The sequence below is a fragment of the Tasmannia lanceolata genome, unplaced genomic scaffold (genome assembly GCF_043159265.1).
Source record: "Tasmannia lanceolata isolate RefF3 unplaced genomic scaffold, GAP_Taslan_0.1 ptg000037l, whole genome shotgun sequence".
Classification (NCBI taxonomy): domain Eukaryota; kingdom Viridiplantae; phylum Streptophyta; class Magnoliopsida; order Canellales; family Winteraceae; genus Tasmannia; species Tasmannia lanceolata.
The window spans coordinates 62,829,156-62,901,244 of NW_027518714.1; the positions used below are offsets into that span (position 1 = coordinate 62,829,156).

The 72,089-nt window shown below is 39.6% G+C and overlaps 2 protein-coding genes across 3 annotated transcripts; both read left to right on the plus strand.

The window, feature by feature from the left end:
- The first annotated feature begins 3,821 nt into the window (after positions 1-3,821).
- LOC143861795 (Cysteine proteinases superfamily protein) lies at positions 3,822-17,762 on the plus strand. 2 transcript variants are annotated; one of them, XM_077372725.1, is made up of 11 exons: positions 3,822-3,975; positions 4,306-4,350; positions 5,281-5,453; positions 12,102-12,175; positions 14,343-14,397; positions 14,527-14,601; positions 14,759-14,832; positions 14,948-14,996; positions 15,356-15,440; positions 17,316-17,372; positions 17,560-17,762. In XM_077372725.1, exons 3-11 carry the CDS (start codon positions 5,289-5,291, stop codon positions 17,604-17,606), a joined length of 681 nt encoding a protein of 226 aa, XP_077228840.1. In that variant the 5' UTR covers positions 3,822-3,975; positions 4,306-4,350; positions 5,281-5,288; the 3' UTR covers positions 17,607-17,762. The 2 variants fall into 2 exon arrangements, with proteins under 2 accessions (XP_077228840.1, XP_077228839.1); XM_077372724.1 differs by lacking the exon at positions 3,822-3,975 and adding an exon at positions 3,986-4,208.
- Positions 17,763-23,128: 5,366 nt separating this feature from the next.
- Positions 23,129-25,707, plus strand: LOC143860187 (xyloglucan endotransglucosylase protein 34-like). Its single transcript, XM_077370748.1, has 5 exons — positions 23,129-23,285; positions 23,394-23,582; positions 23,685-23,785; positions 23,887-24,080; positions 24,983-25,707. The coding sequence occupies exons 2-5, from the start codon at positions 23,396-23,398 to the stop codon at positions 25,380-25,382; spliced, it is 882 nt and encodes a 293-aa protein (XP_077226863.1). The 5' UTR covers positions 23,129-23,285; positions 23,394-23,395; the 3' UTR covers positions 25,383-25,707.
- Positions 25,708-72,089: the final 46,382 nt, after the last annotated feature.

The following is a 72,089-nucleotide window of genomic DNA, read 5'->3' on the forward strand; positions in this document are numbered from 1 at the left end:
CAAGATCATAGCAATGATATCCTTTTTCTTGAATGACATAGCCTAAACACACACAAATGGCACTTCTCTTACCCAACTTATGTCGCTCTCGTGTAGAAAGAAGTACAAAACATGTGGATTCGAACACTCGAAGTTCATAGTAGTTAGGAATAGAGTGATAAAGACGTTCAAAAGGGGACATGCCAGCAGTGACAGATGAGGGAATTCGATTAATGAGATAGACTGAAGTTTTAACAGCTTCACCCCAGAAGTGACAAGGGACAGAAGATGAGAGAAGTGGTGTTCGAGCTGTCTCAATGACGTGACGATGTTTCCGTTCCGCCAGACCATTTTGTTCGGGTGTATCAGTACAAGATAATTGGAGAAGTGTACCTTCGTTTTTTTTAGAAATGCATGAAATGTAGTTGACATGTATTCTCCACCAGAGTTGAAACGAAAATTTTTAATGGATTTGGAAAACTGAGTTTTTACCATATTAGCAAATTCAATGTAAATATGTAAAAATTCAGAACAAGACTGCAACAGATAAAGTCAAGTATAACATGAATAGTCATCAATAAAAATAACATAATACTGACTCCCACCCATAGAAGAGACATTAGTGGGCCCCCAAACATCAGAGTGTTCTAAATCAAATGGAGATAAGGAAACAGAGGTACTTCTAGATAATGGCAATGCTGGTTATTTAGCCAGTTTACAATTTACGCAACATAATTCTTTTTCTACCTGTAATGGTCCTAACAAATTTTTATTGATCATGTAACGAAGACGTGGTGCAGAAACATGGCCCAGTCGAGAGTGCCATGACATGAAAGAGGATCCTGGAGTGGAGGCAGCTACAAAGCGAGGGACGGAGAGTGGGAGGAATATGAAGTGCATCCAGGCGAAATAATCGATCAGTTTTACTGCCTGTCCCAACTTGCTTCCTTGTCAAGTGATCCTGTACAATACAGCCAGAAGAGTAAAAGATGACATCAAAACTAGAATCGCATAGCTGGCCTACAGAGATTAAATTCATTGAGAGTTGAGGAACAAGTAGAAAATCAGACAAAGAAAGCATGGAAGAGGAAGTAATCGTCCCAATATGACTATCAGTAATAGTAGATCCATTTGCAGTATAAATAACATGAAAAGTAATCGGTCGAGGATTTTGGAATGAGTGCATATCATAGGACATATGATGAGAAGCACTAGAGTAAAAAAACCAATTATTTCAATAAATACCTGAAGGTACCGAGAGAGCAGAGACAGTGGGAGTGATATTACCAATCTGTGCGATAGCTTGTTGAATCATCTCCTGTACAATATCTGTTGTAAGTTGTCCATGAGTTGTAGAAGGATTAGATGGAGCCTTCTCAGATGAAGCCGTTGCGGCTAGACGAGTATCAGAAGTATTCGCAAAGCGAGTAATCCCCTTCTTTTTGTTGCGCATATTGTTATAGGTAGGTGAAGGACAATTCTTAACTATATGCCCAAATTCTTTGCAGTAGATGCATCTAACGACCAGAGTTGGATAATGGATCGAGCCTTATAGCTCTGATACCATGTGAGGAACCGAACAATGTAATGGAAGAACTTTATTCACAGTATGTATTGTGTATACATGATACAAATATTTATAGATAATACAAAGATCTCTAATCCCTTGATTGGGGGATTTCACACAAGAAGAATGGAAGCCTATAGATGATCAAGCTGTTCGAGGGTAAAAAGAAATCCACTTTCCATATTCTTTCCTAAAAAAGTGATGTAAGTAAAGGCCCCTTTATCGGTGATTTGTTGTACCTATTTTGCAATAATGTAAAATAATATTAATAGCTGAGGTCGGATGGATTTAGAAAATTCAAATTCAACATTCGACATGTGAGAGAAATTAAGAAATGCAAGGCCTGAGAACCACAACAAGGATCAAGAAAAATGTTTTATGTTAAAAAAATAATTAGTATGTTGAAATTCATACATGTAAGTAACATGTATATGAGATCCATGTACCCATGACATGTTTTCAGGCCCATGGGAAATATTCCGTGTCAATGATCCTTACCCGTCAATTAGAAGTGGATTATTTTTATAAGGCATGGAACCAGTCATTTCTCTGTAGTTACATGATGACAAACAAGATCAATGGTATATATCAGCAGCTACGCTCTATGATACTCTTATCATTTATCACTCACTAGAGAGATTGAAATTATTCATGTCAGATTCATAATTTTAAAACTTGTCAAGACAACTAGAAACTCGTTCGAGTTGACTCATAAAGGGGACTTTGAGCATGACGAGTAAAAACTCTATTGGTGACTTTTAACAAGGAGAGAAATGACACTAAACCCTCTCACAAGCACAACTTTGCATTATGATGTAAGAATATCTCTTAAATATACACTCACTGATTGGAAAATCTTCTCAAGTTTTTATCGGGTTAGACATCATTTGAGTGCAATCGACTTGACCTATATGTTCGAGTTGAGTCAAGTTTCCGAGTTTGTTTGTTTTTTTTTAATCTAACTTTCCATCCAATTTCATTCCCTATATATTTTTATGGCACAAAGTAAACTCTTCAGCTGCAAAATCCTTTGTTTCTATACGTTAGTTTGCAATCTGATAAATCCGGCGAGGCACTCCAGGAGTGAGATTAAGTGGCAGAGATAGCTTAATCAAGGGTGTTTTCCTTTAAGCCCAACCAAGATAGGGAATGTAAACTTGACATGAAACAGAAAGAAAGGAATGGGTTCTCTGCCCTTTATCTCCTGGTGATTTGTCTACAGGGACATCTACAAGACATGCTATTGGACCTTTCCATCAATCATTGATAGTTATAGTTGCTGAAAGGGGGACTTGTGGAAAGCTTCCATAGAATCACATAACAGGTGCCAACGAGCCGATCGAATCCATCTCTGTTTAAGTCACTGTCCACTAGAATCCAAATCAGAGTGCATCTAAATTAGAGTATTCTTCGAATCCAAATCACATTTGGTAGAGATATTATATTGGGACCCACATTAATTGAAATATGACTCAAATTAAGTTGTAAATTAGTGGATGCTTTCTTTTTGGTAGGTAAGCTGGGTTTGGCGGATATAGAGTAACAAGTCTCAGGACTATCCAATGTTAAAAAAGCTAATTAAAGGGGAGGGATAATGAGAAGAGGAATGTTGTGCCCCTCACTGCGGCAGTCATCTTTAGACAAGTAGTCGGCCATCGAGTTAGCTAAATTAGTTGATGTTGATGCTGCCAAATGGAGTTGGGGGAGCTTTTGCACATTTGCATTAATTCATGAACATGACTGACTATTAGGGCTGCAACTCGGGTCGGGCGGGTCGGGTTTTGGAGAACCCAACCCTACCCGAGAAATATCTCGGGTCGGGTCGGGTCGGGTCGGGTCGAAAATAAGTTAAAGCAGGTCACCTTTGTACCTTTAAGAGGGGGATGAACCTCTTATTCAAGAGGTCACTTCCTATCATTTTCTCGAGCCTAATTCATAAGGGGGTTGAGTTGGAATGAGAGAGGATGTTTCATTGATTAATCAACTATCCTAACCCTAGATCTGAGAAGGGACTTCACATTATAGAAAGCTCTACAGATCAGAAGGCTAGGATCATCGTATTGGCCGATAAAATGAACGGTTTGGATCATCCTAATAAGTGGGCCCTAGTGTACTTTTTGAAAAATACTGGACTTCACACGTGCATACAACATAAAATCTTCTTCATCTATATGTAGCTTAGTACATGTGGCGGAATTGAGAGAGATGTTTGGAACGAGATAGTGACATAAGCGTGTTTCTTTGTATCTTTGTTGTTGAGAAGTAAAAAACAAATCGGGAAATTGGTAAGGTGGGACACCAATCTCCTCTCTCCTCTTCACAAGTCCACGGAGGTTCTCCTTTCCGTTTACCTTATCTGTTTGCACGTGTGAAGACCCACCTGCACACGAGATCGACACGGGAAATCTGAAATCTCGGTTCTATTTTTGGTTGGTAACTCAGATCTTATGTCACCTGACTCACCTCCTCCAGTCGCTAAATTCCAGCGAAACGGTCAATTCAAATATGTTTCCAAAACAACAAATCCCCCTCACACTTTCTGAACGAGCCTCGTTTTTTGGTTCTTCTCCAAAACTTGGTTTAACGTCTGTTATTTTAATCTGAACGATACCTGTCTTACTTATCTTCCCTCTCACGAGTCTTCGAAGATAAGCTATTTGAGGTTGGGGAATCGATTTCTAGGGTTCTTGATTTCTGCTTAGAGCTTTCTTCTCTCTTCTAAAGCGTTTGTGTTTTTAACTTTTTATTTCTTCGTGCAGATCGAGTTCGTTTTCTTGACTCATTCAACCCGTCCCCGCTAACCGGTATGTTATTTTTTTTTTTTTTTTTTTTTTTTTGGGCTTTGTTTGTCTTCGTTTTCTTTTTTCTTTTTAATTTACTAAGGATTTTTTTTTCTTTTTTTCATATCGAGTCAATTGTCCATTAGGATAGATATCAGCAATAGAGCTATTGAGATTTGCAATTTGGGAGGTTTTAGGAGATTTAGGTTTTTTTTTTTTTTTTTTTTTCTTTCTTAAATTTAAATTTCAGGATTTTTTTTATGTTAAAACGGATTGCAGTCTGGGAAGCGTTTGACATGATTATCACGATTGGTTATTTTTGTTTTCGGTCATTGACATTTGAAGAATTGTTCGTAAATTGGCATGAAATTTGGAAAATTTATGTATGTTTTTCTGTTTCGTCATGGTAGTGTTTATGCTGTATTTTTGAAAGATATTCGTGGAGAAAGCTGGAACTTTCGCTTTGAGTTCATTAGTAGACTGAACTGGGTTTATGGTTTAAGGTTTAGGATTGTCTCTTTCATTTTGAATCCATTGTGGTGGCATTACAAGAATGCACACCAGGAGTATTAGAATGCATGATCGAGTTATTTACACGTCTAATTTTGAGTTTTTGTGTTGGTGTTCTTTGAAAGATCTGTTTTAGAATTAGGGTTGTTGGTTGTCTCTTTAGTTACACATTTGTTGCTTATCTTTGCTGACATGTACTTGGTTAGAAGCTGGTTTGATTTGTTACTACTCTCTGTTATATTGGGTTGTATCTTGTTAGCCGAAAGTGGGTTTGACTGGGTATTGTCCATTACATACTGAACTTTGACACTTCTCAATGCTCTCTGATGGGGCTGGCCAAAAACTGCATAGGAGCATATGTGGATAAGTTCTTACGACTTTATGTCACCTGTAATCGTTTGCTTGAAATTTTATAAAAGCCTAAAGTAGTGACTTTGCTGCTAGGCTGCACAATGTCAGATAGAACTCAAAGCATAGCCGGCTGTTCTAGCTCTACATCCCTAAGAAGTCAACAAGGTATTGAAGATGACAGGATGATTGCGGTTGTACTATCGGAAGAGTTTGCTAAATTAGATGGTGCAATAGCTAAACGGGTTTCTCATTTGTCATCCATTCCTGTAAGTTATCTGATCTTTCTTAACAGATTGATGTCTACACTATAACACACACACACACACACACACACGAACAAAATGAATGACATACTTTGATGGAGACTGGTGATGGTAAATTTTAGTTATGCCCTTGTCGCATTTCCAACAAGAAAGCTAGAGATATCAGTTCTATCAATTTATGTACAATGACTTGTTGACTCTTAGTAGCGAAATTGTTATGATTTGTTTTTAGAAGCTTTTAGTTAGTGCTTCGCACGCCGTAATGGAATGCAGCCATTTAGGTCTTGGATAGACCCACTTTGTGATTTTTGTTCTTATGCGTGTTTTTCATCATTCAAAAAAAATATGGCTTCATGTTCAAGGCCTTTATCGGTGGCCATACTAACTTTCTTAAGGCTTAGGCTCTCATCTCCCTCGCAATGACATTATGGTTTTGCTAGTCTGGCTTGGTTTGGGATGATTTAAAACCATAGTTTCCCACACAGTGTGACCAATTTATCCCTACTAGGTCTTTATTTTTGTGAGTCATACTCAAAACTAGGTTATTTGAAACGACAATCACACTTTTTCAAGTCAAATGTGTAGTTCATGTTTCAAAACCATCATGCCACACAATATGACCAAGTCTATGTTTACGAGCTATTGTTTGGTCCTATCCAGTTGATTTTTATTTAGTTTGTGGGAGTTCCCCTTCAAGAGATATTTTCGAGAATCATTTATCGATCATCATTGCTACAAGAATTTGATCTATAGGTAGAGCCAGATGGACAATGGTGGAGCTTGGACTTGATTATCCACTCTAGTACCATCATAAGAAAATGGGAATACCGAATACCCAAAATAAATGATTTCATTTACTGAACAAAATTTGTTGGCTTAGACAGATGGAGGGACTGGTGAAGTAACTGGATAACTGGCAAAAGGGGATAGCTTGATGACTACCTACTCAGGTGTCTGTAAAGGTGATGCGGACCTAGGGTTCAAGGATCAATTTTTGGGAACTTTGGAGGACAAGAAATGATTTTTAATTCTGATTAATAGCAAATTGCATTCTCAAATTGAAATAAATAGCACATAATAATGAAAGCATCTAGAATTTTCATTAAGATATAAGGCGTTGGAATTAATTAATCGATAGAATTGTACTTATCCAAGAAAAGTTCCAACAATAGGTTCCAATCAAAAGGTAATCAACTAAGCAAAGAAATCAAATCTCAATAATAATCTATCAAAAAAATCAGCTCGGCTAATTAATGTCTAACAAAAGCCCAAAAGGAGTATAACAAGTATAAGGCTGATGAGGTTAATAGGTTTAGGGTATGAAGCAGGAAAAATAAGATGGTAAAGATTAGGGTTAATGTTGTGATGAAAAGTCAAGGGAGATGGCCGGATAAGAGAATCTGGATTCACAGTAAATCTGGAGTGTTTTTTGTAAAATCTTGCTATTCAAGTAGGATGGCCGGAGCTCCGGATGAATTAGTTGCAAAGGTGTGGACTGTTTCCTGCCCTCCAAGGGTGGCTTTTTTTGGATGGGCTGTTAGCCGGGGGAGAATTCAAACCATAGATTTTTTGCGAAGGAAAGGCATGATGTTGGTGAATCATTGCCCCCTGTGTCTTCAGGATGTCGAATCGATTGATCATCTTTTCATTCATTGTAAGTTCGCAAGGGTGATTTGGTGTCTGTTGTTGACTAGATTCGGTATTCTTTGGGTTATCCCAAATACTATTCTGCAGATTCTTCAATGTTGGGATTATGTGCCTTGGAAGAAAAAGGGGAAAGCTTTGTGGAGGATTTGTCTTTTGGCTATGTGGTGGGCGATATGGAAAGAAAGAAATGATCGAGTCTTTGTCGGTAAGGCAAAGTCAGCTTATGGGACCTTCCAAAGGATTGTAGCAATTTCGATTCAGTGGGCTAAAAACTCTTCTCTATTCTTTGGTACCTCTGCTTATGATTTGTGGGAGGGGTGGCTTATCGTTTGTTCAGAAGGTTCTTCCAAGCCAAAGATCGTTCAACGATGGTCTAATCCTCCCCCCGATTTCTTAAAACTTAATTTTGATGGAGCATGTTTTAGGAACCTTGGAATAGGGGGACGAGGTGGTCTTCTTAGAGATGATAAATGTTTAGTAATTTGGGCTTATTCAGGTCCGTGTGGTCTTTGTGATTCTAATGAGGCGGAAGTTAAAGCAGCTTATTCCGGAATCTTGCATCTGGAAGAAGGAATTTTGGACAAAGTGATTATAGAAGGAGATTCATCAAATGTTGTGAAATGGATTTCGGGATCTGCTCCACCTCCTTGGAGATTCCTCTCCTTGATTGAAGAGATCTCAAATAGACTTACGGGCTCGCTCGCCTCTTTTAGTCATGTAAGAAGATCTGCCAATGGTAAAGCAGATGGTCTGGCCAAATCGGGAGCGATCTAGTGTGGAGTGGTTTGATTTTATGCCTCCCTAGTTTCTCCGGTGTTTTTATTCTCTTTGTATTTTTTCTCTCCTTCTCCTTGTATTTTTGTGGATCTTCTCGTTTCCTTTTAATATACTACCATTTCAAAAAAAAAGAAGTCAAGGGAGATGTGACAAGAAAAGAAATAATAGATCTGTACTTGGGATGGCGTATTGGGCCTCAGGTGTCATCCTGATACATGTGATCTCCAAGAGGGGGAAGAGGGATAGCTAGAGTATAGATGTAAGGGATGATCTCAACCATGATAACACGAGAGAGAAGAATATGGAATCAAGATCAAGATTCAAAAAGAAGAAAGATAGGGGTAGAAATGGGAGCGTTTTAGGAACCCAACTGAGGGGGAGCTGTTTATGAACCCAATCGAGGGAGAACAGTTTATGAACTCAACTGAGGTAAAAGCAAGATGAAAGGGAGAAATGAATTTGAAAAGAGAAGAGACTAAAAAGTAAAAGAGGGAAGAAGAAAGAGGAGAGTGAGAGAAAAGAATTTAAGAAGGAAGATGGGGAGATATTTGCTGTAATGTGAGGAGAGAAGGGATCAGTGGAGAATGAGGGAAAGATGTAGTGAGGGGAAAGTAGAGAGAGGGGAGGAAAGGTAGACGGATGTGTGTGAGAAGGGGTCAGGGGGTCCGGGCTTGGTCCTGGACAACCACTTTGACACCCGAGTCAGATTCCAACTCAACCAGATAAATAAATTAACAAGATAATGGCGAGTGATTGAGAACGAGTGTGGGGTCCGGGGGATGGAGAATGTAGGTGTCAAGCACCTTTCCTCTTCCTTTCCAATGGTAAGGCTAAGCTTGTTGGGGTAATCCAAGTTGTTCCTCCATGGAGTAATCCTTTCTCTGGGTTTTTTGTTTCGTGTTCGGGAGATACGAGAGAATATCCTCTGTTTGCTGTGTATTATCATGTATATCTTTGTCTCTTTTTCATGTTTCCTTATAATTCAATTGCATCTAATCTTTTTATCTTTATGTGCCACGTGGACTCTCTTAATCATTTGAAGGAGAGCTTCAGATCCTATGACTGGGCGATGTGTTGGCTACCACAAGAGATTAGTAGCTTATTCGGCGGGTAAATTATGTGTGTTGATAATGGATAATGGTGATGATGAAGAATAATGAGAGATCTTTATGGATAAGCATGGGACACGTGGCACGATCCTACGGTTGCTCCATCTTGTACCCCATCATAATACCTCCCTACTCCTTTGGTCTATTGAGTGGACCAAGGGAGTAAGATTTTCTTATGCCATTGAATATGATATTCTCCATAATTACGAAAGCCTTGGAATGAGAAAGGACGGGGACGGATAGTCGGCTACATCCTCTTAGGCAGTTTTTTTTTTATGACGTAGGGTGTCTCCACCCCACCTTGTAGAGCAGGACTAATTCCCTCCGGATGCGCGCAATCACCCGTAAACCACCCGTAAATCATCCGTACATCCTCTTAGGGAGTTTCAAGGTCATTATGACACACCAGTTGCCCATCCTACCAGAAAATGCCACGTGTCGGGTGCGTTCTACCTTCTCTTCTCATGAGGGCTTATTTATACCAGAGGAAGGGAAGGCTTGAGTATCCCTTCAACGAACAGTCCTTTTCTTCCTTTTCTTTTACCTTTGAAAATGTCAAAGTCTTTCGGTGGTTCCTCCTCCAACAAAGGGAAAAGCCCCCGTGCTGGTGTGTGCGTGTTTGTTTGTTTGTTGTCTTTCAGATTTTCCCAAGATTGATGCTTTGGTGGGGTTTATGGATATTTGTATGGGCTTTGATGTGCCTCCCATATTTGACCATTCAGTTAAAAGAAAATAGTATTAAAAGGGCTTTGTGTGGATTTTAAGGATTTATCCGGTATGAAATAAGAATAAGAAACTATAAAAGATGGGTTTTAAAAGAATAAGTGAGCCATGGATAAAGGGGTAAGGTGGGCCTCATGTGGACATCCTCTGCATATAGGCTAAATAAAAAAATGCTAAGAAATCAAGCTTTCTGATTCCCCAAAAATTCTCAGTGGACAATTAAATAATAAAAGACTAGGTGAGTTAGTCCCATTGTCAAAACATGATAGTGCAAATATCAGTAGCCTAAATCAAATAAAAGTCTATATAAAGGAAAATAACATATGTCCAATAGTCCAATAGAAAAAACTAAATCTAACAGTTGGGATGAGGGTTACCATTTCAAAAAAAACAGTTGGGATGAGGGTTGGTTCACATCAAAAGGTCATGCCCCTACGGATATCTGAACAACATTTGTTGGATTAGTTTTTTTTGTTTCTGTTTTTTCGTTCATTTACATTTTTCATATTCGATCAGGGTCTAAAATTTTTTATGAGCAACCTTCCAAGTTTGTTGAATATTTATTCTTTCATGTTGACATTTCTGATTGCAAGCATATCTCTGTTTGGATTCCTCAGGCCATACTTTTTTTTTTTTTTGGAATGGTATTCCTCTGGCCATACTGCAAGGCAAAATTAATTGTCAAGAGTGCATAACAAATGACAGTCAAGTTACTTATTTCTAAATAAGAAATATCAGATTTTTCATGGCTTCTTTATCTTCTTATTCTTTATGAATTGCGATATGGATTTTATTTTACTGCACTAAAGACTACGAATCTGTACTAGTTGAAATTTTTTGACCAATTGTTCCAAACAATGGAATGATGAGATTGTGGATTAGATATTCGAATTTTGTTGAGGCTTGCTTTTAACATATGTGAATGGTGGCCAGGTTGCATTGCTTCAGGCATACACTTGTGCCCTGCTTTGCTTGGTTATTGTCTTATTGATATGTTGATGGTTGAAATTATGAATTTTTATTCCTGTATGAATTTTGATTCCTAAAATTTTCGAATGGAATTGGATCTATGGCTATAGCAGTCTGAGTTTCAGCAATGTGCAGGAAATCAATTTAAAAGAAAAGAAGAAAATTTAGGCCAAGAAAGATAACAAAGATAAGATCTTAATTAGGGAAAGGATATATGGTAGAGATAGGTGTTAACTTCACACTAACAAGTCCAAAGTAATCACTCCAATGGATATAAGGCCTTGCACCGGAGGGGCTCAAGATATCACACTTTGAACAGGCTTCACACTCACGAATTCATGCACTTGTAAAAAAAAACTCTTCTTTTCATGTATTAGATTTCATCTCTTTCCTTACATTGAGAAGCGCTCTTGGTCAATATATAAAGATCTCAAGAAAGATTCCTCCAATCTTGCATAGGAAGGTGTCCTTTCCACTTGGAAACAAACCCCACGACCAATCCTGGCTGCCTCTTTTCTTTCTTAACTCCTAAATAAGACTCCTAATGGAAATAGAAACTCTTAAGTCTAGTAGGACCTATACTAGCTAAAATACATAAAAGACGATCCTAAAATTAGAAATCCCGAAATACAAACTAACTCTACTAGGATTCCTAAGCATAGATTGACTCTAGTGGAAAACAAATCCCATTAAGTTTACTCCTAATTAAAATTCTTATTAATTAACCTGACTCCTAAAAACTAAACCCAGCCTTGCGACATCATCAAGTGGGCCGTCCTTTACCTACGGAAACCCAAAAGAGAGAAAAACATTCCCTTTTGATAGTTTGACCCAAGTCAAACTTTTCAAATTTACAATTTAACACTTTCCCTCTCTTGTGGTTTTCTTCAAAGCAATTAAATGTTGGAGGTGTCTCATGGGCCCCACTTCCCTAAAGGATCCTGGAGTGATCTCTTGGGTTTGTCTTCCTCGAAGATGGTGTCCATCAGACTGCTTGTAACCCAAAGGGAGGAACTTCAAATGTTTACCATTAGAGGCTAGCGAGATCGAGAGTAAGACCGAGCAATGGACCGTACAAATGGGTTCTAACCACAACCTCACAAGTGACATAAGCCAGCCCTTAAGTTTAGGAAAATTATCAAACAGTAGATTTTTTTTTTTTGCACACATGGCACATTCTCATTGTTGGGCTTTCCCATTGGCCGTACTCTCGGTCACGATATCATTATAATGGCTTGCATTACATTGCTTTTAACAGAAATTTGTGCCCTGCATTGCCTTCTTGTTGACCTGTTACGGTTGAACAGTAAATTCTCATCTGCTTATCCATTTTATTACTGTACAATACTTGAAGGAGACTGCTTAGTGTTCTAAAGAAGGGAGGATTTAGAAATATTCACCTGTATTTAACCTTTGGAAATTTCAGCATGTTCCACGGATAAATACATACATTCCCAACATAAATGATGCCGGTCTAGATCACCAGCGGTTGCTCCAGAGGTGTGTAGTTTTTTTTTGTTTAGTAATTCGATTGGAGACACTTCTGTGAAGATGATGATGCTATGCATGCATAATTAGTTTCTAGCTTCCAATGACTATCTCTTTTATCAACTTGCTTGTTAATTAGAATTTTAACTTTCCAATATTAGAATTTGAGCCTAAATCCTAAAACATGCACATATGGGTTACCTAGGCTTGCTCCCACTTTTGAGTCGTTAATCTTGGACCTAGAGCTTTGTTGATTTTCTGTCATGCAAAGACAGATTTATGCTCTATACATATTCACTGCCTTCTCAACATATTCAATGTCTTCCCTAAGTATGTTACTTTTCCAACCGATCTATGAAGAGCTGTCACCTACATTTATGAATGGTCTTCACATTAGCTAATTGGTCTCTGTGGATTCATGAATTGGTATCCTTCATGAGGTAAGCTGGGGTTTGTTAAGTCCCCTGCCTGTTTATTAATAGACTGTGTAAAAGTTCCTGTTTCACGAAAATTGTGTGTTATTGTTTCCTGCCAAAAATACGATGAATTTACACTAGTGGAGCATCTACCACGATGGGATCTGGGGCGTGATTAATTCTAATATTCGGTTAATTAAAAAAACAAAAGCATATGCTCGCAAGTTGCACGGGTTTCTCTCCTCCCTTTCCCCTAGTGAAGACAACAAGTCATCATCTCTGCTTTGTCTGTCTTAACTGCCAGACAAGGTATTTTTCACAGCCAAAACAACACAAATGAAACTTCCAGAAATTACAAGATGTCATCCAAACAACTTAAAATTGCATCCTTATAAAATTAAAGATGTCACACATTCAATGTTAAACCCAATTCAAAGAATTTTTTTTCACTATTTTATGCTTTTTGTGAATTTAAAACTTTCAGCGAAAGAAAAATCAGTGCATCGAAACACCGCCTAACTTCAATATAAAAGAAAATCACATAACATGGCCTTTATTAGTCAAATCAAACAGCATTTCATGTAATAATTTCAAGATGAGATGTCTCGGTGGAGGGAATACAGGAGATTTTCTAAATTTCTAGAATAAATATGAACATATCCCCCAAAATTCTAGTCCCTCCAACATGGCGATGTCCATTGAGCAGCCTCGACTTGGAAAAAGACGTTTTCTCATTTCTGTTTCATTTTTTCCTTTTCTTTGTATGGGCTTGTTGACGTGAATGAGCTCCCCTCCTGCCCTTCTTTTCTTATTCTTCGATGGAGTGCAAGTATGCTATGGAAAAGACAATAAAAGCCATTTTTAGGGCATGCAGAAAAATATCATAGTTGAGCTTAGTGCTCTTTATATTTTCCTTTTTTATTCTCGTAGGCAGGCTTGTATAACAGAGCTTTGTGACCTTTCAGTTCTATGCCGACTCAAATTTTCTTGTGTCTATCTTGTTATCAAACTCGGATCCTTCGAAATGGGTGAAATACCCGATTCAACATGATACAAAGGATAAGGTGTTGGTGTATGTGTCGAATACGGCTGTTCCATATCCTCTTTTTTGGTTTTCTTTTCTTTGTTACACTTGGTTCGTTGGCTAATCTTTCATATATAGACTAAAGACAGAGGACCTTTTTATATTCCTCATCATAGAGGAAATGAGATTCCTAAGAATCCCAAGCTATAAATGCTTGCTATTCTTTTTATATTCTGCTATTCTTTTTATATTCCTCAACATAAAGAAAATGAGAATCCTAAGCTAGAGAGAGGGAGAGTTCCCTGAGAAAGGATGTCTTAATTTGTATGAGGTTAGTGTGATTTTCAAAATTAAAACCGTTGTTGGTAGTATTTTAACATTTTCCTGAAGGATCCTATTCCACACCCACATAAGGGATCCTCACCGTATCCATATTCTAAGATTTTGGAATTTGGAGGGTGCCCTCCGATCCTTGCACTCATATACTCGTTTTCAGGTAACATAGCTATCAAGTGTCGATGCAAGCATTTTCTTGTCTTTGTAGCAACTGCCATTTTTTGAGCATAAAATGAGTAGATGCAGACATCATACAGTATTTTGCACATAAGCATGCTTTTTACGCTGTGCATATACTATTTTACATTCATATACTATTAATTTGAAGTCGACTGCATACATTTTCTGTTGATCTATAACTGATGTAATATTTGATTATTTTTCTTTCCTCATTCTCTGCTAGGCTAAATGTTTATGGCTTATATGAAGTAAAAGTTTCTGGAGATGGCAATTGTCAGGTCTGTTCATCTGTCAAAGAACTTAGTAGATTACAGAGGCTACAAATTGTATTACTCATCTTTGGAACCACGCAACTGATATAGCAATTTATCCATCGGAGCTTTAGTAATTAGTTTCCCTTTCTGCAGTTCCGGGCACTTTCAGAACAAATGTACAAGTCACCAGAGCATCACAAGCATGTCAGGAAAGAGATTGTAAAACAGGTATTTATTGATGATGGCATCAGAGAACTTCTTTTTGCTTGGTGTTATAAAGGCATAACAAGGTCTAGGCTCTGAGATTTTTCTTCTCTTTTTTATATAGATGTGAGCTTATCTTTTATCTATACTTGAAAGGGTAATTTTAATTTTCATATTTCAGCTTAAAGACTTCCGTTATTTGTACGAAGGTTATGTCCCCATGAAGTACAAAAGCTACTACAAGAAAATGGCGAAGTAGGTTACCTTCTTGATTGTCATTATTTGGATCTCCCGTTGAGCATGTTGGTGTGATATGTTTTTTGTGAGGATAGAAGCCTGTGTTATTTTGGACTAATCCGGTATTATACAGATTTGGTGAATGGGGAGATCATCTAACATTACAAGCAGCAGCTGATAAGGTGCATTATTTTTTGTTCTAAAATCATTTTCTTCTTATGAATAAATTTGATATTCAATGCTTTATGTTTTCCTTGGTATCTGCACCCATGTTAAAAAACTTGTTGATTGACTGAAACTTATCCGATTCAACTTGGTTTGGCTGAGCTTTTAATACAGAGTCCCCAACTGGTGGTGCCGATTTTCTTTTATAAGCTCAGCAAGTTATCATTGATTTGGCTCAGTTGAACTCAGATCAACACACTGATTATCTCTCATCTTTGAGTTTTTGAATATTGATTCTAAGTATAGTTATGGATGATTTAGAATTTCATTCTTCTTCCTAACATCATGAATTCTAATTCGGCTTGTTCATCTGCAGTTCGGGGCTAAAATATGTCTTCTAACGTCTTTTAGAGACACCTGCTTTGTTGAAATTATTCCACTACACCAGGCTCCTCAGAGAGGTAAGGCCCCTAATTATAGTTGTCCCTGTTACTTTCTTTTTGAAAAGGTAATGGATATCTTTATTATAAAGCCGCAGAAATACAAGTGATGCGGGGGGATGAAACTTCCACCTACACAATAGTTGTCCCTGTTAATCATCCATGGAGCTTATTAGATTGACAACATCTAAAATCTGGATACTGCTTTTTTCACTCAAACCATTTTGCTTCATCTTTTGGTGTCTACACTGCTACGCTAACATTTCTTGATGGTATATGTAACTGTATTTGGTATCCTCTGAATGATTAGAAATTATTGAAAAGTTAAATGCAAAGCTGCATTGAACAAGTACAAACGTGTATGTTCATTACATAAGGTCATGGATCCTTCATAATTCATCCCAAAAGGTTGATCCCATGAGCCGCTGCATGAATCTTTCACTCCGCACTCCTATTTGGGAATCTCATGGTTATACACTTGAAGCTCTAAAGTGGCTTATTTCTTCTTATTGTCACTCGCACGTCTTGTTGCATCTAGCAACTAAGGCTGTGTTCTTCAACACTTTGCATTCTTTTTTCTCTGGCATGGGCAAAATGGGTGGAACAAAATCTTGAGGAGCAACTCCGCGTCATTTCGAAAAAACAGTGCCACAAGCGGCAGTTCACGGGAGATTTGGAGAAACAGGCAGAATGGGCTGGGGTTGTGTACCGCCATTCTCTGCAGATTTTCGGTTTTTTCATTCTCTGTGTTTGAAAAAAGTGCAGAAGCACTCGGGAGAAGATTTAACAGGAGTCTCTTTCATCGCCTTGTTCAGACAGTTTACAAAGGTTTCATTAAAGAATAATAAACCCCATCAAATTCCTCATTATTAAACATACGTTTATCTCACTGAATTGATCCTGTAATCTTTAGTAGCACATGCCATGTCTCCATTTAGTTCTTTTTGAACTATTTCCACTGAAGGTTAGATAGAATTAAAATTGAAGACATCTGTAAAAAGGTGGGGGTGGTCCCAATTGAGGAAAGGATGAGAGAGCACCGCTTAAGATGGTTTGGGCATATCCAACGTAGGCCTTTGAATGCTCTAGTGAGAAGTGACTCATGCCAAGTTGATGGAGTAAAAAGAGGAATGGGCAGACCGAAATCAACTTGGTTAGAAACAGTGAGGAAAGACTTGATTGCTAGCAACATAACAGAGAACACGACCTTGGATAGGAGAGAATGTGGATGAACCCAACTAGTGTCAGGATTAGACTTAGTCAATTTGAGCCGCATAGATTCTTTCACCTTCTCCATGAAAATTTTCTAAAGGATTCATTAGCCGACCCCAACTAGTTTGGGACAAAGGCTTAGTTGAGTTGAACTGTTTCCACTGAAGCTTAGGTGCTCCCAAAAAGAGAACGCAACCTATTTGAGAAGCTCATCTTTGTTCATTTGACGTCCAAGGACCCTAGGGCAATCTTTTGCTGCCTTAAGGGTAGCTAGGAGATGGCTACTGACTGAGAAATTCAGGTCTTTCTTCATCCAAATCATTTATAGTAGGGTTTTCAAAAAATCCTAACTCCGACTCGAGTCTCAGTCTCCATTAGGGCCTGTGTCCAAGTCTGATTCCTAACTTGGTGAATAACTAGTGCAAGCTTTTCAATTTTGTAAGCCTCTATTGTACTTCCCATTTTACTGTTGTACTCATGTATTTCAAGTACATGGTCGTGTTATCTTGGATTGTTATGTACACCGACTTACCTCACAACCATGTCTTGATTGATTCACCCCTGCCAGATTTCCCTGTTCTTGAATGAATTTTTAATACATGAGACAGGAATACAGCATTGCATATTTTCATAGTGTTTGTATGAATCTCATCGTATTATAACTTGAATATTTTTTTGATACAGAGCTTTGGTTGAGTTTCTGGTCTGAAGTACACTATAATTCACTTTATGACATCCGAGGTTAGTTCTGATCTGAGTCCTGTGTTTTAGATTGTGTCTCCGCTAATGTTTACAGATTAGTGATGAGTAGTTATATATCCGGTTACAGCTTCTATTTCCTTTAAAATGTTTCTACTAATTTTACAGATTTCTGATAAGTAGTGATATATTATAGCTCTAAGAAATTGTTGCTTGGCCTGTTTTGCAGATGCTCCGGTTCAGCACAAGCCCAGAAAAAAACACTGGTTGTTTTAGGGGTTGATCGAAATTGGTGTTGCATTTTGGAGCTCAGGAGGAGGCTTACATTTTTGCATATGTTTATATCATGATTTATTTTTTCATTTTTTCTTATTGAGACCGTTATTTGTGTCACCTATTTATAACATTAATTTCTTTGGAAATTGTTTCGTATCTTCTGGTTTATTCCTACTAAACACGAAATTCCTTGAGCGGGCAAGGTGAGATGGTGTCAAAATTCTCCTATGAATTTTCGTCCTCGTTAACTTTCCATTAAGCTCAAACTCAACTCAACTCAACTAAGCCTTTGTCTCAAACTAGTTGGGGTCGGCTTCCATTAAGCTCAAGTATCGATTTTTTTTTCAAATGTTTTAAATCTAATTCACATTAATTGGATTCCGATTTCGGCTATACCAGCCTGACCGAGCAGCTTATTTTGAATAAATTTCCAAAATCTTGTGTTTTTTTTTCTTCGTTTTTTGAGCACAAACTGCGTTTGGAAGGTGCAAAAATGGAAATCCTCCTTAAATTGAAAACGGAATTGTTTTTCGTACCATGATCTGATTAGCCTACTCTGCTGATCACCAAAACCTTGATAAAAAAGGTCTTTTTTTTTTTAGAAAAGGAGCTAGTATATGCACCCTTATAATTAGTCATAACTCATAACATCCACATTTGTTTGTACGATGTATAAAATTGAAAACAAAGGAAGATACTGAAAATCACTTTTATGCTCCTCCCTAAAAGACATCTATTGGACCCCGACCATTTGAATAGGAGGAATTTGTACGCGAAAACTATACTATTGAGCACACATCTTCGTATATCATCATCGATGGACCCATGTTTGTTTTCAAAGAAAATTGCCTGAAATGTTGTTTTCTATGGAACCTACTGGACCCTTGAGATGGAATATTTATTTTCCATAAAATTTTCCACTAATTTTCTTCTCACTAGATCCAAACGTGTTTAAGTAATAAAGAACATTAGAGAAAAGAGGTGTGGAAAAAGTAGGAAAGAGTTTTTAACTCCTTGTGGGATCCTGGAAGTGAATGAAATAATACGGGTTAGAACTGTTTTGCTTCTATTTTTAGGCACTCAGCTGTCTTCTTTTCCCAAGTGCTTTCAACTTGCTTTCTGTAACTTGGTTTTATACACCAGAACACAGCTAAGAAGCATGTGAGATTTTTGTTGTGGAGTTCAATTCCAATATATGCAACGTCACCCCCAACCCAACAGTTTTTCAATTAAGTCTTTTCTTCAAAAAGATCCTCACCCGATTGCCTGACAGAGTTGACGTGTCAAATCCAGTCCACATCGCACTCCCAGAAGGGCTTCTAATCGGTTATTTTATCTTTCTATCAAAACCCAAGATCTTACTGTCAAGGTTGATTGAAGATGCATGGTTGAATCCACATGGGTGGGTTCTCTACAACAACTAACAAATCATTGCTTCATTGTTTCTTTGCAAGTTTAATATTAAGATAAGTAGGTTTAGACCATGTTATCCATCTACATAATTCAACAGGTTTAACAAGTGACCACCCAAATGTCGTCATGCTTCGATCATTTAACAGTTATTTAGTCCAATTTAACATTCAGAAATTGGAGTTGATTAGGTGGTTTTTAAACGTTCAGAAGTTTAGATATAGATCACAAGATGCAAACCTTCAACAGGCAACGTAGAACCAAAAAAATGCTCTCACTAACTGTTAGATCTTGTGGCCATCAACCATCGATCGGAGATCTGTGATGATCAGATCATGGTTATTGATAATGATCATCATGTGATAAACTCCTGCTGCATATTGCACGCTTCCACCTCCATTGATATTAAATTATACATATAATTAGTAGTTTATATATATATTTTTTAAAATGGATGTTTTTATCAATTTGGGGTGTGTCGAGAAAGGAGAGAGAAAGAGAAGATAGATAGAGAAAGAGAGAAGGAGAAATGGAAATAGAGTTTCTTCTTAGGTTTTCTCTTGGGAATTTTCTCAGGGTTCTCTTGTGTGTACGGTCTTGGGTTAGAGAAGCAAGAAAAATGTTGTGGGTTTAGGGTTAAATCCATTGTAATCCTTGTATAATGTTTTTTTTTTCTCATAGTGGAAGATCATGTTTCTCGCCCATCGAAGTAGGCTTGGCCGAACCATGTAAAATCGTGGTGTTCATCTCGTGGCTTGTTTGTTTATTTTACTTTTCCATTAATTTGTATACAATTGGATCGGATTTGCCTGGCGGATTTTCTCAACATATACCGTTGAGCACAAGCAACGACCACCAACGGAATAATTTTCCGGAATAGAGAAATCAGATCCTTATTGCAGATCTGGAAAATTCACACCCCTTGATAAAACAAATAGTTGTTTTTTTTTTTTTTTTGTGGGAATTTCGCACCCATATTTCAATCCTGCTCCATCCTTTTGTATATCAGGTCGTATTCATTACTGATCTTCATTAACAAATTCGTCTGGAAGTACATCTGAATTGCATTTCTTGGTCAATGACAAGTTAAATGATTTGTCGGGTAAAATCACAATGAGAACAAAGTATCACACTAATATTTTTTTATTAGAGAGGGACCCAATTTTATTACAATATAGCTTAGATTTGGTATATTTATTTATATTATGGTATAACTATAGCTAGGAAAATGATTCTCTGTGCAAGATTAACAAAATGGAGATCTTGATTCTCCTTGGTTCATTATAGTCAAATTCTACCCTCAACCATTCAAACATTGGCAATCTTGTCAAAACCAGGAAGAAACAAGAAAAGAAGATATCCATTATAGTCCTTGACCTCCGATGAAGTAGTGACACAGGGTCATGATCGTGGGGTCCGAACGTATGTCAACGGTCATCCGCGGATCAGGGGCGGTATTGATTCAGTTTCTGATGCTATTTTTAACCTAGAATTTATCTAGAAATGTGGGCCGCATACCTTAAATTTTATTTGTATGATAAAAAATAGTTACATGAAGAGGACATAGAACCTCGCCTCTAACCTATCGATACAAGAGGAGGAAAAATAAAACCCCTCACCATCATCTATATCTTCTCTGTGCCGGTTGGAATAACGGACTCTACCGAAACGGAGGTTCGTGCTCTTACGTCAGCATGAGCTTATTTAGGGATCAAATGGAAGAAAGCCGGAAGTAGAAGGGGATTCTTCAAATGTTATTTCTTGGGTTGAAGGCAAAAGCATTGGTCCATGGAGAATAGCAAAGTTTTTGGATGAGATTAGTTGTATGATTAGCAATAGTTTTCTCTCTTTTGTTCATATCCCTAGGTGCGCCAATGATTTAGTGGATCGCCTTGCTAAATCCGGCGCATTGAGGGACTCTTTTAGCTCCGGTGCTTCTCTCCCAATGATGTCAATCTGTAATCCTTATTTTTACTCCTAATATAGTTATCTTTTACTAAAACAAAAGGTTACTCTGCCCTGCAGCATGGCACTAGTCTTAACCAAGGTTTTAAATTTCAGTCTCAGAATACGTTTCGATCCTCACTGAAACCGAAATTTCAGCCGAAATTTTGAAATTTCAGATGAAATCTATAGAAATCAAGATAACGTAATATTTTATCCCGTCTGAAATTTGGCGAAATTTTGGGATAATATTAAATAAGGAATAAAAAACAGATTTTTTGGTCTTATCCCTCAAATTTCAGCCCGAAATTTTGGGGAAAACAAAATTTCGACCGAAATTTCAAAATTCGGTCGAAATTTTGTACCGTTTCAATTTCACCCAAATTTGATTTTGATCTCGACCGAAACCGAAATTTCAGTCGAAATTTAAAACCCTGGTCTTAACACGACATGTGGTCGGCTACCGAAAGAAGCTATAACATGCATATAAACTGCATGACCAGCATGCGGTGTGAAATGTGGAAAGATTTAGACACTTGGCAGGCCATGAATAGTGTGGGGCCATAGAACTAATCTAGAAAGAAAAGAGAGAAGCAATGCCAAGCTGATTTGAGTAAAAGAGTACAGCTAGTAAAAATACTGTAAAAGGAAGGTAATTGGTTGGCCCTCCTTTTCAATCCCTTAAAGTTCATGCATCCAAACCTTTAGATTGTTGTGAGTGCATGTGCTAGGGCTGCCTCTGAGGCAGACCAGACAAACCGCATCTCAATAATCAGTGCTCTGTTCTCTAACAAGAATGCAGGAACATGTGGACTATTTAATAGATGGATTAAGCTTGGAACCTAATCTTTTATTTTGGCTAAACATTATACCATCTGATTCACATCACCCATTGCACAGATATGAACAGAGCATACTGAATAGTTGGTCGCCAACAATGGTCAATTCAGACCAACCACAACCTAGAGCCCATCTTGGATTGCTTATGGCCTAAAAATTGCTTTTACTTTGATGAGGTTGGGATCAGGGGAAATAGACCTAATTAGACCTAACTTCTGATGACCAACAATATTCATGGACCCATCATTGTACACGTGGCAGTGGGCCCATGTTGTACAGTCTCTTTCGACGTAAAATGGGCTTAAATCAAATTTTATGCCTGTGTAAAATTAGACTTAAAATTTGATTTATGCCCATTTAGGTCGAGGAACCTCAATGAAAACTATGCTCATCTTGCACAATGTTTCCATACATTTTTTTTTGGATTAGTAATGTTTCTATACATATTATCTTTAGATGATTTAACCTCAACTTCTTATATAATTCACACCTCCTAGTTCCACAAATAATTAAAGGATAATGGATGATCAGTCAAGTATTCTGATAAAAAAGCCAAACAATGCTACCTTTTCAGTAAAGGGCAATGAGTTTTGCCTTCATTGAGATTCTAAACATGAGATAGATGTTAGATAGCCATCAAACTCTCTATGATTCAAACCGCATCTCCACATAAGCAAATATAAAGTGAAGCCTAGAAGCAGCTAAAAACCTCTCAACAAGGCCTGAAATGGGGGGACCTTTTAAGTGGGTTTTGCTTGCATAAACAGGCTCAATTTCAGAATTTAACCTTAAGATGGCTAACCATCACACAAGAGGGGTACAAAACAATCAAACAACTTATATGACTGAGGCACTTAATAACTTTTATATAGAGCTTAAAATGCAGTCCCTGCATTGAATGAAAGTAAAATTTGCTTTCATTGTTAAGAGAGGTTTGGCTTGCATTTTTAAATAATTGTCTACAAATAAGAATACGCCTTTAGGTTAGATAATCACCAAAGATTCCACTGCAATAAGATGAGGTAAAATGTAAAAATGAACAAAAGTCTAAAATCAGTTGATGATGACCTTCGTATAAAGCCAAAATATTACAGACCCTTGGGCCTTGATTAAAGGAGAGTGATTTTTTAACTTGCAGTAACGTACAAGCTCTGCTATGACCCATGAGGCCATGACTCACGGCCAGAGGGAAAAAAAATCAAAGGAAAGGGTGGAGACAGGAAATTCCATGTTTCTATCTCACTCCAAAAACCTCCAACAGTCAATGTGCGACGAAATAATTGAAGGCAATACACAAAAAGCTGTACTATAATAATATATTCTACTTAAAAGATATCTCTCTCTCTCTCTCTCTCTCTCTCTCTCTAACACACACACACACACATGTACAAACAAGGGTCCTTTTGGCTACATAAAGGCCTCCAGTATTCCACTTTTTTTCAGGGTTCTCTTTCTCCAAGACCAAGTCAAGTCTTCCTCTATTGGGTAGTACTATCAAGTCCTATATTTTCTCTTTTTCTTGAATCTTTTTCATAGTTCTTAGCCACTGGAAGTTCTTATTTATGGCCAAACCTTTTATTTCTTTTCTTGCAGAAATGGGTTCTTTTGCCATTGTTCCATGGCTACTTTTCTTGTTCTTGGCCCCTGTTATCATGGCAGCTGCACCAAGGAAACCAATAGACGTGCCATTTCAGAGAAACTATGCCCCCACATGGGCTTATGATCACATCAAATACTTCAATGGGGGCACTGAAGTTCAACTCACCTTAGATAAATACACAGGTAAGAGAGGAAACAAATGCACAAACTAAAAACCCATTCAAATATCAATGTACTTAATCTCACAAGTATTGAGTTGGGTTACTTTTTTTTCTGTGTTAAAAGGTACTGGATTTCAATCCAAGGGCTCTTACTTGTTTGGTCACTTTAGTATGCGTATTAAGATGGTTCCTGGTGATTCTGCTGGAACAGTAACAGCATTCTATGTAAGTGTGATGTTCAGTCACAAGATAAAAATTATTAGATTAGGACTAAATGCATTGTGTATGTACTAATGAGGGGTTCTTTTTCCATGGTTTTTCTTCAGCTTTCTTCTCAAAACTCAGAGCATGATGAGATAGACTATGAGTTCTTGGGCAACAGGACTGGCCAGCCCTACATTTTACAGACCAATGTATTTACAGGAGGAAAGGGAAACAGAGAACAGAGGATTTACCTTTGGTTTGATCCAACTAAAGACTTCCATTTCTACTCAGTCCTGTGGAACATGTACCAGATAGTGTATGTTCTTCTCACTTATGATTAATCTGATAAATAGACACTTAAATACCACACCAGACTTTTTATCCTTGTAAACATATTGCCACATATGAAAAGGGAGCTTTAATAAGAAGTGGGCTCTCTCCCTAACCCATGAGTAATAATCTTCCATATTCAGTTTTGTTAAGAAAAGGAGTGGTTGAAGTTAAAAGGAAAAGGTGAGTTGCTTTTATATCCTCTTACTATTTCCATCTAAATCCTTTTTCCTCTTACCAGTATCTAGAAAACCTACTGAGAGAAGGTGGGTATCTTCAAGACTTCAACAACCCATGTTGAAGATATCCCCACCTTTCTCTGACTTCCTTTCTCTCCTCTAATCTCATTAAATTCATAGGCCTTTCCCTGTCCCATACCTTTTTTTCTCCAACCGATTTCCCTGAGTTCCTTTCTCCTCATTAAATTCCATTAAATTCATAGATGTGTATGTGCAAAAGAAGTGGGTGGATTGTATATAAAATCTCAAACAAACACTATCAATGTCTCCATTTTCCAAAAAGAAAAAAAGAAAAAAATCAATGTATATAAAAAAGCAGAGAGAGAGAGAGAGACTTTTTATAAAGTGGGTATATTTTTTTGGGAAATGTTATCAGCACAACCATGTTTTAACATTTGTACAAACCTAGCTTGTCTTTTCACTTTTAATTGGCATGTGAGAGCTTTTTGGGGACTATATTAAGTTAATAACCCTCAACAGCCCTTTAAATAATAAAAAAACAAGATGGTTTAGTGCAAATATCAAAACATGGTTGTGCAGATATCATTTGATGTTTTTTTTTCTGTTTTTTTTTCTTTCTTTTTTTTCCTGCCCCCTACTAACATCCAAAAAAATCATTTCCTTTTGGTTTGTGGTGGGTGCTACGCAGTTTCTTTGTTGATGACGTTCCAATCAGGATTTTCAAGAACAGCAAGGACTTGGGGGTGAGATTCCCCTTCAACCAACCCATGAAGATCTATTCTAGCCTATGGAACGCAGATGACTGGGCCACCAGAGGTGGGCTCGAGAAGACCGATTGGAGCAAGGCCCCATTCATAGCCTCGTACCAAGGATTCCACGTGGACGGCTGTGAGGCCTCAGTCAGTGAAACCTATTGTGCCACGCAAGGCAAACGCTGGTGGGACCAGAAGGAATTCCAAGACCTAGATGGTCTCCAATACCGGAGACTCCAATGGGTCCGCCAAAAATACACCATTTATAACTACTGCACTGATAGAGCCAGGATTTCTACTATGCCACCCGAATGCAAGAGGGATAGAGATGTGTAAACCCCTCTTTTTAGTGGATGCTATATGGGGTTTCTTTGTTTCTTGTGTGTTTTGAGCCTTATTTATTGTTCTATTATCAGTTCGATTATAGTCCTAAAAAATGCCCCAAATGCTTATTTGTTTTTCTATTTTCTGTTCTACCATCATTTGGATTGTTGTAGTATTGAATTGTATCCTTCCAGTTCTAAATGGGTATTATGGATATGTATGATCAAAGGAGGCTATTGGTTTCTTCTCTCTTTCTTCCATTTGATGGTTGGAGAATGGAAGGTGGAGTTTGGGATTTGAATAATGTTATAATAATTTTTTATTTGGTGGTTGTTGATATCAGTGTGTATAGATCTCATGTGCAAGCCATTTACAGACCCATGTGGGTATTCTTGTATCTGCTGTTGACAGATGTTCTTGTGTGTTTTTATCATCTTGGGTTATGAAATTTATTGTGGATATTAGCTTGAGTCCCGAGGAGCCTTTTTTTTTTAGTATTTGGTTTCTTGTCCCTTCACTTTAGAGTACTTTAGAACTTGGGTTATAAAAAAGAGTACTGGGATAATCTTTTATTTTCTTTTAGAGTATAGTAATGCTAGCTAGACCAGAGTAAGACCAAGCAGGAGGCCAAACAAATGAGGTCTTGCCACAACATCAGAAATAAGAAGTAAAATAAGCCAGCCCTTAGGTTTAGGAAAACCAACACAGAGTAGATTTTTTTGCACACTGCACATTCTCATTGTTAGCTCTCCCATCAATAATTTATTTAGTTATTGTTCATTTCTTCTAGACAATGGTATGATAATGGAAGAGTATATTAACCTTTCTTTTCAGCATTGTTTCATATCTCAAAATACAAACATCGATATTTATTGATATATTATTGATCCATCAATTTTAAGACTTTTTATGAAACAGGGGAATATATTTCCACGAGGCTGTCTCACCTCGTCACCGTTAAGTATATTGCCGAAATCAGCCCATTCACTTTTCGGTTAATAGTGAGATTAGTCCAACTGAAAACAGGTTTTTGGTCTAAGTCCTTCACAGAAAGGTGAAGGGCCTGATTTCAGGTGACACAATTAGTCGAGATGGATGTGCGATAGAGATTTTTTTGTTTTGAATGATAAAGAAATTAGATTAAGAATAGAAAAAACATACAACGATGGTCAGATCAAGAAAGGAAGGAAAAGAGACGTCAAAATTGAACCACTACTTACTCAAGTGGGAAGGAACTCAAACGTCTCCAAATTGGGCCGAGTCACCCCGACACGAGCCAAAACAATCGCCTCACTATTTGCCGCCCTTCTGACGTGACAATACGAAAGAAATGGAGACCCCACTATATCCTGAATCTCATCCGTAAAATTTGAAAACCTCCAAGTGTAAGGGTGGCTCCGGATCAACCATCGAATAATGTTTAGGGAGTCACCCTCTACCACAAATGATGATAAGGTAGTCTCATCGGTAAGCCTTAAAGTCTTAAACCTTGGAGTACCGCCTTAAGTTCAGATTCATTAGAATCCATAATACCAATCGGTCCACAGAATGCACTTATAGTGGCTCCCCTCTCATCTCTAAAAAAGCCTCCCATAGATTGCCCAAACTCGATCCGTCGAAGTTTAGATTGAAACAAATCGGATAAGGAGAAATCTACCTAGGGAGAGGAAGGTCCTTATGCTCCCCACTAGTGCATCGCGAGATTTGCAGGTGGGAAGGAGAAGGTGAAATCCCGTATTTCCATAGATTACATGGTTGATGAAAAGTATAATGTGGTCTAGGTAAGCCGGGATCGAGCCTACAGCCTCAAGGTTGAGATGCAGATTATCAACCATTGAGCTACAGGCCGAACCCCTAATGTGGTCCACCTATTTGGATGATATAAACCGTTCCCAGCAGGATACTTAAAAAAAAAGAAATATCAGCACCCATCGTCATTTGGCAGATCAATGGAAGCTATTTCTTTGATGTCTGTGATGTACAACATCACTTCAAGAGTAGCTTTCTCTTCAAAAGAGAATACCCAAAACGAAAGATGCTTTTACTTTACTTCACATGGCAACGGCAGCCTTGTAGTACTTGTTTGGACGCTTTACTAAAACAGGTGTGCCGCTATAATATAGCCCACCGTTCATTCATTTTACAAGGCGTGCAAAGTAGGCCCATCATGTTTTCATTTCACAGCTAGAGTAACAAATCAAGTGGGGCACACCAGAGGGTCGGTAGGTCCTCTGTAACATATTGAGCGTGGCACACTGCCAAGGGTGTGAACACCATATGTCTCAATTTATATGCGGCAAAACGGGAGTGTATTTGGTAGGGGTCCTGCCTAACCCCAGCTTAATCATCAAAAAAAAAAAAAACAAACCGGGAGTGTATTTCCAATGTATTTCATTTTATAACACGCTGTACAGGCTGTTCTATCTGTCTAGGATATGGTAGATGGACACATCCAATCCTTGTTCATCCATTAATTTATAGTTCTTCAGTGCAAGGTAGCGTTTGCTTTTGGCTGGCGCCTGTCTCCTGATTATTGCTTTTTTTTTTAAAAAATTTATTTTGGAATAATTAACCTTTTTAGAAGGGAAAATTTTGGAATAATTTGTTAATTGTATTATCTTTCTCATTCTAATAAGCTGGTAGGGGTCCTCGCCAAACCCCAGGTTACCTATCAAAAATAAAAGAAGAAAAAAAAGAGAAAATTTTATATATTTCAGCCACATCCTTTCTTTATCGAAGAGGATCGATGTACTATGTTTAACGAGAGCAATGATTTCAAATCTAGGGGTTAATTAATCATACTTTGGCAACTTTATAGAAGACAAAGTTTGTGTTTAAGTATAAAAGATAAATAACACCTTTCTCCAACAGCTTACGCTTTTCTAGAAGTGGGTAAGTTAACATGGTATCAAAGTCAAAGGTCTCGAGTTCAAATCTCCCGGATAGAAAAAATCCACATGCGATGGTCGGCCCAAAGTGGGACCACATGTGCCACGTGTTTGCCAAGTGGGCCACACGTGCGGGGGAGTGTTAAAGTATAAATGATAAATAACACTTTTCTCCAATGCCACCTGTGAGGATTTCATTCAATCAAAATGTGATTTTATTAATCAAAACCATGTATCCACCTCAATTGATATGCTCTTATTTAGGCACTACTACATAGTAACAAAGGATTTGGTGACCGTAGGGAAATAGACGTGGTCCATAGTTCTCCGGTTGTTGATAGACTGGGTCAAACTCATCCTAAAGAAGCGTGTGTTTCAAATTTTACTTCCCATATTTTGAAAGTATAAATGATTAAATAATATCAACTTTAACAACTTAAGCTGATGGGGATGAAAATAACCACCCAATCGGAGAACTCCACATGTAAAAGGGCCCTCAGATGCTAAAAGGGTAGCAAAGTAATTCCCCGCACTCAACAAGAGACCCCTGTAAGAAGCGGTATTTACGGATCATTGCCACCTGCTCAAGGGCAATATGGTAATCATACCATAAGGGAAATTACAAGTTAGCCCTAGCACACCCAACCACTATATATAGGGGTAAGATCCAAAAGGTAAAAGACACGATTCCCAAAATTTACTATTTTCCTTTAAGCTTCCTTATCTGTTGCTGTCACTGACTTAAGCAACGGAGGGCCTTCGCGGAGTACCCCCTCCGTGTTGGTCTTCTAACCGTTCTCTCGTGTGTGTAGGATAAGAAGCGAGGACAAATCAAGATCGTCCATCCGTTCTTCACCTCTAGCTCAACCATAACCAAATTTTGACTGCAACAAATATCAAAGCTTCAAAAAGGAATGGGTGTTCGAAAATGTGTCGGGCTCGGCGACCAAAGTCAAAGAGCTATGCAATCTTTTTCTCTCCTTTTAATCAATCAAAAGGAGTTTTATAAGACAAATGAAAAATGTGAATGATTAGGCAGAATCCAACTTTTACCATAAGAGTAAAAGAAAAATTTTAGGCTCTACCAGATGCATATGAGGACATGTTATGTGAGATCAAGACCGTTGTTGAACTTGTAGAACATCACGAGGCTACTCATATGGTCTTGATCCCATACCGAATGGATATCACACCCATAAGATAATGGACTATAAAAATGAAATCTATTGCTTTTCTTCGTGGAGCCCTAAATGAAGCTTGATCAAGGGTTAATGGAACAGGGGATTATGATCATCCAATCAAGAAGCATTTGGTCGGCCTTATGTGTACCATTCAAATCAACGGATATTAAGTAAATGAGAAATAAGTAGGGCCCAATACACGTGTCAAGAAGCATTAAAATGACTTACATGAGGTGCATTGAAAATGTAAATTTATAATAAATTTACATAGGAATTAAGAGTTTTACACGGCTTTTGAGTCATTTTTTTCTTAAACAATATGTAGATTTACATTTCCAATGCACCTTATTAACAAAACCCATTCCTGCTTAGCATGTGAACAATGGGTCGTCAGAGAGTGGATACCATCACATAGCTCTAAGTAAAATAAAGGGGTTGTCAATAAAAAAAAGGTGGGTGGCATTATCACGTGCAGTGTGTTGTTACAATCATATCACAAGCCACAACCCTTACGCATCACTCATTTCTTTCTTAGTCGGTCACTTTAAAGTTTAAACCCCACACACAGCCATGCGAAATTTTAAAATTAATAGAAGAAAGATAACTCATTACCTACTCTTGTGAAAAATTGATCCATATTCTTTTAAACAACTATAAATCCAATTTGATAATCCATTATTATTATCAAAAGATGAGGTTAATTGGCGAAAATGGTGGAAATCTCACATGGGGGAGTGGTGGGACCTATCATCTCTCAGATCTCTCTTGATTCTCCACATGTGATGAGTGTCAGAGTTTAATTGTGTGTTTGCTCTTTAATTAGTTGTTAAATAAAGGATTAAGCAAACCTTAATTGAAAGTCGGCTGTCAATTGGTCAATTCGTTCACTTGCGTGCCATGATTATGTCAAATATTAACATTAGCTGTAGTTACAATGATCCTAATTGTGAAGTAAATGAGGTTTTTGTTTATAATAGACTTGCCATGGCCATTTTAAGGGACCCATAATCTTGGCTTATGCTTAAAGATGCCTGTTTCGCTTATAAATACTTAACACTAATATATTATGGGAAAACTTTAGTGGCCATGACAAGCCCTCATATCATTTAAAATCGCTGTGAACAATTCATGCAAAACATATGCTTTTTTGACTGACATGAAAAAGACATGGGCTATGCGTGAACATTGTTCCTGCAAAAAATATGTTCTTTTATGACTACCTTTTTATGGGTTAAAATATGGGGGGAGAGCTTAAGGCATAAGGTATTTAATAGTTACAGCTATAGAGAAAGTTACATGTACAAGATATTGTAGTGGTTTTAGCAAAAAGTTGACACCAGCTACCACTAGTAAGCTCTCCATGAATCTGCTCTTAACTAATGCCGCAGAAGAGTGTTTTGGAGCTTGATTGGATTGTCCATGGCTGCGAGATCAAGGGAGGGGGACAACGGAGGGTTGCATGGAGTAGTGAGGAGACAATGAGAGCCTGAAAGCACGTGATTTTTACAAATCCTTTTAGAAACCACCAAAATGCCCTTATTTTTGTCACTATCTACAGCCCATACCCCTTTCATTTTAAGTATCAAATAAGCCAAAAACTCTTTCGAATTTACAACAATATGCTATTAAGCCCTAAATTCGAGATTCTTCTCAATCCAAACGTATTTTGCCCATTCTTCGCCAAAATTACACCAAATCTCCTCTTATTCCTCCCAAATCTTGCCCAAAATCGTGTAGCCTCAATCAACTAGCCTCGAATCTCTTCAATCGTGCTATTTTTGCCAAACTTCCGAACACAATTTCGATTTCAAATCAAAAGAAATCAAATGTTTTCTTCCCTAAAATGATAAATCCCGCCAAAATCTCCATTTACAACCAAAAAATCACCTTTTGATCTTATTCCCATACCATATAGATTTTAAATCATACCCAAATCTAATCTTTGCTTATCTTTGATTGATACACTAAAAAAGGGTAGTTTTTCCCATTTTTTGTTACGTACATAGGATAGTTTTTAGATTTAGTAGGACTCTTTGGATAATTGCTAGTGGTTATATTTTTAAGTGTTTTGTAGGATTATGTCTCTTGTTTGTTAATGATATAAATAAATTGTAATCAACTATTTTCAAATCAACGAAGAAACTTATTCTAATACGTGTCTTTATACACAGAGAAATGACCCTTTCCTCGAAGTGGGTCAAGAGGTTGATCTTCCCTCTGAGAAGATCAATTCACGTTACGAACCGATCCAGGTTCGTAACAATTGGTATCACAGTAGCACGATTTGGGACATGGAGAAGAAAATCGAAGGAGTGATGGATCTGTGGGATGAGACAATAAGAGAGATCAAAAGGCGTCTAGCTTCCATGAACGCCAAGTTCAACAAGATGCCACTCTCGCTTGGCGTGGAGATAGAAGAGCACCCATGTTTGAAGAAGTTAAATGAAGAGTTCAATGAGAGGATCGTCGAGAAGGCTTGTGTGATGAAAAAGAAAAGAAGAAACAGAAAAAGGGGACAAAAGAAGGGAGAATGAAAGCAGATAGAAGAAAAGGAGAAAATGGGAAGAAGGCACAAAAGAAAGGTCACTGTCGAAGAGTCTACCATTCCTCGTCATCTCAATATGTACAACGCAATTGAAAAGATTCTCACCTACAACCATTCGTCCATCAAAATATCAATTACTTCAAAAGAGCATAACCAATGAGCTTCGATGAACGGCACGATTAGGGGTGTAAACGAGTCGAGCGGAGCCGAGCTTGGCCAGGCTCGGCTCGGCTCGTTAAGCTCCAAAGCTCGGCTCGGGCTCAGTCAGGCTCGGCCAGGCTCGCGAGCCTTAACGAGCTTTTGTTATATTAAGTTCACACCCCTCATCTTCCCTGGACAGCCCTATCTAGTGTAATTCGACTACTCTTTTTACACTACGGGGGTGGTCCAAGTAACAAATGGGGTTCCAAAAAAGAGTGATGATCCAAAAAGCTTGGAATTTGCGAAAGCGACAGTATTCACGTCGGAATGGGGGTTTCTTAGATCTGTGGCCAGATTGATAGTTGAGAACAGGTACTACAATATTGGGGTAGCCGAAGAGGTTGGAATGGATTTTAAACTCGCGGCGACTTCTGTTGCAATCCATGGTGAACACTATCCTTTCGATCTTGACCATGGATGGAATAAAGGAAATAGCGACAGCCAAGACTCTGAAAAAAAACATGGTGAAAAATCTTTTGGGGGCGCCGGAGAAGACAACCTTTCAACCGTCAAATCAACAGATGGATAACGGCAACAAATCAGACGGTGCTCATTGGTCGGCAGAAAGAAAAACGAAAGGAAAGGATCTGATGGCTACTGATGAAAGACGCAACGAAGGCTTAATCGAGGCCATTGATTCAAAATTGAGAAAAAGGCGGGATCTAAGTGTGGCTTCAAAATCAAGCAACGTGGCGGCAGTCAAGAATATGGTGGATAACAACTGGCTCAAAAAGCAGAACACGTAAGTCGTACCCGCATAGGGATCACTTATACGAAAGAATAGGGGACGTGTGTCACAACAAGGATGAAAGATCAGGGAAGGACAGAGCACTAACTGGAGGGCTTCTAGACATCCTAACGTGGCACACAATCAGAATATGGAGCGTAATATCAAGAAATGTCTGCGGTACATGCAGGTTGACAGAGGCCTGCAAGACAGTGGTAGCAGGAGTGGTGGTCTTTACACGAGATAAGAACGAGCAGTTGGACCTAAACATGCAAAGCAACAGATGGCCTCCATGCGTTACAGGCAACGACACGCAACAAAACATTGGTTGTTTACCACCGATCCTTAACGAGCCGAACCGAGCCAAGCCGAGCCTGGCCTATCTTGGGCTCAGCTCGTTAAGCTTAACGAGCCTGGACAGCCGGCTCGGCTCGGCTCGTTAAGGATTCGAGCCGAGCTTTTTCCGAGCCGAGCTCGAGTGAGCTTCCGAGCCAGAGCCAAAATTGACACCCTTAGGCACGATAAGATCATGATGACTAATCGCAAGACGAAGAGAAGAAGAAAATGAGCACAAAGAAAAAAGGAAAAGAAGAGAGAAAATAATTTTGGAATGGCCTACACAGGAAAATTTCATATTTCACATATTTGCTTAATCTCCAACCTTGAGGACAAGGTTGATTTCAAGGGAGGTAGAATGTTACGTACATAGGATAGTTTTTAGATTTAGTAATACTCTTTGGATAACGGCTAGTGGTTATATTTTTAAGTATTTTGTAGGATTATGTCTCTTATTTGTTAATGGTATAAATAAATTGTAATCGGCTATTTTCAAATCAATGAAGAAACTTATTCCAATACGTGTCTTTGTACATAGAGGAACGACCCTTCCCTCGAAGTGGGTCAAGAGGCTGATCTTCCCTCTGAGAAGATCAAATCACATTACGAACCGATCCGGGTTCGTAACATTTTTCAACTGTAATATCCCATCTCCCAACCCTCAAAACCACGAAAAAAATTAAGAGCAAAGCTCCCTACAAATTATCAAGCCTTCAAGCTCTCTCTCTCTCTCTCTCTCTCTCTCTCTCTCTCAAGTTCTCTTCTTTCAATTAATCCACATTTTCCTCATTTTCTCTTTATTTTTACTGTTTTTCGGCCACTTATCACACGAGCAGCGGCTTGGACTTCCTCTAACGGCCTTGAAACATCCCCCAAGCGATCCACACATCTCTCTGCCATCAAAGGCGGAGCTCCACCTTCACCTTTCTCTGCGGTTCCACTGGCTCATCTGCAACTCTTGGATTCTGCAAAGGGGAGGACTAAACCCTTTATTATTAGTTTTTTTTAGATTTCTCTCTGCTTATCTTGATTAATTAATTTCTTAAAATTCCCACAAACAGTAATTAAGATCGCTTCCGTTTTCTGACTCTTTTCTACCATTGTATGCATATACATCTTGTAGAAGTTGAAATATTGCTCAACAGAAAGTATCCTTTACATCCTTTAGTTACTTATTCACTTGGAATCACATATTCCTGTTTGGCTTGAACTCACACTCAAGGCTTAACCACTATCGTATTCACCACTTATCTCCACTGTCATAATCACTTGCATGTTATAGATTCATTTTAGGTGCTTAAGTTGAACATTTATATGCTACTTTGACTTACTTGCCCAAGGAAATTTTGACATAACAGATTCATTGCTTTAATATTATATCCATGTCTGCATTGCTTTGAACTGATCTAAGTCTAAAATCAATTTTCACCATCTACATCCTGAGAAAGTAACCCATTGTATGGTTGTATACATTAACAGATAAACACCCAACATTTAAACTGGTTACTCGTTTACATGCTATTTTCACCTCTTTGAATGGATTTTGCAAACTAACAGATTCATTGCTCCATCTGAGATTACAAGTATTCACCATTTGATAAATCTTTGTTTTCAAAATTGATTCACTCAATACTCAAATCTAAGACTTGTTCTCACTATCTACATTGCCGAAGAGACTTCACTGAGTGCCTAATCCCCATTGTCTTGTATTGCCCTGCCCCTTTTAGGTCCAGGCCTTCATCATTTATACTTGCTGAATACAAATTTTATTGTTGAATTCAGAATAAGTACTTTGCACAGAATTAGTTGGCTGCTGACTCATGTTTATGCTCGTTACTTCATTAACCAATTGAATTTGCCAAATTTCATCTACCGCTATAGTTTATACTTCATATCCGGTCTATATATCAACTTTATCTTGTTGTTTGCACTGATATCACTCATCATTAATTTACCTATCATTAGGCTGTTTGTAATACGACTAGAATTCTGTGCTTCTAACCTCATTAACACGGACTTAAGTTCTAAACTTCACATTGTTCCTTACCTTATACCCACTGTGTTCACGCAAGGATAAGTTGTACTCATTCCAGTGCATTATTTCATATTAGTATAGCCAGTTAAGGCTTGGTCCAGCATAATATTTTATAACTTAAATATTGGTTCTGCTATAAAAAAAAAATATTAGTTTTTCTTTTTTAGCATCTTGTCACACTTAATCTGTTTCAAAATATCTCTCATTCCGTTTTAAGATACGCCAGCTAGGTCATTCATAGACTCTTGCTGTGCACGCTAAAGCGTGTTAAAGCCAACAAGCATCCTCACCACCAGACAATCATCCTTGCCAAAGCTCATTGTGATCAGTGCCTTTGAACTTGCATCAAGCAATGCAACCGAATGCTACACTGTTAAAACAGCCAAAAAGAGAGAGAGAGAGAGAGAGAGAGAGAGAGAGAGAGAGAGAGAGAGAGAGAGAGAGAGAGAGAATCGCTTCGTTATTGTACTTCGGCCTTGCAATTCACCAGTCAAGTAAAGCTCGCCACAACAGGTCGGTACTCTAAACCTTAAAGCTTATGCCAAGTTACCCAAATCTAAAGCCAGGTTTCTCTAATCTAGGATAGAGCCTAACTCAAATTTGGGCATTAGATTCCAATTCCAAACTAGAGACTCCTGCCTAATTAGATTCGACTTTTAAATTTTAAACTCCCTCTTGTTAACAAACACAAACTTTTCTCGTTCAAAGGTGTAACGTTCCCTGCAGTCTTACCTTCTCACATTTGATATCTGCTTCTGTATTTGCATGCTCTCGAGACCTTATTGTCCCTGTCTATGTTGATCGTTCTTGTTTTATGTAGACTTTAGATTTTATCTGTCCCCTTTGTCTTGTAGGCCACTTTGGGGCATTGTCCTTTCTCTAATAAAATCAATGGCTCCAACCCGGGGCCTTGTACAGAATTCTTAGGTTAGAAAAAGGCCTTATTGTCCATAAAGAGGCCCTTAGACTCACTATAGATCTAAGGATCGTAGAGTGGTGCAGATAATTCATAAACACAGTAAGATCAACAAAATCATTGGGAAATGATATCACCCCCTCCCTTCATGGATAAAATTCCCCAAAAATGTTAAACGGGATGAATTTATCCTCAAGCAGTGAACCACTCTCACATAAACCACTGTATGGTTGCCAGGTTTTTTTTGTTCCCGGGAGTTATGTGGGAGAAAAAAATACCCTGGGAGATAGGTGGGAAAAAAAAAGTCCTGGAAGTATCCTGGTAAAATAAAAATCCCATGTTTGGTTATGTGGGAGAAAAAAATACCCTGGGAGATATGGTGGGCAAAAAAAAAAACCATTGTTTGGTTGCTTGAACTGTTGGGTAGAAAAAAATTCTTCTCAAGCTTATTTTTGGTTCCTGAGTTTATTTTTGTTCCTGGGGTTATCTTGGGATGGGATGAAAAGGCAATCATTACAAAAGTGGGATTAAAAAATTCACCCCCACAAGTAATCATTACAAGAGTGGGATTAAAATAAACCTAGTGCTAAAAGGCAACCAAACATGGGATGGGACCAAAATTTAACTTACTCTCCCACAAAACTCCCAGGAACAAAAAAAATCCGGCAACCAAACAGAGAAGGGAGGTATTTTATTGCCGCGGGGTGGGGGGGGGGAGGGTGGATATCATTTCCCAAATTATTACATCAATAAACAGAAATTATTGTTCATATGGAGCCCTTCTCCAAATCACATTCTTCCATGTCTCTGAGCTAGAATGTATGAAATTAAAATCACTTGATTGGGCCAAGTGTTAGTTGCCATGAAAATGCTAGGTTTTGTCGGCGGAACGCATTAATGTGTAACACCGAATTTTATGGATGTAGGAATGTAAATGGGTAGGGCAGTTGGGTGGGCCTATTGGGCCAAATCTAATTTGGATTAGCTTTGGGCCTCAACTGTAGTCCTATCTATGGCACATTCTAATTAACCGATGGACTGAATAGGCCCAAAGCTTATTTGCCTCTTCAGGCCCATATATGAAATGTGTCCGTTTGGATTGATTCTAGCCCCTTTTCTCTTTTTCTTATTTTCCTTGAGCGATTCTATTTTATTTAATTCATTAAGATAAAGGGAATAAAGCTTTTCCTCCTCATCCTAAGGTCCTGGCTAGGTATGTAAATGGATATTCGAAAATTCGATTACCGTTTGCATCCGAATCCGTTTAAAGCTAATATTATCTAAATCCGTTTCTAGCGGATATTATCCGAATCCGTTTATGAGATATCCAGCTCTTAGCGGATGCGAATCTGGTAAATGGTATATCCGATCCGTTTAACATCCGAATCCGAGAAGTAAATCTTATTTATTTATTATTAATAATATCATTAATATTTATTTTTAGTAATGACACACTATCTTTTGTTTATAAAAGAAAAGTGATTTTTCTTTTTAGGAAAAAAAAAACAAATAGTGTTTTGGGTAGGAAATGGAGTAATATCTCATTTTAATTGCATTCTTGGAGTTTGACATGGCTTCTTTATGAAGCAACAAATGTGGGCTGTAGGATGAAAGAGACAAATGGATGATGGTGATTGAAAGAAGATGGCATAGCTTCTAGAGAATTCTAAAGCAAAAAAGTCATCTAGGTTATTAATGGTAAATGGACGGCTCATATCAATTTTCCAACTCAGGGTTATATAAAAACCCAAAATACAATTAAAAAGGGGAACTTCTAAGGTTTGCAAGGAGAAGTAAGAGAGATGAGAAAGGAGGCAGAGATACCATCTCCGGCATTCCTCAGTGCCTCCAACCCCCACCAAAATCCACCGCCGCCCCTCTCCACCTTCTCACAGCTACCTCCATCACCGCCAGTCACCTCTATCTCTAACCCAATCCTCATCTCTATCTCCATTTCTCTTCATCTTCCACCATCAGCACTCCCACTTCCCCTATTCAAAATAACCCAAACCCATTCCATCATATACACAAAAAGAAAAAAGAAAAAACCCAAAGACCACTACCAACACCATCATTCATCCCCACCGCCTCTCTCTCTGCCTTTGTTTTAAAAGGAAGAAGAGGATCTCATATATTTTAGGGTTTGAGAGTTAATTTGTGAAGAGAAGGTAGATGTCTGGTTTTAGGGTTTGAAAAATTCATTAGAGGAGTAAGAAAGAGAAGAAAGATAAAGTATTGCAAATTTTTTTTCGAATTTACCAGATAAACGGATACGAATAATATCCGAATTCGAACAATATCCGGCGGAATCGAATTCAGTAATAGATATTAAATATCTATCGAATCCGAATCCGAATCCGAATTCGGATAGTTTATACTGTAAGGGCCTGTTTGGATACCCCTTGGATTTGGATTTGGAGGTGAATTTGGATTTTCAAATCCAAATTCGGCGTTTGGCAAGCCTTAATGACATCTGGATTTGGATTTGAGTGAAATCCACAAGATTTACAAATTCCTCATGTTAGTGTAATTTTTTGGATTTATAAATCCTTTCTGCGAGAGGTTATTTAGAAATCTAAATCTCACCTGTAAAGGGTTAAAATGACCAAAATATACCAGAAAAGTGTAAAATGACTTAAGTACCCACATGATATTAAAAACTGATCAAAATACATCGTATTAGGTAAAATGACTAGAAAACCCCGAGTCAGGCAAAATGACCGAAATACCCCTATAGCAGGTAAAAATAACAAAATACCTCTGAGTAGTGCAAAATGACTAAAATACCCTTATGACATAAAAATGATCAAAATAACCTCATACAAGGTGAAATGACTTGAATACCCAATATCATGAAAAATTACTAAAATACCCCTAGATCAAGTAAAAATAACCCATGGCTCAGAAAAATGACTAAAATGACTAAAAATACCATCATGAGATAAAAATGATAAAAATACGCTATATTAGGTAAAATGACTAGAAATACCCCTATACCAGGTAGAAATGACAAATTACTCCTAATCGTACAAAATGACTAAAATACCCTTATGATATAAAAATGGTCAAAATAACTACATATAGGGTAAAATGACTAAAATACGCCAAGATCATGAAAAATTATCGAAATACCCCCTATATCAAGTTAAAATGACCTATAGCTCATGAAAAATGACTACAATGACTAAAAATACCCTCATGAGATAAAAATGATAAAAATACGCCATATTAGGTAAAATGACTAGAATACCCCCGGGTCATGCAAAATGACTGAAATACACCTATATCGGGTGAAAATGACCAAATACCCTGAGTCATGGAAAATGGCTAAAACACTCCTATGACATAAAAATGATCAAAATACCCCCATGTAGGATAAAATGACTAGAATACCCCTGGATCATGGAAAATGGCTGAAATGCCCCTATGTCAAGTATTTTAGGGCTTTTTTGTTTTGTTAGATTTCAAATTCAAATCCAAAGAGCATCCAAACAAAACAAAAAAATTAATTTAGATTTGAAATCTAAATCTATACGTGGTCCTCCAAACGGAATTATTTATAAATTTGTGAATTTTAAAATTCTTGATTTCAAATCCATGGATTTTGGAAATCCAAATTCACCTCCAAATCCAAATCCAAGGGGTATCCAAACGTGCCCTAATCGAATTCAGATATATCCAGATCCGCTTTGAATTCGATCCATTTACACACCTAGTCCTGGCGGAAAATTTGATGTGTTGAACCGATTTTTAACGAAGAAAGTGAATATTATTAAATTTTCTAAATTTGTGTTCTCTTATAAAGAATCTAATTTGTTTTTATGTGGTTACGCCGGTAAGCTCTGCTTCATAGAACTACAAACGTTATGGATCCTTTTTTATCTCAGTTCATAGAGAGTTAGACTCTTTTGTCCATGTGACGACTCTGTATAGCTCTTATAAGTCTTAAACGTTTTAATTTTTATTTATAATCTAGTTAATTAGTAAAATATGATGAGAAATAGATGAATCATGGGTTATTATTTTAAATTTTAAAATAATGATGCATATTGACTAGGCATTTTAATATTTTGGTTGCATATAAATATTTTTTCTTGTAGCTTTTTATAACTAAAACAAGTTTTCGTATCAGACAGGACAGCATTTTAAACCTATTTTTTTGCCATTTTTTTGGGTTTTTTGGACTTTTTTCTCTGCGCTTGATCATCATTAATTATGGCTCAAACATCCCCCACGCAACACACACACACACACTCTCTCTCTCTCTCTCTCTCTCTCTCTCACACACACACACACATTATAGAGCTTGTGAAGTTTAAGCCCTCGTGTAAAGGAAGCTAGGCAAGGTGTGGAACCCTAAACCAAGCCAGCAACCATGCCCCACATAATTAAATTCATCCTTTTGCTTGTTATAAATAAGATTACATTTCAATCATAGTACCTTGCCACCAATTAATTTGACCAATGTGGCCAGTCCCATTTATCTCCCAAAATTGACCCATTTTACTTTTTGTTTCAGAAATTCAGGGAACTACCTCGCCGTATGAAAGCGCTTCGGGCCCCCTCCTCATCAATGTCTAGTAAAATAAAATGCCTATGTAGAATTCCTTACCTGAAAAGCAATCCAGAGAGTAGTGATATGAAAATATGCTTTACTAATAATGAATCCCTGCAAAAACCCCTTTTTAATGAAAAGCCGTTTGCAGCAAAAATCCCATGTTTTGTGCACTCAAGCACACATCTTTTCAAAGGAATTCTCATTGTGAGAGTAGCAGACACCCATCTAGAGTGTGGTGATGAGGCTGTGAGTGTCGGGGAACACATGTAAGTGGGTTGTGTTAGGAAAATTGCCAATGGGGGACATCAAAATATGAGAATTGCCAACGGGGGACACACTTTTGAAAAATTGTTAAAGAGGGTTGATAACCCTCTTTTGAGAGTTTGATAACCCCATTTAGAGGGTTGATAACCCCCTTTTAGAGACTTGATAACCTCCATTTCGTCCCTCTCTAACAATTTTTCAAAAGTGTGTCCCCCGTTGGCAATTCTCGTATTTTTATGTCCCCCATTGGCAATTTTTCCGTTGTGTTACATAAGTTTCTTCCTTTCATATTGAAGTGACCATTCTTCCCCAAAAAAGAACTACCCAATTCATGTGAAAGTCTTATTAGTTTTTCCATTAGAAAATCAGACACATGTCTCTCATGCCTTTTAGTGAAAGTGATGGGAAAGAAGGCTTTGAATCTTGGGCCTTTGGGAGCCTACAAAGAATAATTCAAAAGGAAAAGAGGTGGAAATAAAGGGATCATGAGGAGGTGGAATCGTCTAGCAAAAGGAAAGAAGAGATCATGTGATTCCATGGCCTTAATTTCTTTTCCAAGTTGGACGATTTCATATCTATCAAACCCTATTTTTAAGCTTTGCACCCCTTTAGTGCCCTAGCCGAGCCTATCACCTCCTTTTTCTTCAAAAATGTGGGTAGACTATTGAATGCATTGTGGTTCTCTGTCTATTTCTTCATACTCTTGCCCTTTAGTCTCATGAGGATTTTTAAGAGAAAATTACTTAAACAATGCTTTTCTTAAGTGCATCTAATCCATGATGTTTTTTAGGTTATGTTTGTTTTTTGTATTGAACACCATATGTTGTGTGCCACGCACGTCATGTATGCAAGCAAGGAACGATGACACTTCGAAATGATGCAGATGTGCCATAACCATTAACCAATTTAGCATATGCCATCTCACATCCTTTGTAAGGCCTTAGATTTTGGCATGCTGATTGATCGAGTCTGCTTAGTTAGATGGTGCCATGTGGCAACACTAAACAATGTGCGGTGCAAATAGAGTGCATTAAACATTGTCATTGCTCAACCCCACACGGAACCATATGAATAGTTATTATTTGCACTTGGGGAATTTTTATATGGTGTAAGCCCTTATAGTTCCCTTATTTTTAAAAATGTACTGTACGGACCACATCATAGGATGATTCAAACAGTCCATAAGATGAAACACAATGTAAATAGGTTGTTCCCCAAAAATCATTTCAATAGGATAATGCTAGCCCTCCGATCTATAGAGGTTTCCATACTATGCAGTTCCTCTATAGATCGGAGTGTTGAGATCATCCTGTGGAAATGATTTTTAGGGAACAACCTATTTACATTGTGTTCCATCTTATGGATGGTTTGGATCATCCTATGATGTGGTCCGTACAATACTTTTTGAAAAATAAGAGCCTATAAAGGCTTACACCATATAAAATCTCTGCACTTGTATCAAATGCTCGATCTTAAAATAACGAGATCAAACACAGTACATGACGCCTGGTTCTTGTATGAGCCCAGGCGGAAATCACTTTTTTGATGTGGGATTTTTTGCTTTTGCATAGAACCCTCAACAACCCCCCCTTCCACGCAGAAGCAACATGGGAGCTATGAGATCTTTCCGGAGGGACTTTCTTCATCCTCAAGGGTACACCAGGTTTACCACACCCGGACACTGATAGCACTTGTTGGGACCAGGTGGAACTCAGCCTTAAAAGCTAGCCATTAAGGGGAGGGTGCCCAATTCCTTGTAAGCCCTTCCACATCCATTCACTTTTCCGATGTGGGATCTTTTACTTTTGCATGGAACCCCAACATTTGTTGTTGCTGTTATTGTTATTGTTATTATGAAATTCACAAGAGCTACGTGTAACCAAAGTGATTTATCAATTAGCTGAAAAATGACGTAGGATAATAGGATTAGTAATTTCCTTTCTTTCCTTCCCACTAGGATTAGTAACTTTCTTTCTTTGTTTTGGTAGAAGGATTACTATTCTTATTGTTGGGCTTTTCTTTTAAGGATGAAGTCTAAACTGAAGGGAGCCCTTGCAAAAAAGAGGAGAAAGGGCTCCCCAATTGGCTGCACATCACCATCATGTTTGACTTTTCAACCGCGATTAATGCATGATGGTGATGTGTAGCCAATAGGAGAGCCCTTTCACCTCTTTTTTGCAATGGCTCCCTTCAGTACTCTAGAATTCCTCTCTTTTAAGAGAAGTTTACTTCTTTAGATATTGTTTTTCTATTATATAAAGGTGGTAATATGTGAGATAGAATCAATCATGGAATAATATAAAAGACATTTTGTCTCTCTATCTCTCTTTTCTTCTTCTTCTTCCTAGTGGAATCTAGGACAATTTTTGGATCGTACGCTTCGGCTGCGATTTTCAATCAGATCGTACATTTCGGCTACGATTCCCGTTTGATCTGCTGCGTTACAAAAGGAGCCACATTTGTTCAATTCGTTACTTTAACCTTATGAGAAGGTGCGAGTCACATTCCTGTGTCATAGATTTAACCAAATTGGCATGCCGCACGCCCTTTCAGACTCATGAAACATTTTTTTAAACTGGTGAGACTCATGAAACATTAATTTGCTCTCTGGAGTAATCAGATAGGCTAATCTCAATTATTAATGAAAACATCAATTATCTACTTTGAAAAACCATTGTCAACGAAAGACAAACACATTTAATGGTGTCCCAATGGGACAAGGTCAACAAGGTTGGTATTAGTCCATGTCATGACCTCGTTCCATGCACCAAAAGATTGAAAGGATCAAGCCAATACATTTGCTTGGAAGATGATCATCTATCCATATTTAAAGCAATGAAGAGAAGAAAAAGGTGATGTTGGTGACCTTTCAAAGATCAAGACAATTGAGAAATGTTAAATGTTATATGCGTATGAGAAAAGGTGGATCTTCATGGATGACATTTACTGTTCTTGAAATGTTTCATGCTCCTACTTCCTAACCATATTTTCTCCATTAGTTTTTCAGTGTGGTAGGCATCTATAATTACTCCAAAAGCGTAAGCTGTTAGAGCGGGTGTTATTAGATCATTTATACTTCAACACTCCCCCTCACGTGTGGTCCCTCTTTTTGGGTTGGCCGTACACGTGGATTTTTAATATCAAGGAGTTCTTGAGCCCACGACTTAATGAGAAAGACGGATTTTACAACACTGGAATATCCGCTTCTATCTCAAATAGTGAAACAAAATCACTAGTCCAAAATCCACGACAAAAGTAGGAGAAGAACAAACGCCAACAGGACGTATCGAATACATGATAGTATATGATAATATATGACAAAAGAACTACACTACAAGATAAGAACAATAAAATTAAGGAACCTTCAACACAGAAAAAAAGCGCAAGTTGGCACCACCACATGAGGATCATCACACTATACTACCCAGATTGAAGGTCACAACACAAACACTGCTCCACGGTGATGCCCTTGTGTTGCTATCGCTCTCCGAAGTTCTAAATTTACCCCGTAAAAAGTGAGAAAATTCTACTTTTAATTCAAAATCAATGTTGCTCACTACTCAGAAATTATGATCGAAAAAGCACTCTAAAAAGGATATGATCTATAAGAGATTTGAAAGCACACTACAAAAAAGTATGTTTTTACCGGTGGACATTTACTAGAAATAAATAAAAGTTCGTACTAGAGATTTGGTGAAAATTGCACGGAAATACTTTTTCTGGAAAGGTGGCCAGCAGTAATAAGTAGCGAAAGAAGCTAGCAATAATAATCACAAGGTAATAAAGTTTTTGAGGAAAATTACGGTAAAAGTGCTGTAAAGTAGAAAAATTACAGAAAAAAGTACTGAAAAGGGTGCCTTTATATGACAATTACGGAAAAACTACAGAGAAGAAGTACAAAAAAAGACAATTACGGAAAAACTACTTTGTTTCACTTCTCTAGCCAGTTTTGACGGGCCGGGTTGACCCGCAGGTCAACTTAGAAACAGGTCACAAAATGTTGACCCGGAAATTAGGGCGGGCCGGGTCGACCCGTCAATTCGACCACTGCAGAAGGCATTTGGCGGAAGGGGTGTTGCATGTGAGAGCAGCAACAACACAGGCTCAGATTTTGTCTTATCCATTTAATTCACATGAGGTGTATGGTCCCACATGCAACAGCCCAGCAGTGAAATGCAAAATACAAGGGAGTTTTTCAGTTAAAACAACCCGCGAGAACAGCTGACACTGTCCCCAGCCTATCACTATTCACCACTACCCCAACAAACACGCTACATGCCAAAACCAGCGTTAAAGAGTGATTTATTACGTTTTAGGTAGCTAGGGGCTGGGATTGCTACCAGTACTTTCCTCCCATATGGTAATGATGATTTCAGTGTGTCATCACTCATCAGAATCCTCCATTCGAGGTCCTCTAAATTGCCATGGATGATATTAAACAAATTAAGAGGATCGTTTGGAAAATAAAGACGAAATCCCATTGTGACACATGCACAAGAAGACAAGGAGGTGTGGTCCACTACCCTCGAAATGCGAATTTTTTTTACCAATCTTCGGTTTTCTGCTGTAAAATGATCCAAGCAGGAGAGCCTAGAGAAGAGTGGAGAAGGCTGAATTGGGACCACCCAGATGAGATTAAGGAGATAGAAGAGTTTCGTGGACGTGACTCAAAACTAGGAAAATATGTTGCATTCACCGAATGTTAATTCCCATTCCCATTCCCATTCCTATTCCCATTCCCAACTGTTTGAGGCCGAAGTCCAAATTTGATTTTTGTGACGTAATTTTCACGTTATGCGAACATCAACTCGGGCCCACAACTAAACAAAAGGATCTAGAACGTACTTACATGATGCAGGTGGGCCTTCATCTCGTAAAATCTTTACAAATAAAAGACAAAAAGGCTTCTCGTAATATCATATCACGTAAAAAGAGTTAGTATGGGCTGCAATTTCTATGCGTTCAGTATTCAAAAGCCCTTGCCCTGCCTTTCAGAATTGGTGGGGCCATGTAATTAAGTTGGCCATCTAAATTCCTGTCATTTTGCTCTGCCACACCCAACCTCTTTCACTATTCCCACTTGCTCACATGTCCACACTTCTACTAATTATGCCATCCTCCTTCCTGTCTCACTTTTGGTTGCATAGTTGGGAATTGCACCGGCTGTGCCATTGACTGAACATGAATACCATTTCACGAGGAATTATACGGTGTGAGGACTCTGTACGGGTGGTACCGCTATGGTATTCTTGTAAGGCCTTACACCATTTCACATGTTACTAATAGATTTATTTTTATACAAGATCTGAACTACATTCACTGTAACCGACACTACCATGCTTTGTGAATCTAGTTGATCCAAATATGATCCCCTAAACCCCAATAGCATAACTCTTGATACCTTTTGATGTTATGTACCAATTGAAACAAACACGAAACATCATCGGATTTGGAAAATCCATGTCTATGAGATACTGGTTTTTACATCTGCAAAATAACTGATGACCGAAGAGAAAACAATGAAAAGAGGACAGAGAGAGAGAGTTTATAAAGGCTTTAGAAATCTTAAATTTGATAGTCACGTCATTAATAACTCATTGTGGGTCATAATAACTCATTGGTGGTCTGACTATTTGATCGCTCCATATCGTGATTATATGGTCTAGATCAACTTCAGATCGTGATTGTTTGCTAGTGTAAAACCCCAATCTTCGATTATTTTACCATTGGATAGCGACATATTGCCAACTTATGCTTCAAATCGCTCCCGATTAATACTACGCGTCTGATTGCGATCCTGAAATCTGGATCACACCCTATCAAGTTAAGATCCACTGAGATCATGATCAATAGTTCATATCTAATTGAAAAAAAGTTAAAGTGCCCTGAGAGGATGTACTTGTTGAAAGTGTACTAGCTCCCAACTTTCCACTACCCACATTGCGCTGACTTGGCCCGCCGTCTGCGAAAGTGTACTATAACTTCCTCCATTTTCAGCCCATAGTTTCTTTTCTTTATTTCATACGTTGTTGAAACATAGACGTTTTAACAGACTTTTGAGCAAGGTTTTATGTTTCATCAGATTCTTTTAATTAGGGTTTGCGCATGGTACACATCGAAAATCGTCACAGATCATGTCATCGCTTGGGTCTGCCATTTTATTTTGGTAGATGCCATGTCCTTCTCAACTGCCACATGCTTACATGTCGACGAACTCCACACTTGCTACTATTTATGCCATCGATCCCCACTATCTCAATTATGGTTACTGAGCTCATAGTGGAGATGCGACCTTACAATGTTAGGTCCACTGATTGCACGAACCATGCCCGTGAGGTGTTGCAGTTCAATATCCAAGCCAACCGCATTTCCCATGCTTCTAATATATTTATACAAAATCTGAAGTAGATTCTCTCTAACCGACACTACCATGCTTTTTGAAACTAGTTGATTCCAAATATGAGATTCACTTGTAGGGTCCCCTATAAAGGGGTGGAGTAATTTACAAGTGCCTAATATGTAATCAAAATGTGTTATTTTATTGAAAATGATTTACGGAAATCAATATCTCTGAAGATGGTAAAACATGGTTCGGTTTCTAAATTTTCCTAATATTTACTTTGCGCCGAATCATTCAATTCATTAACATGAACGAGGTAACTATGGTCCAAGCCAATTCATCGAGTTAATAGTATGAGATTGAAATTACCATAATTCATAGGGCGACCCTCCCCCCGCTTTAAAAGTCTGCCCACAATTCACCTTAAAAGGGGGGCATATTATCCTACAGGAGGGTCAAAAAACTCATCTCTCTAATTCATATTGTAATTGCAGGGTTGTAACTTTCTCCTTTTAGATCTATGTTACCTGGTTCCACGATTCAGTTAGGATTCCGATTCAAGGGCCATGGTTCTCAACTTCAATAGAAACCAGGTTCAATACACATAATCTTCTTCGGTTCACTTCCGTTAACTGCTAGTTTGATCTTGGATCAGTCTCTGGTTGTATCTAGGGAAACCATTTTTTATTTTTTTGGAAATGCTGGAACCATATATGCTTTATCATAACGCATGTTGTTCGTGATTAAGATTTGTACTTAGGCCTGCATGTAATATGTGTCATCTGTTTATAATTGGGTCTTTTGATCTATAGGCTTATAGGGCACACTTCCTTTACATTCTTTCCGAAAGTGCAAGTGGGGGCTGCTTTCTTAATAATAAAAACCATTTATTGCCCTGACCTTGCTATGCATATTTTATGCTCTTTGGATTCCAGGGAAAAATATTCAGAATTTTTTTTAAAAAATTTTCCATTGAAAATTACTTTCTAAGATTAAAAACTTTCCTTGTTTTTTAAGGAAGCCTGCAAAGTGCAAACCTATTATTTGCACAAGGAATCCGGCCATACCAGAGCTGACTCACTCTACCGAGTTGACCCGGGCAATTTCTTTGATGTTTATCTCGGTGGAGGACAGAAAGGAGTGTGAACATTGTTTCCACAGCAGGTTTTGATGGGGTGTTTCTTAATCTGGGCCGGATTTCCGGGTTATGGTTGAAAGAGCGAAGGCCCATGTGGGGCCCATCTCGTCAGGTCCGTAACGATTGCGTACTTTTGGAGGTTAGATGAATTTCACGGCGTTTTCCGGCAAGAATTCATAAATGGGCTTGGGCCCCACGTCCACCTCCTAATACCCATTCACTGTCTCTTCGCAACCCAACCTCTATCTGTATTTGTCTTTGATTTCTGCTCTTTTCTCACCCTCCCCTCTCCCGGATTTCGTACGTCTTTTATTCTGGCGGGCTGTACATGTTTGTTGTGGGCCGGGCCCACAGTCGTGTGATTGGAGACTTGACTGTGGGAGAGTTGAAACAAAGAAACACGGTTGGTGTAATAGATAGGCTCTGAATGGTCAGCTTTTCCATAAAATCTCAACTGTTTTTTATTTCCTTGGCAAGACATGTTATTTGGAGTGGGGCCCACGGCCCATGTCCTTACCTTAGTGCAGGATCTTTGTGTGATTTTAATAATAATTTGTGTCATTAATTATCAACCCTAGAACCTGTTTTTTACTATTAAAAGTACTGTATACGAGTTATGGCTGTACAAAACCATTAACCCAGTCTTTGTTTATGCAACCAAAACATGTTTTAATAGTAGAATATTTTAATTAATATGAAACATCTAGAGCAATATTCACACATAATTGTTTTAATATTTGAACCCTTCTCATCTTCCATGAGATTGGCTGCTATTTGGAATTATAATGGCCAATGAGAGAAGTTTAACACAGAGGGCCGTTTGGATGTAAGGAAAAAATTCATTTTTGTAAATGGATAGATTTTTTTTACTGAAGGAAGGAAGATAGATCACGATAGAGAAAGCCTGGACACAAAGAGATCAATAGAAAGTAACTAGAAGACCAGCAAGTGGTAAAAATTTGAATATCCTGAATGAGGGGCGCTCCAATCCAGCTCACGCATGGTGGTCCGCTTCTCCATTAGCCAACCTCTTAACACGTTAGAAGCGAACTAGGTGACCAGGTCTTCCACCCTGTCAAGGATCTCATCTATCTTCTCCTAAAATCTCAACAGGTGGGGGATGTTTCCTATGAAAAGGATCAAGTTTCTACTACATTTATAGGTTTTTTTTAGTTGAAATTATGAGATTTTATTATAAAGAGCAGCCACGCTCAACCAAGGCAGTCATGGAGACATGATAGAGAGTAACAAAAGAAATGAAAGGGACAAACAAATACAAAACTCATCAAATATCTCTAATGACCCTCTAACCACTCCTTCACATGCAAGACGATCTGCCTCTCCATTCGCTGGCCTCCTAATGTGATTAAATCGAATCACATAGCCTTGTACGAAGTCCATAAACTCGTCAATGAACTCTGAAAATCTCAGAGGATGGGGAAATCAGCATTCCAACGATCTAATGACTTTGAGAGAGTCACCCTCCACTATGAGATTGTCCATCTCTCTATCTAACACATTTTGATCCATTGGTGAATTGCTCTCACTTCCACTTCATTCAAATCCTTGAAACCAATCGGACCTTAGAAGGCCCACTTTGTGATGTTGTTCTCATCCCTTAGAACACCTATCAAGAAAACAGGGACTGGGCCCACTACGTGTATAGTTTCCCAAGAAAACTGGGAAAATTTTTACAAGGACAGTAGTTGTTAGTCTTCTCTAGTCTGATTTGTCACAAAAGGGTATTTTATGATATCATGAATAACAATTTCACAAGTTTTCTACATTTGTACATGCATCCATCATAGATATTTATATATGTAGTTGAAATATTGGCACCTCGAAACAATTAATGCAATTTCTTTCTTTGAAGGAAATGAATTTTTCGCAAGTGATAGTAGGGTATAATGTACAACCATGATCAACTCATATGAAGAATCAAACATCATAAAAATGAAAGATATATAAAGAATAACAATTAAAAAGCATGTTATTGTAGCCAATATGAATTTATGTTTTAGATGAATGGTCACAGGTATTTTAGATTGAGGGGTTTGGAACTACATAGTTTACAACTTGTTCTATGGGTATTTTTGACAACCATGAAAAATCATTCCATGGAATATTTGGATGCCCGTCATGCTCCCCTAACACCCAACCTCTCAGGCCTTTCCCCTCAACCAATCTGCCACAACTGATCCGACTAATATTCCATGGAATATTTTTTCATGGTTTCAGACATGCCCTAAGGGTTAGATTTTTTTTGAGTAAATGAAAGTAATGTGCTCATATATACGAGAATTTATATGGTGGCCGACCGTGAAATTTACATTGGCAGAGTGTCAAAGCTCTGCCCCTTGATTTTTTGATCAAGTCAAACGCCCTTTTTTGACTTTCCACTTATCAAAATATCAAGGGGCAGAGTTTTGCCCTTGTAAATTAAACAGTCAGCCACCATATAATTTCGCTATATATACATAATAGATATGGATACTAATACTAGACTAAGGGGGGCATAACCATGGTAAATGTAAATGGCAGAATTAAAGTACAAAAATTAGAAATGAGTAGAAAAGTCAATTGTGAGAAAGTAAATGAGAGGAATGTAGATAATTGAAATTTAAGTGTCATTTTTTTTAATAAAAAAATACAAGGTAACGCAATATAGAGAAAATGAATTCCACCACGAATAAAAATATAAGTGACATATTTTTTTAATAAAAAAAATACAAGGTAACGCAATATAGTGAAAATGAATTCCACCACGACAATAGCATGGGAAATGGTTAAAGGGATGCACCAAGGCTACCCATGCTAGTTGTTTTTACAATATTATTTAGGAAATTTCAAGGAGATTTGAGCGTAAGGGTGTGTTATTGAAGAATTCTTTGAAAGTTTTGGCAAAATTTTGATTAGCTCAAAACAGTTTTCCCGTGAAATTTCAGAAAATCATCGATTGAGTACACATGAAAATATTAGAGAAAAAGAAAATATGCATGCAATTTCATGGACCCTAAGTTCACCATTCAATATTTATATTTCCTTTGTTGTCTTCAAAGTTTGATCGAGGATTGCATTCATAGTTTCGATGGCATGTTTGACAAGTGTACTGGGGAAGTAGCTCAATTAAGAGGTTTATAACAAAAGTATTGAAAATGTTTATGAATGGATGCACAAAAATATTATGGAAACAGAATTTATAGCTTCTCTACCTTATTTTGATAATGGCACTTCACCTCATTAAATATTTTTCAATTGTCGTGCTCGGTCCCATCATGTCATGGTGGTTCGTGGTGGACGAGCGTGTGTGGTCCTAAGCATGGTTTTAAATTTCGACCGAAATATGAAATTTGGCGAAATTTCAGAATTTGGAGAATTTCGGTTCTAAATTTCTAGAAAATGTAAATTTAAAAAAAAAAAAATGTTAAAAGTTTCAGCCCAAATTTTGGAATTTCGGTCCTAAATTTCAGAATGAATTAAGTAAGTTTTTTTAATTATTACCAAATTTCGACCGAAAGTTTGGAATTTTAGTCGAAATTTCAGGGGTCCGAAACCGGTACCGAAACCTAAATTTTAAACCATGGTCTAGAGTCTCCAGGGCTCTGGCCCTAGAGACTCTTCTCCCTGCGCTCTCTTCTGTGGCCGTCATCTTTGACATACTTTTTCAAGTATCTCCGACCAAGCAGCAGCTCAATTTCTTCCTTGAGCTGCCAGCACTCGTCTGTGTCGTGCCCGTGGTCCCTGTGGAACCGACAATACTTTGACTTGTCTCTCTTATTTCCCTTGGAGAACATTCTGGTCGGCTACCTTACGAATTCTTCTCCTCTGATTGCGGCCAGTATGTGTCTCCGGGAGGTGTTGAGAGGGGTAAAATTTTCTTCCCTCCTCTGGGGGGACCTCTCTCTTTGGGGGCCTTATCATCCCTACACTGCTTGGTAGGGTTCTTTTCTTCCAAGGTTCTCCTCCGGTTTGAGTCTAAGGCCGCTAGAGTCTCCTCCACGGATATATATTCCTCGGCCCCTGCCATCAGATCCGCCAGTGAGTGCGGGTTCTGGCGAGCAACTGATTGGCGGAAATCGTTGGATTTGGCGCCTGCGAGGAGTGCATTCATGGCTGCTGATGGATCCAAATTCAGCACTTGGAGAGCCTCTCTGTTGAAGCGGCTGACGAATGTTTTCAGAGGTTCGTTATTCTCCTGCCGTAAGGCCATCAGGGATGCTGTTGTTTTCCTTGGCCTCCGACTGCTAATGAAATGGCGGACCAGATCGTCCCTAAAGTCTCCAAAGTTGCTGATGGAGTTTGGCTTGATCCTTGTGTACCAGTCCCGGGCCTCGCCCGTAAGTGTGGTCGGGAATGCTCTGCAGAGGAATCCGTCAGAGGCGCCGTGGAGGAGCATCATAGTCCTGAACGTCTCCAGGTGGTCCACAGGGTCGGTGGTTCCATCATATTGCGGAACCGCCGGCATTTTGAACCCCCTGGGTGCTGGCGCGTTCATAACATTATCGGTGAACGGAGGTTTACTTGAGCACGTCTTTACAGCGGGCCGGCCTTGATCCTTTGCCAGCTCTTCTATATGGTGGTCTATCTCTTCTATCCTCCGTAACATTGGGTCAGCCCTCCGGTCTGCTCGGCCCAACGACTTATTTTTCTTTACCGAGGGGCTCGCGGCGGAGCCGGAGTGACTTTCCGGACTCCTTCGATGATGCCTGGATTTTTCCCACGGCGTTCGGTCTTCCTTGGCTTGGTGCTTCTGCGCGGAGCGAGATCTTGACCTCTGGCGGTGGCAAGGCTCTGTATGGGCCTGCCTGGTTCTGGAATGATGGACTTGCCTTGGGGAGTGGTGGGTCTGGTTTCCACTAGGGCACGCTGGCTCTCCCCTGTGGCCATTTGACCTTTCCTTTACAGGTCGTGGGGCCTCTGGGGGATGCTGGGGAGGCGCTTGGATCAGATGTTGGTATTGATCGGCAAGAGCCGTCATCTGTTGGAAGAGAGCTTGCACTTGATCCGGAGTGGGAGTGAGATTGAGGTGTTCTGAATGAGCTGGGCTCTGCTCTGTTGTAGCAAAGGGAGCCACCACCTACGAGGCGATTCGCTCGCTCCAGGTCCTGCAAGGTACTACGGCTCGGGTAGTTCAGACGGTTGGTACCCGAGCACTCTTCCGCCCTGCCATTTTGTATAGGGGATTCGAAAAGCTTTTAGTTCGGGGTCCCACGGATGGCGCCAATCTGTTAGGCCTAAAATCGGTAACAGATACGGCAGTGACGTAAAAGTTGAGCTGGAGGACCTGAGGAGCTGAAGTGAAGGAACTGAGTCCTGCACAAGAGCGCACGAGGTCAGAAGACCAACCCGGAGTCGTTGCTCCGGACGGGCCCTTCGACACTCAAGTCAGTATGAGCAGGAGTGCAGAGCCAAAAATTTAAGAGTGGTAGCTTAGAAGTTATTACCCCTTGCTTTGAGCCTTGAGAGGCCTTTTATAGAGGGAGACCTGGGGTGGTTGGATTACCTACCCCAGGACAGATGTTGGCCCTTTTGTGGGTTTAGGTTTACCTACTCTTAAGTAATTACCGGATTGCCCCTGGGCCGATGCTGGATTTGTGGCGGGCCCTTCCGGGGCCACGTGTCGACAGGTAATTAGTTGTTGTTTTTCATACCCCATCAGGTGTGTATTTCAAAGAAGTACTTTCTCTCGTTTTCACAAAGAAGACAAGTGGGTCAGACTTATGTGGTCTCATATACAACTTTCTGTGATCTTTCCAACCATAGAAATGATGTCTGTAAAAGCCATTTCCCAGAGTCATGGCTCTTACAGTGGGAATGTGGGCCATCCACACCCAATATTGAATGATGAGAGGGTGGGCCCACAAGACAGGTGTGTAATTTGTGCATCTGCCCCCTGGCCTCCACCAAAAAGAGATGTTTGTGACAGAAAATGTGTTAGATAAGAAGTTTGGGATGTAGTTAGTCAAATTTGGGATTGATGGGAGGCCTTGAATTGCAATTGGAATCTAGAAAATTCATTCCCACGATTTCATTTCACATAAAACTAATCTTTTATTTGTCTTCTCTCCTTTTCCTTTGTCCATGGCAATCTAGTAGAGAGACCTCCTTTTGTTGATATGATTCTTATGTGGTGATGAGAGGGGGAAAAGAGAGTTTCTTGGTCTTCTTGATGAAGGAACATATACCCACCAAGGAAAAGTTTGCAAGTAGAACTTTTGAGAAAGATAATAGATGCAAGTGGGCTGTTTCCCATGTTCTTTCCTGGAACCTCCTTGCCCTGTGGATTCACTTGGTAGCGAGATAGAAGTCATCTTTAAAAGACCAGAATTAACTACGGTTAAGGTAAAACCATGTTGGGTTGAACCTCTAGATCAATTGATCCAGGCTTTGAGGAAGGCCCTCTGTGTCACAGTGGTCCATTTTGGGCGCACCACATTGTATTGAGGTCGCGCCCTAAGGAAGCATTCCTCTACTATATATTGGGAAAGCTTGGGTGGCCCCAAGATGTTATTTAAAACATTATAAATGTAATGTTTCCTATAATTATGTGCTTATAAATGTAAATTTTTGCTAATAAATATCTTACCCACTTAAGTTTCTTTATAGCTATTTTGTTCTGTATAGATGTAAATTTCTTTATAGCCATTAAGTGCCATGCATTTTTATGCTATAGCTCAATTATTAACTCATGAAAATTTAGTCGTACAACCACTTATTTTTCCTATCACTAATGTTTGCGCACAGCGCATGCCGTTTTCTTGTACTTTGCGAAAGAACTACTTCTTATATTTCACATTACAAGAAAATCAAACCTTCTTATATATAGAAAGCTCAAATCTAGAAAATTGCAGAATTCAACATAGGTTCAAAGAACCTTGTTCTCATGAACGAAGATGGGAACACAATGTCTTTTTCATAACTGAATTCTATTGCCTGAAAGCCTCCACTGACTAGACATGGCTTTTTCAACCCTAGAGTTCTACTAGAAGAAGTCGGGAAACATGACAATTCAATCATCCATACCGGTGGTAATAGAGATGTTTCATGCCTTATCATGTTCTATTACACGGCTGTACCTTAGGTCACATATGGACCCAAAACAACAATAATAGAATAACTTTCAAGGATAATTTGTTCAAACTCTATAAGAAAAGTCGCCATGGGGATCAATCAAAATCGCGATGTAGTGTGTGGGTAAAGCCAATTTGCAAAAGGTTCAATCCCCAATCAAATGCTCTACTAGGTTCTCTGTCATTTCATCGAAGCCCCGTCTTTTGGTCGTTTGGTTAGCAGTTTACTTTAGAATCAATTGTGGACTTAAATCGATTCCACATCCCCACAATGTGTATTTTTCAGGGGATGTAGAATCGATTTGGTTATAAAAATCAATTCTAAAACTGTGAACCAAACAACCAATTTTGGCGAGAATCCGTGGACCCAAAATTGATTATTAAAATTAAAAACAAACTCAACCTGTTCATTTTGGATTTTGAGAATTGATTTTGAGCACAAAATACAATTCTCAAATGCAATTTTGAGACCAATAATAATTCTTGGACCCAAATTTTTTTAAAAAGAAGAAGAAGAAGAAGCAACGGGTCTCAGGCAATCAAGCTATTCTTTTGTAATGGTAGTGGTTAGGTATGCCGATGCGCGCCTGAGAAAAAATGGATTTAGAAAATATTCAACATCCATAAACAAAGCTACCTTAATCACCTCTCTATGCATAATATATATTAATAAGAAGAAGCAATGGGTTAAATACATATATCTTGGTAAAGGGAATTGATGGGGTGCATTGAAAGCGACAGGAAGTTATTGGTATAGAATCGGATTTTGTGGCATACACATAGTGAGAGAGCCTAAAGCTTTGTCTTCCTTTGAAATCCAAGGAATGGGGCACACAAAAAAATTGAAGTTATTCCAAAGGAAAGCTACAGCAATGACAGTGACAATACGAAATTGCCAAGCCACGCCACCTCAATATCTCAAGTCCCAACCCTAACTCATCATTCACCAAATGGCTGTTCTCTCTATTTAAAGAATCCAAACGGATGTGGTAAGAAAGTCACACGCATGCATACAATTGAAGTGACCCTCCACGATCAAATGATAAATTCATGGAGAAATAAGGGGAGAAATTCCATGAGAATCCTTAATTTGAGAACCACATGAGAAGCTACACTAGGTCCCCACCTGTACAACATCAGTGTGATCTGGACTGTTCATTAGTCGTCACCATTGTTGACAAACTGAACATTATTGTTTGATCAGTGACTTGCAAATGGACATTTGTTGTGTAAAAATGTCAATGTAAGCAAAAAAGCAACAACAAAATCAAACAAGCGACTGATCAAGAATGGAAGAGATTTGTGTTTTTCGTCACATTCCACTGAATGTGATCGAAGACCTTCCATTTGTAAAAATTTAAAAAGAAAGTGCATCTTATGGTCTACATCCAAGACCTTATAGACTATCCCAACCCTAAGAATATGGTCTACATCCAGTGTAAAAGTTTCGCCGCGGCCAATCAGAAAAAAAAAGAAAAGTCTCACGGGGATAAAAAATTTAATATTACACAAATATACCCTTATTCTGTGCTTGGAGCCTTCGAGGCCGCACACTGCTCATCCTCATTGGCATGAGAGAGAGAGAGAGAGAGAGAGAGAGAGAGAGAGAGGAGTCATAAGAAAATACATGGGATAGATAGAATTGAGGCATAAATATAACACAATTAAGAAAAAATCAGCGAAAATTCACAATTAAATTCAGTTGGTGGAGTTATTTTCACTTTATGTCATCTACAAGTTTTGGACCCTAAGATGAATGATCTGGGTTACGTTGATAAAATGTGGGTGGACCCAAATCAAGCTTCTCGAGTATTTTGTTTATAGAAATAACTTCTCATAAATCCTCGACCATAGCATTGATTCAAAACAATGAAGGATTAGAAAGGTCTTGTCTGGTAGCTGAAGTTGGTGCTACAAGATGAAAATACATGGCCCTTCCTCTTTCATATTATTAGAGAGAGAGAGAGAGTATTCAACGCATGAGGACAGTGGAGACGAGTATCATGAGAGGGGAGTGGTTTTAGCACCGAACGTGATCATGACATGAAAAGGAACTCATCCTTCACGTAATAAATAAATTGAAAAGCATTCAATAAAATATAGGGCTGCAACTCGGGTCGGGCAGGTCGGGTTTTTTTTACCTTGACGCAAATTTTTTAAGGAAAACTCTTGTTTGGCAAGACAACTCAACTCATAGAAGTACAAAAACTCAAACATGTCAAACTCTTTAGTGCATTAACTAATAACTAGTCCAAAGAGAATAAATTGATGCATTACCAAATGAAAATGATTATACTCATATGAGATAAACAATAAACTATTTAGTACATTAACTATTTAGTTGAAACTTGAAACCCTAGAGCTAAAGGGGGAAACACACAAGAGTTGGAAAGAGTTCCTGTGATTGATTGCATGCGTGCGTGAGTTTTACTTTTAAGTTTTCACTTTTAAAGTAACTAAGTTTTAGAAGAAAAAAAATACATACTATAACTTAAATATTACTTGGGTTGGGTCGGGTCGGGCCCCTTCAAATCCGCCTCAACCCGAAACCCGAGAAACATGAACCCAACCCAAGCTACTTTTGGGTTGGATCGATGCGGGTCGGGTAAAACCTGACCCAAGTTGCAGCCCTAATAAAATATATATTCGACCCACCTTCATTTCCAATGGCCAAAAGGCCCTCTGACCCTGCTCTCAAAATATAAATTCATCCCATCAAACTTCTGGAAATATGCCACAAGTCATGTTTTCCATTTCAAAGTCTCTCTCTCTCTCTCTCTCTCTCTCTCTCTCTCTCTCTCAATGGGATGGACCACACCTTTTTCTGTTTCAATTTGTTACGGCAAGAATCCGCCGCTAGAAGTCCTGCACCGTAAACTACTCAATTCCAACAGCAACAAATAGCCTCCGTCAACCCACGGAATTAGCCCAAACGAGTGTGTGCACAAATCAAGTGTGTTGTAAAATCAAGTGAGAAAACAAGAGAACAAGAGATCAATTTACGTGGTTCAGCACTTGGCCTATTCCACGGGCAATCCGGCAAGCAAAGATTCACCATCAATGATGGGAAAATACAAATAAGGGTTAAAACGCTTAACTCTCCAACAACGATGAAAAACCCCACCAATACCCTTTTCTTGAAGATTACCATTTAAGAACGCCGTCTTCACACCAATTTGCCCAAGCTCAAAGTGATGCATTGCAACAAGCCCAAGCACTAATCGGATAGTGACAAACTTTACTACCTGAGCAAATATTTCCAAGAAATTAATGCCTTCCTTTTGTGCAAACCCTTCGGCAACAAGCCTTGCCCTATACCTTTCTACTTTGCCATCTACTCCTTTCTTAAGCTTGTACATCCACTTGCAACCAATTGCTTTTCTACCCTTTGGCAACTCCACCAAATCCCATGTTTTGTTCTTTTGAAGTGCTAACATTTCTTCTTCCATAGCCTCTTTCCAACTTTGGCCATCATTTGGAACCACTTTTTTGCGGCAAGACCCCGCCGCTAGAAGTCCGGTTATCGGAGACTACTCGAACCAAACAACAACAAATAACCTCCGGCAACTAACGTAATTAGCCCAAACGAGTATGTGCACAAATCAAGAGTATTGCGAAGTAAAGAAAGAAAATAACAAAGTAAGAGACACAAGAAATTTATGTGGTTCGGCACTTTGGCCTACTCCACGGGCAATCCGGCAAGCAAACTTCACTATCACTGGTGGGAAATTACAATAAGGGTGAAAAATCCTTACCTCCCCAACAATGGTGAAAACACCAACAACACCCTCTTCTTACAACCCAAGCAAAAAACCCAATAGCTTCTTCCCAATGCCTTCACAATCCCGAAAACACCATAAAAGAAGCCCAATAACCTTGGATCAAAGCCCTTGCAAGAGAAGAAGAAGAAACCCTTGGAGAGAGAAAACCCATTTTCTTATATAGAGAAAAGCTCTTAACCTTCTTTTTGAATTAAGTCATCTACTAAAGATAAAAGCCATATTTAGTAGACTTAATAAGAACATTCCAAGAATGCCCCTCACAAAGAAGTGAATACCCAAGTGATTTTATATCACTAATCCAACACAATAGCACCTTATAAACACACTTGATCATTGCGGGTGAAATTTTACCATAAGATCAGGCTCGATTGTAGTCATTTGACAATTGGATCACAATAGATCGCCAACCTTTGGGTCAGATCGCTCATGGACGAGACTCGATCGTTAGTACGCGGCTCATCGCAATCCTACAGTCCAGACAACATTCGATCGAGTTCTAAACGTTGCTACGCTTATCGTAGTCGCTTGGAATCGATCTCATCCGATCACCATCGATTGAGATCGCCCATTATGATCAACTGTCCAAATCTAATCAAAGTTATTTTTAAGGTGCCTATTCGCACCCCACGATGCGAATTGCGCGAAAAGCAGCCTATTTCTCCTGCGGCTCACGTTAGGGGTGGACATGGTTCGGTTCTGGGGTAAACCTAGAACCGAACCAATACCTATCGGTTCCCAATATTTGGAACCAGAATCGAACCTTGGAACCGAACCAGTACTGATCTTGATTGGGTTGGTTTTGTTCGGTTCTGAGTTTACCCAACTTTTTTATTTATTTTTTTAGCCTTCCCTTTCTTCCAAATTCGGCCCCCTCATCTCTTATTTTTAATGAAGATAAAAAAGGCTATTAGTTTTAACACTCCCTTCCAGTGAAGGAGGCTGGGAAATCCCAAATTCAGCCCCCTCTTCTCTTATTCGGTTCGGTTCGGTTCGGTTCTGGGTCCTAGGACCCTAAACTTAGAACCGAACCAAAAACCAACGGTTCCAAAAAAAATTAAACCAGAACTGAACCTCATATTTTCATAACCAAACCGAATCGAACCAAATATGCCGGTTTGATTCAGTTCTTGAGGTTGGACCCAAACCATGTCCATCCCTTGCTCACGTATTGTCCTATTGGCACACCATTTGCAAAAGGCAAGCGTTTTTTAAAGAAAGATGGTAGAGTGGAGGGATAGTAATTAACCTGTCTCCACGCTTCTCATTTTTCCATTACGGGGCTAAACTTTTTGTCTACCCACAAGCACTTCGACCCCTCTTTCGAGAAGATGAATTTTCCGAAAAATAAAACATTTTATTTTCAAAATCATTGTCAAAACCTCTCTTTTATTTTGATAATCTCCAACAATTACAAGTGTAGTTTTGTTACAACAAAAATATGTAAATAGTCCTCCTTACAGTGGGTGGTAGCATACAGATTTTAATTAAGTTCGACTGTAGACACCCCATTTTGACAAGGCCCTAAACCCGCATATTCGAATAAAATCCCGAGGTCAGACGGAAAATGAATGAAATTAATCCGAGCAAAAGAGAATGTGGGGCCCGCTTGTGTGGGACCCGTTTGTGTGGGACCCGCCTGTGTGGGACCCGCTTTTGTGGGGCCCGCTTTTGTGGGGCCCGTTTGTGTGGGACCTGCTGATGTGGGGCCCGCTGATGTGGGACCCGCTTGCGTGGGGCCCGCTGTTGTGGGACCCGCTTATGTGGTCAAAGAGAGAATAAGGACGGTCATCATTTTCTTCGTTTTTAAAGTGGGCGTAATGAGTGGTTTTGGTTTTCGCATGGCATCCAATGCCATTTGAAAATTATTTTTTATTTTTTTTTATTTATTATTTTGCAAAAAAATGGGAAATGGGGGGGGGGACAAGAGGGGGACAAAAAAAAAACCCATCATCCTCTCTCATGATGAGTCATGAGAGCCTCCCCAGTCTTCTTCTCTCTCGCAGAGAGAAAAGACCAGAGGAGAGAAAAATCCAGGGGAGGGAACTGGAGAAGAAAAAAACCAGAAAGAAAAAAACCAAAAAAAAGAAAAGAAGGAGAAACAAAAAAAAAAAAAAAAAAAGAAGGAGAAACCAGAGAAAGAAAAAAGAAGGAGAAGCCAGAGAAAAAAAGAAAAGAAGGAAAAACCAGAGGGGAGAGGGAGAGATCTGCAGAGGGGAGAGAGAGAGAGAGGGAGGAGAGATCTGTAGAGAGAGAGAGAGAGAGAGTCTTCTCCTCCGGCAACCCAGCCGGAATCCGGCGAGGCCAAACCCATTTCCGACCGGCCATCCACCGATCACCACCACCTTCTCCGACATCCTCCCAACCAACCACCGGAGCTCCACCGGCATCCACATCTCCTCCACCCCACCTCCAGCGGGCCCCACCTCCAGCGGGTCCCACATCAGCGGGTCCCACATCAGCGGGCCCCACACAAGCACGACTCTGTCAACACCTTCCTGGATCTCTTGTGGCGTAAGTTCATTTTTTTTTTTTTTTAATTATTCATTCTTTGCACTACACGGGTCCCACAGTGGGTCCCACAACGGGTCCTACAGCGGGTCCCACATCAGTAGGTCCCACAGCGGGTCCCAGCGGGTCCCACAACAGTGGGTCCCACAACGGGTCCCACAACAGCGGGTCCCACATCCGTGGGTCCCACAGCGGGTCCCACATCAGCGGGTCCCATATCAGCGGGTCCCACAGCGGGTCCCACAACGGGTCACACAACGGGTCCCGCAGCGGGTCCCACATCAACGAGTCCTACTGTGAATAGTAGTTTTGAATAGTACTTATAAATAGTAATTATGAATAGTAGTTTTGAATAGTACTTATAAATAGTAATTATGAATAGTAGTTTTGAATAGTACCTATAAATAGTAATTATGAATAGTATTTTTGAATAGTAATCTTGTATAGTAATTATAAATAGTAATTATAACAGTCTTCAGCACAGGAGTCAGTCCTTCAGTCAGTCCAGGAGTTTTTCCTATCATCATAGGGGTTAGGATTCTGTCCATCCTCTCATCAAGTCGTGATCTTTACCCGCTCCTGCAAGGTATAGGATGCTGTCCAACCCTTGCCGAGTTATTTTCCTGTTCGTTCCCCCGCAAAGCATAGGATGCTATCCAACCTTTGCGGGATTCCAGAAGTCTCCCTACCCGTATGATGATAGGATTTTGTCCTCTTGTGTCGAAAAATTCAAAAACATCTGAAAAATCAAAAATCTCAAAAATCTCGAGTCATTAGAGTGTAGTTAGGAAAATCAGTCCGAACTACGTTGGCTTGATCCCTTTCAACAGGGTACGTAGTGCAGCTTGGGGTCCACATCCCAGGTCCAGCCAAACCTTTAAAAATAAACATTTCAAATATTCTCAAAATACAAAAAACTTCAAAACCTTTTCAAAAAGATCTTCCCCTAGAGTTAGGAGTCTGTCCTAGATATTTAGGGTGTTTTAGAGTTAGGAGTCGGTCCTGATTTGTATTGATATGGTGTGTCCTGTCGTGTGAGTGTCCCTAGAGTTAGGAGGCCTCAAGTCGATCGGTTAGACATTTAGTCGAACCGATGGCTAGACTAGGAAGCATATAGTCAACCCATGGTTTTCCTTAGAATGCACAGCCTAGATACACATAGGATATAGGGCCCACCTGCATTAGCTTAAGGCTAATCAACTTGCATTAGTTAGGGCATATAGAGTCCTAAAAATTACAATCCACTTGAATTTAAGCAATCGCACAAAAAGCTTTAAACATCAGTCGAGTCTAGTGGATCGAGTCTAGGATAGCGGTCCTAGAGTTTTAGGCATCGTAGTTTAGAATAGGGCACCGAACTACGTTGGCTCTGATTCTTCCCGAGGCCGGGATACGTAGTGCAGCTAGGATGGATGGCCATCCTGGTCCGAGTCAAGTATTGCATTAGAGTCTAGGGCTTGTCGTGTCGGGTCATGTGTCGAGTCGTGTTGTGTTGTGTGTTTTGCTGTGTTTTCTTATTTTTATGTACAGATCCTATACCTTTAGCTGTAGCATGCATGTGTTTGCCCACCAGAACTTAGACACCAATCAGGCATGTCACTCATAACCTAGCTATTCTTAGGCGACATATCTTTCATTTCTTTTGTGTGTGCTTCTTATTCGTCTCCGAGACATGCATGATTAGCTAGACGTTATCTCGGAGATATTCGTTCCCATTTCGCATGATTTTCGCCCAAAACTCTTCAAAATTAATAATAAATGGCATAAGAGACCAGGTGCTAGCACTTGGGCGAATTGGGGGCGCCTAATCCCTTCCCCATTCGTCATCAGGCACGAACCCTATTTTATATCTCTGGTTATCCGTTGCAACAGAGCACAGCATGGGATCCAGGGCCCACTTCCTTGGATGGCGACTCTTCTTTGTTTAAGGTACGCCTCGAATCTGGGCTAGTCCCCGAATCGAGAGGTATCTCACTTTACATCGCCGCTCATGCTGTGAGGGGCACTCTTTCGAGAGTTCCTTGGTGGGGCTCTCCTTCACGTGGACGATCTAGAGAGACTCGCGCGGGGGCACGTCCCCTCACGCCCGTCCCGGATCTGGGGTCCACAGACTGGCGACTCTGCTGGGGAATTTCTTGAAACATTGCCTAACTCTGTAAAAATGCCATTGTTACTAATTTTGAAGAAATTTGGGTCAAAACCAAGTTAAATGAGAACTTTATCGTTAGAAATCCAGGGGCACCAAGTAGGTGCGTAAATAAAACAAGGGATTCACACACTGCACATCATGCATTGTCATATTCTTTATTTCTTTCATTATTTTCCTTATTGGCCTCAGGGAATAGATATGACGCGCACCAGATGGGAGCCGTTGTATCTATTTCCTAGCTATGCGCCGGAGCTGCAGCCGTAGACACTGGGTGTGCTGGTGTTCTACAGCAGCCGATGAGCAATGAACATACTCTGTATAATGCTGGGTGTGCTGGCGTTATACATCAAGGGTATGGTCATAGGCATAGTACCCTGCAGAAATGCCTGGGCCCTACTTTCATTTCATTATATTATGTATATATATTAGTTGCTCCCTTTAGAACCAAAATTAGGGAACCCTTGCTAGGACACTATATATATGTACTCATATAGGACGAACATATGTTGCTTACACATGTGAAGCCTAGAGTTAGGAGCCTTGTCCGATTTGTAGACTAGGGTAGCTCACCTTGTGTGGCTACAACGCGGTCCTAGTACACTCATCAGTCTGTCACGAGTCGAGACCTCTTTGGCTCCGCTAGATCAGGTTAGGGCCGGTGCCCCTGGTTAGGATGTATATATATGTATACATATTTGTTATTAGATTAGGGTTTACTTCCTAGTTAAGTTTTCCTTCATAATCTAATCAATTATTCTTCTTTATCCATTCTGTGGATTATCATCAGATGCTTGGCTCTCTTAGCCATGATCTATCTCCCATGAGTCTGATCCTTTGATTGATCCTGATCAGACCGTGTTCCACATGTCGATTGTGAGTCTATCTTGCCATTATCATTATCGGAGTGTGTGTTCTTGCTGAGAACCCTGCTTTATCTTGACCATGACGGCATACTCTTCATGTTTAGTTGCTGAGACCCTCCTAGTATAGCCGTCATGCTGCCAATTTCTTTTAGAACCCTTGAGCGTAATCATTATCCTTTTGGGTTCATTGACAAACCATGTGCTTACCTTACCACATCTCCTGGTATAGCCGTTATGCTGCCGAATTTTCTCTAAATACCTTGAGTATGGTCATCATCCTTTTAGGCTTGTTGACAAACCATGTACTTGTCGTACCACATCTTCATGTACAACCATTAAGCTGTCGGATTTTACCCAACAGAAGGATGTATTGGTGCTACCTTTTGTCTCAACTTGCGCATTGCATTGCCATGGGATTAATTCTCATTGAGCCTAGTGTTTATGATGTCCATGACAGGAGTCTTAGTCACTCATCTACCATCAACCCCAAAAAAGCTTTCATCTCTAAACTCGCTTGGTCTAGCCCGCTATACCTTTTTCCTCTCACATTGCCCAGATGGCTGAGTATGCTGAAAGTCTCGTCTTGAGAGAAATGAGAGAGATGGTGATGACATCCATGACCTGATAGACGGGGATCCCCTCAGTCTTCTCGAACTCAAATGCTTCTGAGAACCCTGCACATAACCGTGTTGCACTTCTTTCACCCACCATGGGAACCATTCAACTCATTCAACCCTTCACAGATCTTACCACCTCTACCTATACCACCTCTGGGCTGGAAAATGATTAGGAAGGGAAAAGAAAAATGTCAGAGCTTGAACTCCTTGAAAACATTATACCAGAGAAAGCCTTGCCATTGTCAGGTGCTAAAGGACAATTTGAGCTGGATCAACAGAAACCAAAGAAACCCTCTCTTCTGAGATTCTAACTCCAGGATTGCTCTCTCCAATCATTATCAATGAAGGCACGTTGTCCTTGAACTTTCAGCGCCAATCCGTTGCCTCCGATGAAGTGTCTCATCTTTGAAATTTGTTTGGAAGAGTGTATACCAACCCTCCTGTCAAAGTTGGTAAGCCTAACCATGCCAATATCAATTCTACGTACGTTGTGTTTATTGGTCTCTCTCATTGTGAACCAATGTCCAATCTTTTGTTGAATTTGATGGAGAGCCTATCGTGGCGCGTCAAAAATCAATGTATGTACTTCAAACATTCAACGCAACGAACATTTGATTCCAGTGTCGTCATTATTCTTGTATATGTTCACTCTTGGATCTAATGTTAATAAACAAATTAAGACACCCTCCTCGGACGAGGATGCCGATGAAATTCTCCTCGAGATTTGAAAGATGATCAAACGAGAGGAAGAGTGTTGAGCAAAGCCACTTGAAGATGAAATCGATACCGTGGATAGTGTTATCGAAATCCGAAACTCGGGAAATAAGGATTAGCAAAATCTCCCGAAGAGCGCAAAGAGTCGATAAACCTATTTAGAGGGTTCAAGGAAGTGTTGCTTGGTCCTATGAGGATAAATCAGAAGCGTGCCTTGGCACTGTTCAACGTGAGTCACCCTCAGCTTCAGACATCAGGTCGAAAGAGCAAAAAAATTCAAATGAAGAATACCAAACATCAAATGCAGTGAATGAAAAATTGAGAGAAGACTTTCAGACAACAAAGTCATGAGCATAGAGCATGAACCCCAAAAAGAATACTTGGGCTATACATTGCGATGGAATTTCAAGTTAAAGCATTCCAGGCGTAGGGGCATTCCCCACATCCAAGCAAAAAAATAAAAATCAGAATGAACAAAGAAAAATAAGATAGAATCCAGAGACGAAAGGAGAAGGGAGCATGCCCCACGTCAACTCCTTAGAAATATCAGAATCCCGAGAATTTGAGTCGGTTTTAAAGCATCTTCAGCATATAGAGAAGACCCTGAGTCTTAGAATACTGAGCATCAGTGCAAGATCCCAAAGACAAAGTGGGAATTCAATCAGTCAAGTTTGCGCAGTACAGATGAAGTCTTGCCAGGAAATGCCGCCAGACTCCTAAAAAAAAAAGAGAAAAAAGTTCAAAGCCATTGAACCTTAGCCATTCAAGAAGCTTGTATGCCAAAACATCAGAAGGCCATCCTTGGACGCCTGAGCCTTAAACGCCAAAAATCCCAAGTTCAAAAAAAAATCCTTTTGCGAACACCTTCGAGCCTCAACAAAATCAAACATTCTTTTCAAACACCCGCAAATTAGGGGCATTTCGGCCCGAACTACGTCTGACCTGATCCCCAACTCTTCGGGGGTACGTAGGCAACCTGATCAATTCAGGTTCGGTTAACCTTTGGGATAAAAATCAAATTATTCCCTTTCAACCTTTGGGATAAAAGTCAAATTATTCCCTTTCAACCTTTGGGATGAAAGTCAAATTATTCCCTTTCAACCTTTGGGATAAAAGTCAAATTATTCCCTTTCAACCTTTGAGCTTAAAAGCCAAATCATTCTGTTCCAAACCTCAGCGAACCACTCGAACCTGATCCTCCATTGTTGGGGTACTTAGGCAACCTGGCCAATCCAAGTCTAGTCGAAACTTTGAAATCCAAAAGAAATATCCAACCGTTTTGAACCCCAGCCCACTTAGAAAGTCCTTCTGGTGAACAAGCAGAGGTTCAAAGTCAAGAACAAAAAACGATGGAATCTGAAGACCCGCTAGGCTGAAAACCCGGGAGGGCGGTCTAGGCAAAATTTAGGGTCATTCACCCGCTAAGTTGACAACTGAAAAGTCAGCTTAGGCAAAAGTTAGGGTATCGAGCCCGCTGGATTGAAAACCCGAAAGGGCGAACCAGGCAAAAGTTAGGGCAGGCGGTCCGTCAGATTGAAAACCTGAAAAGGCAATCTGGTCAATGGCAATGACTTCCAACAAAAAAGCGAATCATCGAGATGGAGAAACAGCCTTCAACCAGCGTAAAATCTCGGGGTCCAAGTAGTGCCAGCAAGCTTACTTTAACATTCCTCTAAACTGGGGCATTGAAACCGAGCAATCCAAAAGGGATAATAACCATGACCTAAACACCGAAAAAGGAGAGTAGTGCCTCTTGACACGGTCTTCGAAATACTCTAAGAGTGACTAAGCCATACCCTTAAAAAATGACACATCAGATCCAAGAGCGAAGTCGAAAGCGAGTCGAGTCCTTCGAGCAGTAAGAGTCTTCTTTGATTGAGTCCTTGGAAATCTGTTCCTCCTTCATATTTGTGTTCCCTTTCCTTGCAAAGTCCAAACTGTCAGGTGCTGGAAGAATGGGAGCGTGTCCTCCAAAATGCAAAGAAAATTCAGAGTAAATCCTGGTTTAGGTATCAGAAGGGGCAAGAGATATCTTGTTCAAACCTACCCGAGACCTTAAGCCTCCAAAAGTGAGCCATGCGAAAGAAGAGATTTTCAGACTCAGCCATCATGGTTATTGTCCTATTCTCTCCATACAAAAAAAAAAAAAAAAAAAACTTTGCATCCTCAAGCCTTCATGAAACGAAACATCTTTTCTTCAACCATCATTGTCTTGCCTTCTTAAAACTCCTGTCATGGAAACACAATATACTAGGGGCATCTTTTATGACTTGCGTCATAAAAGATGTCAAGCGCACAAAGGCAATCAGTAACAATGTCTCAAGCAAGTAAGGATAAGAGGGGTACAAGCACATCTCAAGCCTAACCTCTAAACTCCTCAGTTGAGTCCTCCCTTCAGAAGAGTCAATTCTCTAAGAAAATCAGTTTCCCAAGCGGAGTCTAGAATTTGCTCGCGCAGCCTTCAATCCCCGGCAAAATCAGAAAAAATGGTCAATATCCAAATCCCTGCAAGTTATCTGAGTCCAATTCTCAGCAAGGAACTCATACTCCCAATTTCCTCGGCAAGAGGCAATCAGTCTAAAAAAAAAATCATCATTCGAAATCAATCAATTCTCAGCAATATCACTGTCCTTCCAAGGCTCTTCGTGGTTTGTCAGGCAGGCACATCATGGACCCTTGCTCCCTGAATGGCTCTTCGTGATCTGTCCTTTAGGATATATCATGGACCCGCTCTCCATGCTCATTTCATTCATCTCCATTACTTGTTATTCTTGTTGGGCTCTTCGTGGCTTATTGTCATGGACCCCAAATTTCATTCTAGGCTCTTCGTGGCTTATTGCCATGGACCTTAGATTCATTGCGTGGCTCTTCACGGTTTGTTGCCGTGGACCCTCGATTACTTCTTGGCTCTTCATGGTCTACCATTCAGGTATACTACGGACCCATGCTCCCCGATTGGCTCTTCGTGATATGTCCTTCCAGAAATATCATGGACCCACTATTCATAGTCATTCCATTCATATCTTTTACATGTCATTTGTTTCTGCATGTTGGGCTCTTCATGGCTTATTGTCATGGACCCCAAATTCAATGTTTGGCTCTTCACGGAGTATTGCCGTGGACCCTTGATTCCTTTCTGCTGGGCTCTTCATGGTTTCTTGCCATGGACCTTAGATTCATTGCGTGGCTCTTCACGGTTTGTTGCCGTGGACCCTCGATTACTTCTTGGCTCTTCATGGTCTACCATTCAGGTATACTACGGACCCATGCTCCCCGATTGGCTCTTCGTGATATGTCCTTCCAGAAATATCATGGACCCACTATTCATAGTCATTCCATTCATATCTTTTACATGTCATTTGTTTCTGCATGTTGGGCTCTTCATGGCTTATTGTCATGGACCCCAAATTCAATGTTTGGCTCTTCACGGAGTATTGCCGTGGACCCTTGATTCCTTTCTGCTGGGCTCTTCATGGTTTCTTGCCATGGACCTTAGATTCATTGCGTGGCTCTTCACGGTTTGTTGCCGTGGACCCTCGATTACTTCTTGGCTCTTCATGGTCTACCATTCAGGTATACTATGGACCCATGCTCCCCGATTGGCTCTTCGTGATATGTCCTTCCAGAAATATCATGGACCCACTATTCATAGTCATTCCATTCATATCTTTTACATATCATTTGTTTCTGCATGTTGGGCTCTTCATGGCTTATTGTCATGGACCCCAAATTCAATGTTTGGCTCTTCACGGAGTATTGCCGTGGACCCTAAATTCCTTTCTGCTGGGCTCTTCATGGTTTCTTGCCATGGACCCTAGATTCATTGCGTGGCTCTTCACGGCTGGTCACCGTGGACCCTCGATTACTTCTTGGCTCTTCATAGCTTATGGCTATGAACCCTTGATTCTCAGTTTTTCTAATCCATTAATCACTCAATATCTTTCTTGCAAGGTTCTTCGTTGCTTATTACCACGGACCCCGGATTATGGCTTGGCTCTTCGCGGTTTGTTGCCGTGGACCCTCGATTTCTAGTTTCCTAAAAATAAAAAAATATAAATAAATTTCGTTCCGCGAGGCTCTTCGTGGCTTACTACCATGGACCCTCGATTCCCGTTTGCTTGGCTCTTCACGGTTCACCACCGTGGACCCTCGTTTTCTGCAAGGCTCTTCATGGCTTATTACCATGGACCCCTGATCAAAATTTTCATTCAACTGTTGTTCTTCCTTGTCTAATTTGGTGAAAAGCTGGACAACAACTCTCTCTAGTTATTTTGTTGTCAAGTCATGGTCCGTCGTTCCACAGTGTGCCGTCACCCAAGTGCGGAGTCAGGAATACCTGTGTGACCGATGTGTTACTCGAGTGTGACCGATGTGTTACTCGAGTTATTTCTCTGGTGGGAGGCTATCTCACCAATATGTTTTGAATGCTGAGTTATGTGTCCAGCATTTCACCAAATTAATATTAAGTCATGTTGAATGTGAAATTTTAAAACGAAAGTCTCTCTGAGAGCATCTTTGAGAGCATCAAGCCAATAATCAAAATCCTTTTCATTCAAAACCCCTGAGGCATCCCTTCCCTCCAATTCGAGTGAGACCCCTGAGACATCTGTTCCCTCCACGAGTTCAATCTTTGTAAAATAAATTTTGGGCCAGTCAAAATGTGTTGTCTGTTCAGCTTTGACATTCGCGCGACAAGCACACTCTGCCAAAGAGGGGCATCTGTAGACACCCCATTTTGACAAGGCCCTAAACCCGCATATTCGAATAAAATCCCGAGGTCAGACGGAAAATGAATGAAATTAATCCGAGCAAAAGAGAATGTGGGGCCCGCTTGTGTGGGACCCGTTTGTGTGGGACCCGCCTGTGTGGGACCCGCTTTTGTGGGGCCCGCTTTTGTGGGGCCCGTTTGTGTGGGACCTGCTGATGTGGGGCCCGCTGATGTGGGACCCGCTTGCGTGGGGCCCGCTGTTGTGGGACCCGCTTATGTGGTCAAAGAGAGAATAAGGACGGTCATCATTTTCTTCGTTTTTAAAGTGGGCGTAATGAGTGGTTTTGGTTTTCGCATGGCATCCAATGCCATTTGAAAATTATTTTTTATTTTTTTTTATTTATTATTTTGCAAAAAAATGGGAAATGGGGGGGGGACAAGAGGGGGACAAAAAAAAAACCCATCATCCTCTCTCATGATGAGTCATGAGAGCCTCCCCAGTCTTCTTCTCTCTCGCAGAGAGAAAAGACCAGAGGAGAGAAAAATCCAGGGGAGGGAACTGGAGAAGAAAAAAACCAGAAAGAAAAAAACCAAAAAAAAGAAAAGAAGGAGAAACAAAAAAAAAAAAAAAAAAAGAAGGAGAAACCAGAGAAAGAAAAAAGAAGGAGAAGCCAGAGAAAAAAAGAAAAGAAGGAAAAACCAGAGGGGAGAGGGAGAGATCTGCAGAGGGGAGAGAGAGAGAGAGGGAGGAGAGATCTGTAGAGAGAGAGAGAGAGAGAGTCTTCTCCTCCGGCAACCCAGCCGGAATCCGGCGAGGCCAAACCCATTTCCGACCGGCCATCCACCGATCACCACCACCTTCTCCGACATCCTCCCAACCAACCACCGGAGCTCCACCGGCATCCACATCTCCTCCACCCCACCTCCAGCGGGCCCCACCTCCAGCGGGTCCCACATCAGCGGGTCCCACATCAGCGGGCCCCACACAAGCACGACTCTGTCAACACCTTCCTGGATCTCTTGTGGCGTAAGTTCATTTTTTTTTTTTTTTAATTATTCATTCTTTGCACTACACGGGTCCCACAGTGGGTCCCACAACGGGTCCTACAGCGGGTCCCACATCAGTAGGTCCCACAGCGGGTCCCAGCGGGTCCCACAACAGTGGGTCCCACAACGGGT

Coding starts and splice junctions, on each gene's coding strand:
- LOC143861795 (XM_077372725.1), top strand. CDS start 5,289: ATGTCAGATAGAACTCAAAGCATAGCCGGCTGTTCTAGCTCTACATCC. Junction 5,454..12,101: donor CTCATTTGTCATCCATTCCT/GTAAGTTATCTG, acceptor TGGAAATTTCAG/CATGTTCCACGGATAAATAC. Junction 15,441..17,315: donor ACACCAGGCTCCTCAGAGAG/GTAAGGCCCCTA, acceptor TTTTTGATACAG/AGCTTTGGTTGAGTTTCTGG.
- LOC143860187 (XM_077370748.1), top strand. CDS start 23,396: ATGGGTTCTTTTGCCATTGTTCCATGGCTACTTTTCTTGTTCTTGGCC. Junction 23,583..23,684: donor CACCTTAGATAAATACACAG/GTAAGAGAGGAA, acceptor CTGTGTTAAAAG/GTACTGGATTTCAATCCAAG. Junction 24,081..24,982: donor TGGAACATGTACCAGATAGT/GTATGTTCTTCT, acceptor GGTGCTACGCAG/TTTCTTTGTTGATGACGTTC.